The sequence below is a fragment of the Tursiops truncatus genome, chromosome X (genome assembly GCF_011762595.2).
Source record: "Tursiops truncatus isolate mTurTru1 chromosome X, mTurTru1.mat.Y, whole genome shotgun sequence".
Lineage (NCBI taxonomy): Eukaryota > Metazoa > Chordata > Mammalia > Artiodactyla > Delphinidae > Tursiops > Tursiops truncatus.
In genome coordinates, this window is record NC_047055.1 from 21,802,862 (window position 1) to 21,874,950 (window position 72,089).

Sequence of the window (72,089 nt, forward strand, 5' to 3'; positions counted from 1 at the left end):
CAACATTTTCAGTATATTATGCTTTATTATTTCAAGGAAGGTAAAAACACAACCAAAATGCAAAAAAGGATTTGTGCAGTGTATGGAGAAGGTGCTGTGACTGGTTGAACATGTCAAAAGTGGTTTGTGAAGTTTTGTGCTGGAGATTTCTTGCTGGACGATGCTCCACGGTCAGATTGACCAGTTGAAGTTGAGAGTGATCAAATAGAGACATTAATTGAGAACAGTCAACCTTATATACCATGTGGGAAACAGCCAACATACTCAGAATATCCAAATCAAGCATTGAGAATCATTTGTACCAGCCTGCTTATATTAATCGCTTTGATGTTTGGGTTCCACACAAGTTAAGTGAAAAAAACCTTCTTGACCATATTTCCTCATGTGATTCTCTACTGAAACGTAATGAAAACGTTCCGTTTTTCAAACAAATTTTGATGGGTGATGAAAAATAGATACTGTACAATAATGTGGAATGGAAGAGATCATGGGGCAAGCCAAATGAACCACCACCAACCACACCAAAGGCTGGTCTTCATCCAAAGAAGGCGATGTTGTGTATATGGTGGGATTGGAACGGAGTCCTCTATTATGAGCTCCTTCCAGAAAACGAAACAATTAATTCCAACAAGTACTGCTCCCAGTTAGACCAACTGAAAGCAGAACTGGATGAAAAGCATCCAGAATTAGTCAACAGAAAACGCATAATCTTCCATCAGGATAATGCAAGACCATATGTTTCTTTGATGACCAGGCAAAAACTGTTACAGCTTGGCTGGGAAGTTCTAGTTCATCCACGATATTCACCAGATAGTGCACCTTCAGATTTACATTTATTTACATCTTTATGAAATTCTCTTAATGGAAAAACTTTCAATTTCCTGGAAGACTGTAAAAGGCACCTGGAATAGTTCTTTGCTCAAAAAGATTAAAAGTTTTGGGAAGATGGAATTATGAAGTTGCATGAAAAATGGCAGAAGGTAGTGGAACAGAAGGGTGAAAAGTCTTGGGAAGATGGAATTATGAAGTTGCCTGAAAAATGGCAGAAGGTAGTGGAACAGAAGGGTGAATACATTGTTCAATAAAGTTCTTGGTAAAAATGAAAAATGTGTCTTTTATTTTTACTTAAAAACCAAAGGAACTTTTTGGCCAAACCAATAAGTGTGTGTGTGTGTTTGTGTGTGTGTGTGTGTGTGTGTGAGAGAGAGAGAGAGAGAGAGAAAGAATGGGTGAAACTTAATTGTTTCTTTGAGTATCATTTTTTTGTTGAAAATGTACTCATTAACATGATAATGTGTTAACTTTGTAAATCAGATTCTTTCCTCTATATGGTGTTTGTTGCTGCTGCTTTTTTGTGCATTACATGTTTGGCGCCTGCCTGTTCTAAACTATTTTTGTCAAGACACTGTGTTAGGTTTCTCCAAAGAAATAGAACCAATAGGATGTACACATATTTTATTGTAATTTTTTTATTCAGACACTCAATTCAAACTATTCAGGTTTGAGAGCACTTTCTCTGCATATCTACATTCTCTCTCCTACTTGGCCCTGCTTATTCTAGCTATTTCAGTTTCTATGAACTCCAGTTTCTTCTCTCCTTTGCTCAATGAGACATCAGTCCTTTGCTTGGGTTCCCCCTCTCTCAGCCAGTATCAAATATAAATGCCTTGATGCAGAAAATCCAGACAATAGTAGGGCTCATTTCATTTGTTTTGATTTTCTCATGGATCACAATCATGCACTATTTTCCAATGCCTGAAAAATATTTGCTTCTTATATTTTTGTCAGTTTTCTAATTATTCATAGTGTGATAACTATTCAGGTACAAGTTTATCATGGTCTCAAGTGGAAGTACCTGATATGTCGTGCAAGATCATTTAAAATTTGTTCCATTTGAAATAATAATTTGAAAGCAAATAGAATGTAGACTCTTCGATTTGATCTTCAAGGTATCAACTGTCAAAATATTACATAATTTTTACATATAAATGGCAAATTATATCAAAGGGTTTTGAGTTATAAAAAGGTCACAATTTGAAGGCAAACATAAAGGTATAATAATGTACATACACAGTTTCAACCAACAATTCCAACTTCATCTGGAGAGATTTACCTCCATGGTAGGATACTTGTAGTAGGAGTTTGAACTTTCAAAAATGCCTAAGTATTGTTATTTAGCATGAAAATTTGGCTTCCTGCTGTTGGATTGCCTCTGAATTTTTAAAAAATTATTCAAAAACTCCTTAGAAAAACCAAAAAACTGCTTTTGAAAGTTATATTTTGCCGTACAGTTCAAAATAGGTGATTAAAATAGTATCTTCCGGGCTTCCCTGGTGGCGCAGTGATTGAGAGTCCGCCTGCCGATGCAGGGGACACCGGTTCGTGCTCCGGTCCGGGAAGATCCCACATGCTGCGGAGCGGCTACGCCCGTGAGCCATGGCCGCTGAGCCTGCGCGTCCGGAGCCTGTGCTCCGCAACAGGAGAGGCCACAACCAGTGAGAGGCCCGCGTACCGCAAAATAAATAAATAAATAAAAATAAAATCTTCCAATTAATGCTATTGCTTCATAAAACCAAAGATTGAGATAATATATTCAATGCTGGTTTATTAAGTTTAAATTACTCTAAATTATAATAATTATTGTAAAGTGTCAGTATGACTGGCCCAGAAGCAGGCATATTGGTGTTCATGATGTTTCATTACCCATACAGTGGTTTGTCACTGTCATTAAAAAAGATGTTTTAATTATCACTGGTATCAGATTGACATTTTGAAAATAAAAAAGCATATCAGAAGATACTCTAAGATTTTTAAAGAAATTACATCTTAACTTTCAAGGACTACCTCCTTTCCTTCATCTTTCATTCATGCAACATATATTCATTGAGTACAAACTATGAGTCAGGCATTTTTCTGAGTGTCGAGGATATAGCAGTGAAGAATGACTATCCTTTGCACACATATAGCTTATGTTTTAGCAGAGAAACATATGATATACAAATTATACATTATATAAAAGTATTAACTGCTAAGAAGAAAAATAAAGCAGAGTAACAAATAAAATGTGACTGTATTTACAGAACATCTATATTGTACAACTATGGGTCATGTTTGGAATTCAGTTTTCAACTAAACATTCATTTGCTTCAATAGATTTCCCCTTATCTACTTAATACAGTTGTTGTGGCCTGCTAGTAAGACATTATGTGCTTGGATTTCATAAATATGTGTGGATTGTTTGTATGTTACATTTTCTCGCAAAGTCTTCCTTAATATGTCTTACAAAAATACTTTTCTCAGAATCACAAAAGCATTTAGGCAGTGAATTATTTTTTGTCTGCCGTAGACTTGCAAGTTGCAACCTTACTAATATATTTGCACATAACTTGTTCCCTCTATAAACAAACTCAGTCTTTGCTTTAAGGCAGAGTTATTGACAAATTGCCAAGAAAAACCTTCAAGAGTGAGGAGAGAGAGAGGTATTTTATTTTTCCCTTTCTCATTTCTGAAAGTTTTACTTTATTGAGAGAAGGAGGGAAGGGAGAAGGACGGAAGAGAGAGGGAAAGTGGGGGAGAGAGGGAGGGAGGGAAAGGGGACAGGGATGTGACAGAGAGAGAGAAGGAGAGAGAGAATGAATTTATTAAGCATTTTTAAACCTAGGAATTCCCATACAAGAAAGAATACAAAGCCCTATGAAACAGGAAATCTGACCAAAAGAATGACTGCTATGTGAGACTGGTCAGAGATAGGAACCAGCATCCTTCAAGGTTTAGACAGGCTATCCAGGAGCATGCAGGTCCCATAAATACATAAATCTGAAAAGCAGATTAGGTTTAGACAATAGCAATAGCAGTTAGACAAGGCCAGTTACAGCAAATCACAAAGAATATCTAAAAGAAGTTATATCATACAATTTACAAATACAACATATAAGAATGGTTAGGATTTGAAAAGATGGAGTGAGAAAGGGAGGTTATTCTATTAGAAGAAAAAGGTAACAACATGACAACAAATTCCTCTCCACTAAAAGAGAGGCAAAAGACACGTACTCTAAAAACTATAAGGCGCTGTTGAAAGAAATTGATGACACAGATGGAAAAATATACCATGTTCTTGGATTAGATGAATGAATCTTGTTAAAATGACCATACTACCCAAGGCGAACTACATATTCAGTGTAATCCCTAACAAATTACCAATGGCATTTTTTACAGAACTAGAACAAAATATTTAAAAATTTGTATGGAAACACAAAGAACCCGAAACAGACAAAGCAATCTTTTTTTTTAACATCTTTATTGGAGTATAATTGCTTTACAATTGTGTGTTTCTGTTTATAACAAAGTGAATCAGTTATACAAATACATATGTTCCCATATCTCTTCCCTCTTGCATTTCCCTCCCTCCCACTCTCCCTATCCCACCCCTCTAGGTGGTCACAAAGCACCCAGCTGATCTCCCTGTGCTATGTGGCTGCTTCCCACTAGCTATCTATTTTATGTTTGGTAGTGTATATATGTACATGCCACTCTCTCACTTTCTCACAGCTTACCGTTCCCCCTCCCCATATCCTCAAGTCCATTCTCTAGTAGTTCTATGTCTTTATTGCCATCTTGCCCCTAGGTTCTTCATGACCTTTTTTTTTCTGTCTTAGATTCCATATATATGTGTTAGTATACAGTATTTGTTTTTCTCTTTCTGACTTACTTCACTCTGTATGACAGACTCTAGGTCCATCCACCTCACTACAAATAACTCAATTTCATTTCTTTCTATGGCTGCGTAATATTCCATCGTAAATATGTGCCACATCTTCTTTATCCGTTCATCTGTTGGTGGACATTTAGGTTACTTCCATGTCCTGGCTATTGAAAATAGAGCTGCAATGAACATTTTGGTACATGACTCTTTTTGAATTATGGTTTTCTCAGGGTATATGCCCAGTAGTGGGATTGCTGGGTCATATGGTAGTTCTATTTTTAGTTTTTTAAGGAATCTCCATACTGTTCTCCATAGTGGCTGTATCAATTTACATTCCCACCAACAGTGCAAAAGGGTTCCCTTTTCTTCACACCATCTCCAGTATTTATTGTTTCTAGATTTTTTGATGATGGCCATTCTGACCTGTGTGAGATGATATCTCATTTTAGTTTTGATTTGCATTTCTCTAATTATTAATGATGTTGAGCATTCTTTCATGTGTTTGTTAGCAGTCTATATATCTTCTTTGGAGAAATGTCTATTTAGGTCTCCTGCCCATTTTTGGATTGCGTTGTTTGTTTTTTGGATATTGAGCTGCATGAGCTGCCTGTATGTTTTGGAGATTAATCCTTTGTCAGTTGGTTCACTTGAAAATATTTTCTCCCATTCTGAGGGTTGTCTTTTGGTCTTGTTTATGGTTTCTTTTGCTGTGCGAAAGCTTTTAAGTTTCATTAGGTCCCATTTGTTTATTTTTGTTTTTATTTCCATTTCTGTAGGAGGTGGGTCAAAAAGGATCTTGCTGTGATTTATGTCATAGAGTGTTCTGCCTATGTTTTCCTCTAAGAGTTTGATAGTGTCTGGCCTTACATTTAGGTCGTTAATCCATTTTGAGTTTATTTTTGTGTATAGGGTTAGGGAGTGTTCTAATTTCATACTTTTACATGTACCTGTCCAATTTTCCCAGCACCACTTATTGAAGAGGCTGTCCTTTCTCCATTGTATATTCGTGCCTCCTTTATCAAAGATAAGGTGACCATATGTGCTTGGGTTTATTTCTGGGCTATCTATCCTGTTCCACTGATCTTTATTTCTGTTTTTGTGCCAGTGCCATACTGCTTTCATTACTGTAGCTTTGTAGTATAGTCTGAAGTCAGGGAGCCTGATTCCTCCAGCTCCGTGTTGCGTTCTCAAAATTGCTTTGGCTATTCGGGCTCTTCTGTGTTTCCATACAAACTGTAAAATTTTTTGTTCTAGTTCTGTGAAAAATTCCAGTGGCAGTTTGATAGGGATTGCATTGAATCTGTAGATTGCTTTGAATAGTAAAGTCATTTATGCAGTGTTGATATTTGGATCATCTTTAATTTCTTTCATCAGTGTCTTATGATTTTCTGCATACAGGTCTTTTGTCTCCTTAGGTAGGTTTATTCCTAGGTATTTTATTCTTTTTGTTATAGTGGTAAATGGGACTGTTTTATTAATTTCACTTTCAAATTTTTCATCATTAGTGTATAGGAATGCCAGAGATTTCTGTGCATTAATTTTGTATTCTGTTACATTACCAAAGTCATTGATTAGCTCTAGTAGTTTTCTGGTAGCATCTTTAGTATTCTCTATGTATAGTATCATGTCATCTACAAACAGTGACAGCTTTATTGCTTCTTTACCAATTTGGATTCCTTTCATTTATTTTTCTTCTATGATTGCTGTGGCTACAACGTCCAAAACTATGTTGAATAATATTGGTGAGAGTGGGCAACCTTGTCTTGTTCCTGATCTTAGTTGAAATGGTTTCAGTTTTTCACCATCGAGGACGATGTTGGCTGTGGGTTTCTCATATATGGCCTTTATTATGTTGAGGAAAGTTCCCTCTATGCCTACTTTCTGCAGGGTTTTTACCATAAATGGGTGTTGAAATTTGTCGAAAGCTTTGTTTGAATCAATTGAGATGATCATATGGTTTTTCTCCTTCAATTTGTTAATATGGTGTATCGCATTGATTGATTTGCGTATATTGAAGAATCTTTGCATTGCTGGGATAAACCCCACTTGATCATGGTGTATGATCCTTTTAATGTGCTGTTGGATTCTGTTTGCTAGTATTTTGTTGAGGATTTTTGCATCTATGTTCATCAGTGATATTTGCCTCTAGTTTTCTCTTCTGGTGACATCTTTGTCTGGTTTTGATATCAGGGTGGTGGTGGCCTCATAGAATGAGTTTGGGAGTGTTCCTCCCTCTGCTATATTTTGGAAGAGTTTGAGAAGGATAGCTGTTAGCTCTTCTCTAAATGTTTGATAGAATTCGCCTGTGAAGCCATCTGGTCCTGGGCTTTTGTTTGTTGGAAGATTTTTAATCACAGTTTCAATTTCAGCGCTTGTGATTGGTCTGTTCATATTTTCTATTTCTTCTTGGTCCAGTCTTAGAAGGCTGCACTTTTCTAAGAATTTGTCCATTTCTTCCAGGTTTCCATTATATTGGCATATAGATACTTGTACTAATCCCTCATGATCCTTTCTGTTTCTGCAGTGTCAGTTGTTACTTCTTTTTCATTTCTCATTCTGTTGATTTGAGTCTTCTCCCTTTTTTTCTTGATGAGTCTGGCTAGTGGTTTATCGTATTCTCAAAGAACCAGCTTTTAGTTTTATTGATCTTTGCTATCGTTTCCATTTTTCATTTATTTCTGATCTGAACTTTATGATTTCTTTCCTTCTGCCAACTTTGGAGTTTTTTTTTGTTCTTCTTTGTCTAATTGTTTTAGGTGTAAAGTTAGGTTGTTTAATTGACATGTTTCTTGTTTCTTAAGGTAGGATTGTATTGCTGTAAACTTCCCTCTTAGAACTGCTTTTGCTGCATCCCATAGGTTTTGGGTCGTTGTGTTTTCATTGTCATTTGTTTCTAGGTTTTTTTTTTATTTCCTCTTTGATTTCTGCAGTGATCTCTTGGTTAAGTACTGTATTGTTTAGCCTCCATGTGTTTGTATTTTTTACAGATTTTTTCCTGTAACTGATACCTAATCTCATAGCATTGTGGTCAGAAAAGATACTTGATACAATTTCAGTTTTCTTAAATTTACCAAGGCTTCATTTGTGACCCAAGATATGATCTATCCTGGAGAACGTTCCATGAGCACTTAAGAAGAATGTGTATTCCCCTGTTTGTGGATGGAATATCCTATAAATATCAATTATGTCCATTTTGTTTAATGTATCATTTAAAGCTTGTGTTTCCTTATTTATCTTCATTTTGGACGATCTGTCCATTGGTGAAAGTGGTGTGTTGAAATCCCCTACTATGATTGTGTTGCTGTCGCTTTCCCCTTTTATGGCTGCTGGTATTTGCCTTATGTATTCAGGTGCTCCTGTGTTGGGTGCATAAATATTTACAATTGTTATACCTTCTTCTTGGATCAATCACTTGATCATTATGTAGTGTCCTTCTTTGTCTCTTGTAATAGTCTTTATTTTAAAGTCTCTTTTGTCCGATATGAGACTTGCTACTCCAACTTTCTTTTGATTTCCATGGAATATCTTTCTCTATCCCTTCACTTTCAGTCTGTATGTGCCCGTAGGTCTGAAGTGAGTCTCTTGTAGACAGCATATATATGGGTCTTGTTTTTGTATCCATTCAGCCAGTCTATGTCTTTTGGTTGGAGCATTTAATTCATTTACAGTTAAGGTAATTATCAATATGTATGTTCCTATTCCCATTTTCTTAATTGTTTTGGGTTTCTTATTGTAGGTCTTTTCCTTCTCTTGTGTTTCCTGCCTAGAGAAGTTGTTTTAGCATTTGTAGTAAAGCTGGTTTGGTGGTGCTGAATTCTCTTAGCTTTTGCTTATATGTAAATGTTTTAATTTCTCCATCAAATCTGAATGAGATCCTTGCTAGGTAGAATAATCTTGGTTGTAGGTTTTTCTCCTTCATCACTTTAAATATGTCCTGCCAGTCCTTTCTGGCTTGCAGTGTTTCTGCTGAAAGATCAGCTGTTAACCTTATGGGGATTCCCTTGTGTGTTATTTGTTGTTTTTCCCTTGCTGCTTTTAATATGTTTTCTTTGTATTTAATTTTTGACAGTTTGATTAATATGTGTCTTGGTGTGTTTCTCCTTGGATTTATCTTGTATGGGACTCTCTGTGCTTCCTGGACTTGACTATCTATTTCCTTTCCCATATTAGCAAAATTTTCAACTATAATCTGTTAAAATATTTTGTCATTCCCTTTTTTTTCTCTTCTTCTTCTGGGACCCCTATAATTCAAATGTTTGTGCGTTTAATGTTGTCCCAGAGGTCTCTGAGAGTGTCCTCAGTTCTTTTCTTTCTTTTTTCTTTATTCTGCTCTGCAGTAGTTATTTCCACTATTTTATCTTCCAGGTCACTTATCCGTTCTTCTGCCTCAGTTATTCTGCTATTGATGTCTTCTAGAGAATTTTTAATTTCATTTATTGTGTTGTTCATGATTGTTTGTTTGGCCTTTAGTTCTTCTAGGTCCTTGTTAAACGTTTCTTGTATTTTCTCCATCCTATTTCCAAGATTTTGGATCATCTTTACTGTCATTACTCTGAATTCTTTTTCAGGTTGACTGCCTATTTCCTCTTCATTTGTTAGTTCTGGTGGGTTTTTATCTTGCTCCTTCATGTGCTGTGTGTTTTTCTGTCTTCTCATTTTGCTTATCTTACTGTGTTTGGGGTCTCCTATTCACAGGCTGCAGGTTCGTAGTTCCCGTTTTTTTTGGTGTCTGTCCCCAGTGGCTAAGTTTGGTTCAGTCGGTTGCGTAGGCTTCCTTGTGGAGGGACCTAGTGCCTGTATTCTGGTGTGTGAGGCTGGATCTTGTCTTTCTGGTGGGCAGGTCCACGTCTGGTGGTGTGTTTTGGGGTGTCTGTGGAATTATTATGATTTTAGGCAGCCTCTCTGCTAATGGATGGGGTTGCATTTCTGTCTTGCTAGTTGTTTGGCATAGGGTTTCCAGCACTGTATCTTGCTGGTAATTGAACGAAGCTGGGTCTTGGCGTTGAGATGGAGATCTCTGGGAGATTTTCGCTGTTTGATATTACGTGGAGCTCATAGGTTTGTTGTGGACCAGTGTCCTGAATTTGGCTCTCCCACCTCAGAGGCACAACACTGACTACTGGCTGGAGCACCAAGAGCCTTTCATCCACACGGCTCAGAATAAAAGGGAGAACAAATAGAAAGAAAGAATGAGGATAAAATAAAATAGAATAAAATAAAGTAAAATAATTAAAATAAAAAATATTTATTAAGAAAACAATTTTAAAAAGTAAAAGAAAGAAAACAAAACAAAAAAAACCCGGCCAGACAGAACCTAGGACAAATGTTAAAAGCAAAGGTATACAGAAAAAATCTCACACAGAAGCATACACATAGACACTCACAAAAAGAGAAAAAGGGGGGAAGAAAATATCTTTGCTCCCAAAGTCTGCCTCCTCAATTTGGAATGATTCGTTGTCTATTCATGTATTCAACAGATGCAGGGTACATCCAGTTGATTGTGGAGCTTTAATCCAGTGCTCCTGAGGCTGCTGGGAGAGATCTCCCTTTCTCTTCTTTGTTCTCACAGCTCCCAGGGTTCAGCTTTGGATTTGGACCCGCCTCTGCATGTAGGTCGGCTGAAGGCGTCTATTTTTCGCTCAGACAGGACGGGGTTAAAGGAGCAGCTGATTCGGACGCTCTGCCTCACTCAGGCCAGGGGGAGGGAGGAGTATGGATGAGGGGCAAGCCTGCGGCAGCAGAGGCTGGCATGATGTTGCAACAGCCTGAGGCGTGCCTTGCATTCTCCTGGGGAAGTTGTCCCTGGATCACGGGACCATGGCAATGGCAGGCTTCACAGGCTCCTGGGAGGGTCAGTGTGGATAGTGACGTGTGCTTGCTCACAGGCTTCTTGATGGGAGCAGCAGCAGCCTTAGCGTCTCATGCCTGTTTTTGGGGTCGGCGCTGATAGCAGCGGCTCATGCCCATCTCTGGAGCTCCTTCAAGCAGTGCTCTTAATCCCCTCTCCTCGTTGACCCAGAAACAAAGAGGGAAGAAAAAGTCTCTTGCCTCTTCGGAAGGTCCAGACTTTTTCCCAGTCTCCCTCCCGGCTAGCTGTGGTGCACTAGCCCCCTTCAAGCTGTGTTCACGCAGACAACCCCAGTCCTCTCCCTGGGATCCGACTGAAGCCTGAGCCTCAGCTCCCAGCCCCAGCCCGCCCTGGCGGGTGAGCAGAGAAGCCTCTCGGGCTGGTGAGTGCTGGTCTGCTCCGCTCCTATGTACAGGAATCTCTCCACTTTGTCCTCCACACCTCTGTGGCTGCGCTCTCCTCCATGGCTCCGAAGCTTCCCCCCTCTGCCACCCGCAGTCTCCGCCCGCTAAGGGGCTTTCTAGTGTGTGGAAACCCTTCCTCCTTCACAGCTCCCTCCCACTGGTGCAGGTCCCGTCCCTATCCTTTTGTCTCTGTTTTTTCTTTTTTCTTTTGCCCCACCCAGGTATGTGGGGAGTTTCTTGCCTTTTGGGAGGTCTGAGGTCTTCTGCCAGCGTTCAGTAAGTATGCTATAGGAGCATTTCCACATGTAGATGTATTTCTGATGTATCTGTAGGGAGGAAGGTGATCTCCGCGTCTTACTCTTCCACCATCTTGAAGCTCCTCAGACAATGCAATCTTGAAAAAGAGAAACAGAGCTGGAGGAATCAGACACCCTGATTTCAGACTATACTACAAAGCTACATTAATAAAACAGTATGGTACTGGCACAAAAACAGACACATAGATCAATTGAAGAGGACAGAGAGTCAAGAACCAAACCCATGCACTTACGGTCAATTAATCTCTGACAAAGGAGGCAAGAATATACAATGGAGAAAAGACAGTCTATTCAATAAGTGGTGCTGGGAAAACTGTACAGCTACATGTAAAAGAATGAAATTCAAGTATTCTCTAACACCATATATAAAAATAAACTCAAAATGGATTAAAGACCTAGATGTAAGACCAGATACTATAAAACTAGTGGAAAACATAGGCAGAATACTCTTTGACATAAATCACAGCAATATCTTTTTGGATCCGTCTCCTAGAGTATTGGAAATAAAAATAAAACTAAACAAATGGGATCTAATAAAACTTAAAAGCTTTTGCACAGCAAAGGAAACATAAAACAAAAAGACAACCTACAGAATGGGAGAAAATATTTGCAAATGATGCACCTGAAAAGGGGTTAATTTCCAAAATATATAAATAGCTCATACAACTAATATCCAAAAAAACCAACAATCCAAACAAAAAATGGGCCGAAGACCTAAGTAGACATTTCTCCAGAGAAGACATACAGATGGCCAACAGGCACATGAAAAAATGCTCAACATCACTAATTATTAGAGAAATGCAAATCAAAACTACAATGAGGTATCACCTCACTCCAGTCAGAATGAGCATCATAAAAAATCTACAAACAATAAATGCTGGAGAGAGTGTGGAAAAAAGGGAACCATCCTGTACTGTTGGTGGGAATGTCAATTGGTGCAGCCGCTATGAAGAACAGTATGCATGAGGGTTCCCTTTTCTTCACATCCTTGGCAACACTTGTTATTTGTTGTCATTTTAAGAATAACCATTCTGACATGTGTGAGGTGATCTCTCATTGTGGTTTTGATTTGCATTTCCCTGATGATTACTGATGTTGATCACCTTTTCATGTGTCTGTTAGCCATTTGTATGTCTTCCTTGGAAAAATGTCTATTCAGGTCTTCTGCCCATTTTTAATCAGGTTGTTGTTTTTAAAGTTTTGTGGTGTATGAGTTCTTTGTATATTTTGGATATTAACCCTTATCGTTTTATGGCTGAGTAATATTCCTGTGTGTGTGTGTGTGTGTGTGTGTGTATCTCATACTTTCTTTATTTATTTGTCTGTCATGGACACTTAGATTGTTTCTATGTCTTGGCTACCGTAAATAATGCTGCAATGAACATGGGGGTACATATATCTTTTCAATTTAGTGTTTTCATTTTCTTTGGATAAATACCCAGAAGTGGGACTGCTGGATCATATGGTAGTTCTGTTCTCAGCTTTTTTTGAGGAACCTCCATACTGTTTTCCATAGTGACTGCACCAATTAAATTTTACAGTCTTACTGAGAAATGAAAATGCACACTAAACATCATTTTTGTTGGCTGAAGGCCATCAGGAGTGATTTACTGAATTTTTCACTCTTGTCTAGATACTTCGATGTCATACAGTTACTTGAGCAGAAAAACTGATTCCTCTTTCTGTGCTCCCAGCTCCCAAGAAAAATTTCAATATATTTCCTTAATAAATCACCCAAAGAAATACTTGTATATTTCAGGCAGACTATTTAATTTGCACATGGATAAAAATTTGATCTTAATAAGATTCTCTCCCTCTTCAAAACTCAAGTAGGATATATTAGGATAGTTCTCCTACATGTAGATTTCAAAATAATTTGTCAGTGGGGGACCTGTCAAATATTTTGGAGAGAAATTGAATAGCAATCGACTTTAAACCCATACAGACATTTTCTCCAATTAGTGTCTGCTGCCTGGAAGTGCCATGCAGCTCAAGGTGTTGACTTCACTGTACTTTTATGTTTTTGAATACCGTAATCAAACCATCTGTCATAAGGATAGCATGTCATCTGATACCCTTCTTCACTGTGTAATTGTTACTAAATCTTGGGAATAGAGTGCAAAATGTATTAAGGATATGACTTGAAATTATTTTTTAAAGGGTAATTAATAGGTTTATTGTCCTGTTCAAGGAAGTATCTCATAATGTCATGTGGGTCAAAACTTGTCAAGGCTTCTTTTTAATACAAGCTCTTATGGAATTATGCATGACAAAAAGAGTAGACTTTGTAGAAGAAATCAGATTGAAATGTTTTATAAGAATTAGATTTTCTAACTATGCTTTTATGTTAGATTTTGTAGATAATTAATAGGAATAATGCCTACTTTTGATACACACACATCCGTTTGTGTGTGTGTGTGTAGATAAATACAATTGCAAGAATCCATTTGAATTTTATATAAATCTCAACTAGTAAGGGTAAGTTATAATTTGCTACAGTAAAAAATGATCTCAAAATCTCAGTACTTAAAACCACAAAAGTTTATTTTTCATTCATAATACAGGTCCAGTGTGCATTGCCAAAGGCTTTTGCTCATTGTAGTTATTCAGGACCTATTTTCATGGAGACACCCCATCAACGTATGCTTTCACATATGCTGCAGTACAGGAAGAGTTGGGCTGGAGAGTTGAGCATCAGCTTAATAGTGATTCCTGCCATGTCTGTTTACATTTGATTAGCCACAGTGAGTCATATGGCTTTATAACTTCAAGGGCCAGGGAAAGTGAAATCCTACCATAAGCCAGATATTAGGAAACTTGATATCATGAACACTAGTGTTTGTTTAGCTCACTGACATGAAACGTATTATTTTTATTCTATTTAGTATGAGATAACCACATGAGAAGTCCGAAAAAAATGGTAGTGCTACTGATTTTAAAATTATTTTTACATTATATTATTTGGCACATTCATGAAGCAGTGTATGTTATTGGGGAAAAGCTAAATTGGGGGTCAAAAACAGAGGTTTTAATGTTGGTTCTCCCACACACTTTCTGGAAAATTCCCATGTGAATTTTAGCATCTGGTTCTCATTTAAAAAAAAAATATGGACTTGGCATTTTGACAGGGATTCCATTGAATCTATAGATGGTTTTGTTGAGTAGTAGTGCTGTATTAATAATATTAATTCTGGGGCTTCCCTGGTGGCGCAGTGGTTGAGAGTCCACCTGCGGGTGCAGGGGACACGGGTTCGTGCCCCGGTCCGGGAGGATCCCACATGCCGCGGAGCGGCTGGGCCCGTGAGCCATGGCCGCTGAGCCTGCGCGTCCGGAGCCTGTGCTCCGCAATGGGAGAGGCCACAACAGTGAGAGGCCCGTGTACCGCAAAAAAATAAAATAAAAAAAATAATAATATTAATTCTTCCACCCCCATGAACATAGAGTGACTTTCTATTTATTTATCTTCTTTGGTTTATTTCAACGATATTTTATTGTTTTCGGTATATGTCTTCAACATTCTGAGGAGTCTGGCTCCTGCCCAAAAGCCTCTGTGTGATTTTTCATATCCAACCATAGCAATTACATAGGTTTTACCCGGCAGGTCTCACGGGTGGAATGCTGCCCTTCCCACACCAGACTTCATGCACAGCCAATGAATTCCAGTCTCTGAGGGAAATTGCAGTCAAGGACTCAAGTCCATCTGGCCTGTCATACTCTTCTTTACGTATTTGCATTCCCTGGCAAGTGCCCTCATTCCTAGGTGTGTCTTTATCTCAGGACACTGGCTAAGGTTTCTTCATGTAAGTAACCCTGTCAAAACCTCCTTATCAGGGAAGAAGCGGAAAACCTTAAAGACATTCTTCCTTATTCTAATTCGGTACTCAGAATTATTTTACCCCTAGCCATCCGTCTCTCTCTTCCCATGGTCTCTGGTTTCATAAAACTGCAGGAGCCTTTTGTTCCATACTCCCTTGAGAATGGGATCACACCCATGTCTTTGCTGGCCACCTGAGCCTTGATGAGTGTGCCATTCCATGGGGGAGAATGAATCAGGGGAAAGTCAGTGTTTTCTTAGGTTAGACTTTTTGTTTATGCCATCACAGTATGTGATTAAAGATTTCACTGTTACTTCCATTTTAGCTTATTGCTTTATTCCGCTACTCTGACACCAGACAGATGAGCTCTTTCCAGCTCAGCTGAGCTCCTAACAACTCCTAGTTTAAAAGTATTCCTAAGTGGGGCTTCCCTGGTGGCGCAGTGGTTGGGAGTCTGCCTGCCGATGCAGGGGACACGGGTTCGTGCCCCGGTCCAGGAGGATCCCACATGCCACGCAGTGGCTAGGCCCGTGAGCCATGGCCGCTGAGCCTGCGCGTCCGGAGCCTGTGCTCCACAACGGGAGAGGCCACAACAGTGAGGGGCCCGCGTACCGCAAAAAAAAAAAAAAAAGTATTCCTAAGTATTTTATTATTTTCAATGCTATTATAAATGGATTTATTTCCTTAATTTTATTTTTGGATTATTCACTGCTCTTCTACAGAAATACAACTGATATTTATATGTGGATTCTGCGTCTTTCAAATTTGCTGAACTTGTTTATTAACTCTACTAATTTTTGTATGGATTTTTAGGATTTTCTATATATAAGATCATTGCATCTGTGAATAGAGGTGGTTTTATTCCTTTCTTTTAGTCTGGCTGTGTATTATTTCATTTCTCACATAATTTTTATGGCTAGAACTTCTAGTATATTGTTGAAGTTAAGTGGCAAGAACAGACATCCATGTCTTATTTTGGATCTTGGAGGGAAAATATTTAATTGTTTTATCACAGTGATGTTAACTGTGGGTTTTTCATAGATGCTGTGTGTCATGTTGAAGAAGTTTCTTTTTAATTCTAGTTTAAATGATTTTTTATCATGAAGGAGTGTTGAATTTTTGTCAAATGCTTTTTCTGTTTCTATTGAGATGATTATGTGGTTTTTGCCTGTATTCATTTATATGGTGTATTACATTAATTGATTTTCATATATTAAATCAACCTGTATTCTTGGAATAAATTCTACTGGTCATGGTGCTTAATTCTTTTATGTATTGCTAGGTTTGGCTTGTTGGTGTATTGTTGATGATTTTTGCATCTATATTTATAAGAGATTAGTCTTTTGTTGTACTTTCTTTTGGTATTTGTGTGTAGTTTTGGTATCAGGGTAATTATAGCCTCATAGAATGAGTTGGCAAGTGTTCATTCCTCTTTTTGATTCCTGGAAGGTTTTGTAAAGAATTAGCATTTATTATTCTTTAACTGTTTGGTAGAAATTGTAAGTGTAGCCATCTTGGCTTGGGCTTTTATGTATTGGGATTTTTTTGTTACTTATTTAATCTCTATACTTTTTACAGGTCTATTCAGATTTTCTATTTATTTTTGAGTCAGTTTTGGTAGTTTGCATGTTTAAAGGAATTTGTCCTTTTTATCTAGGTTGTCTATATCGACATACAAATATTCATAGTGTTATCTTGTAATCCCTTTTATTTCTTAATGTCAGTAGTAATGTCCCTACTTTCATTCCTAATTTTAGTAATTTAACACTTCTCTATTTTTCTTCATCACTTTATCTAATGGCTTGTCAATATTGGTGATCTTTTCAAAGAACTATCCTTTGGTTTTGTTGATTATTGTTTTTTTATTTTTTATTTGATTTAGCTACACTCTAATCCTTTTTGTTTCTGTCCTTCTGCTTGCTTTGTTTAGTTGCTCCTCTTTTTGTAGCTCCTTAATAAAGGTTAGATATTTTTATTGTAGTAAAAAGCACATAACGTAAGATTTACCATCGCAACCATTTCTAAGTGTACAGTTCAGTAGCATTATGTATTTTCACGTTGTTGTGAAACATCTCCAGAAAATTTTCATCTTGCAAATCTGAAACTGTATACCCAGTAAACAACAACTTCCCTCCTTCCCCTCCCCTCAGACCCTGGCAAACATCATTCTACTTTCTTTTTCTATGAATTTCACTACTTCAGATACCTCATGTAACTGGAATCATGCAGTATTTGTACTTGCACTTTGGTTAGAAACTGGATATTTTGACTATTATAATGTGGCAACTCTGCAAATCACATTTTCCTCCCTTCCCAGGGTTTATTGTTGATGCTTGTTATAGTCGTTTTTTGTTTTGTTTTGTGATTTTTATGAACAAATTTCATCAATTCTATATTATTTGTTTTATGTTATTACTGAAGTCCCTTTTCCATTAATTTAGTGGTGAGCTAGTTACTGAACAGAGATTTTCTAAATGTCTGGAACCCAGTAAATCTACCAATCTTTGCAACTTGGCTCTGCGTGAGCGTTGGGGCATACCTTCAGTGCTCAGCAAGGAGTTTACAATTCTGCCTTAAACTTCAATTCCTATTTGCACAAACCCTGAAGTTTAGTGATAAGTAGGAGCTTAGAACCCTCTCACATCTTTTATGAGCATGTACCCAGCCCTGGCATACACATGACCTTCTAGATTTCCAGGAATATGTGGAACCTTTTCAAAGTCCTTATTTCCCAAAGCATCTCATTCCCTAGCCTTCTCTCTCAACATTTTGGTTAGAGTATTTTTTGCCCCAACTGGTGTTAACTCAAGAAGTAGCAGCTAATACATTTGCTTTTAAATGTTTTCCACAGGTGTCCCCTCCGCCTTGGTAGCTGCCTTAGCCTTTAGAAAGTTCCAAGTTAGGCTAAATAAAGACAAGTCCTTTGATACAACCCTTCAGGGACCCACAAAATGAGTCCAAACTAACCACCACATTTTTCTTTTAGAATAAGGTCCATTTTGCTCTCTTTGGTATAACATACCTGTACTGGTAATCACAGCTATTGTCGTCAAGGCCACTGCTATACTGAGAAGGTGGGGATGGTTACCAGGATAAGTCAAAATACCATGAAGTTCTTTTACTAAGATTCAGCTATCTTTTCTTGATTGTTTCCCTGGTTGCTATAAGGTTTGGATTAGAGTCTACAGTTCCAAAAGAGTTTGACAGTTTTGTCTATTTATTTATTACTTTTGTGGAAGGATAAACTTTTGGATTTCCATAATTTGCCATTTTCACTGTCGTCATTTTAAAAAATTGACTATGCCTGTCTTTAGTGTAAAATGCTAGGTATATATGTATGTGTGTGTATATATCGATACATCATTTTTTACACTTGTTTCTTTTACAATCTGATGTTTTCTGATTAATATATTTTTGAGAAATGCCTCACAATTTCTAGTCTGCTGATAATACTATTCCTCGTGCTATAGTGCTGTTACCAATTTATTAATTCCTCATACCTCATCATTATTACAAAGGATTTTGGAGAAAGTATATGCTCAGTCCACTGTCTTGAACTAAACACCTAATGTTATTGAATATGGTGAGAATATATAGAACATAATAAATTCTAAAGGCAATTAGAGATATCCTTTTATTTGCACTACATTAAGTACTGTTTAAATCTATTAAAAACCCTTTTATTCTTAGTTTACTATTTTTATTCTTTATTATTCCTAGACATTTTCTAAATGAGGAAAATGTGTTGTTTTTCATCAAATGCCTATTCAGAATATTAATGACCATATTTTTGTCTATTTCCTTGATCTAATGAAATGAAGGATTATATTATATAATACTAATATTTTAACATCTCAGTTTGTACTAGTCTATATTGTAGTATTTCTTTCAATTTACTGCAATATTTATTTTACTGGGGCTTACTTTAGAATTTTGGCATTTATAATTTGAGATTGTTATGAAATTTACTATTTTTAAAAGTGATCATTACAAAATTTTATTGTGTTATGATAGGTTTATATAACACTTTGGAAATCTTTCTCCAATATAGCAAATTTTAAAAAACCCTTATTGAGCATCTATTAAGTAAAATAAAAGAGATCAATGGGATCACTGTGAGGGGCAGGGAGCCTTGAAGACTAAGAGTGGAGCTCATATGTCATGTATATACTGCCTTATTTTTTTTAATATGATTAAAAATGAAACATTGAAAAAATAAATAGGTAAAATGAATTGAAAGAATCTGTTGAAACTTTGAAAACACCTATATTTTTAAAAGTTTGTCAAATGCATTTTAGAGTAATTTTGTCATATTAAAAAAAATGTTCTAGGTCATTGGTTTATTCAGGTTTCCTCTTTTTTTGCCCATTTGCATTTTCCTGTGCATATATTTGCACATCTCATTAACTTATTCTTTAAAAAATGCCATGTCTCTTTCACTTGATTTCACAGTCATTTTCTTTAATATTTAGATTTTTCTCCACTTTTTTTTCAAGTTGATATAATTTTATTTTTTTTTAATTTTTATTGGAGTACAGTTGATTTACAATGTTGTGTTAGTTTCTGATGTACAGCAAAGTGAATCAGTTAAACACATATCCACTCTTTTTTTTTTTTTAGACTCTTTTCCCATTTAGGCCATTTATTGAGGTAACGTTGGTTTATAACATTATGTAAGTTTCATATATACAACATTATATTTCTACTTCTATATACCCTGCAGTGTGCTCACCACCAAAAACTTCATTTCCATCCATCACCGTACAGTTGTTCCCCTTTACCCATTTAGCCCTCACCCCACCCCTTCCCCTCTGGTAACCACTACTCTGTTCTCTATATCTACATGTTTATTTTTGTTTGGTTTGTGCATTTATTTCATTTTTTGTTTGTTTTTTATATTCCACATATGAGTGAAACCATATTGTGTTTGTCTTTCTCCATGTGACTTGTTTCACTTAGCATCATACCCTCAAGGTCCATTGATGTTAGGATTTTATTTCTTTGGTTTCAATTTTACTGTTTTGAAAAGAAAAAAATAAGAAATATCTCATTATTAATATACTCTAATTTCCCCTCTTGTACATTAATTGTTGCTTTTATTATTTTACACTCCTTAGTTTTGCTTTTGTTTTTTATCCACTGTTGCCGCTTCCAGGTCCCCCTGACATCTTGGTCACCTCCTTGAATTTGTTTCATAATACTTGGGACCATTTTAGAGTTAATGTAATCTCTGATGGCCTACCTGATCTTTAGGTCCTGGCCATCTCTGATTTGACCCATGAGCCTGGACAACATTTAATGGCTCATAACTTTAAGAATAATAAAGAATTCAACTTACCTATTGAGATGATCTATGATTTTTTATTCTTCTATTTGTTAATGTGGTGTATCACATTGATTAATTTGTGTGTACTGAAGAATCCTTGCATCCCTGGGATAAACCCCACTTGATTATGGTGCATGACCCTTTTAATGTGCTGTTGGATTCTGTTTGCTAGTATTTTGTTGAGGATTTTTGCATCTATATTCATCAGTGCTACTGGCCTGTAATTTTCTCTTTTGGGGACATCTTTGTCCGGTTTTGGTATCAGGGTGATGGTGGCCTCATAGAATGAGCTTGGGGGTATTCCTCCCTCTGAAATTTTTTGGAAGAGTTTAAGAAGCATAGGTATTAGCTCTTTTCTAAATGTTTGATAGAATTCCCCAGTGAAGGTATCTGGTCCTGGAGTTTTGTTTGTTGGAAGATTTTTAATCATGGTTTCAAGTTCATTTCTTGTGAATTGGTCTGTTCATATTTTCTGTTTCTTCCTGGTTCAGTCTTAGAAGGTTGTACTTTTCTAAGAATTTGTCCATTTCTTCCAGCTTGTCCATTTTATTGGCATATAGTTGCTTGTAGTAGTCTCTTATGATCCTTTGTATTTCTGCTGTGTCAGTTGTAACTTTTCCTTTTTCATTCTAATTTTATTGATTTGAGTCCTCTCCCTTTTTTTCTTGATGAATCTGGCTAAAAGTTTATCCATTTTATTTATCTTCTCAAAGAACCAGATTTTAGTTTCATTGATCTTTGCTATTGTTTTCTTCATTTCTATTTCATTTATTTCTGCTCTAATCTTTATGATTTCTTTCCTTCTACTAACTGTTTTTTGTTTGTTCTTTCTCTAGTTACTTTAGGGGTAAGGTTAGGTTTTTTATTTGAGATTTTTCTTGTTTCTTGAGGTAGGATTGTATTGCTGTAAACTTCCCTCTTGGAACTGCTTTTGCTACATCCCATAGGTTTTGCATCATCATGTTTTTGTTGTCATTTGTTTCTAGGCATTTTTTGATTTCCTCTTTGATTAAAAATGTAGAATCCTTCACGAATTTGCATGTCATCCTTGTGCAAGAGCCATGCTAATCTTCTCTGTATCGTTCCAATTTTAGTATATGTGCTGCCAAAGCAAGCATGATTCTGTGTTTGTTTGTTCCTCTCTTTTTCTTTTTGTTTTTCTTTTCTGTGGTTTGTTTGCTTTTATTTTATGCTTGTGTTCTCTTACTTTTGTTTTTTTAATGTATTATATGTTTTTTGATTTGTGCTTACCCTGTTTTTCAAGTATGTTATCCCCTTCCCATATCTACTTGCTTTAGACTGATAGTCATATCACATTGCAAAAAAGAAAAAAAACAGGAATCTACATTTTCTTACTCTCCTCTCCCACAGTTTTATGATTTTGATATCCTCCTCTTCTACATCTTCATTTTTATTCTTTTGCTGTTCATGTGGTTATCATCGTTTTCACAAAAATATTTTGACTTTTTCTTTTAATCTGGCTTATTTAAGTGATTTACTTTCCAATTGTGATTTTCTCCTTCCTATAAATTCTTGCTTCTTTTCTATTTACAGAAGACCTGTTAGTATTTCATTTAGGACAGGTTTAGTATTGCTGTATTCTTTCCAGTTTTGCTTGTCTGAGAAATTCTTTCCCTCCATCTATTCTAACTGATATCTTGCTGGTTAGAGTATCCTAGGTTGCAGATTTTTCCCTTTTAGAACTTTGAATGTATCTTGCCACTCCCTTCTTGCCTGCAACGTTTCTATAGAGAAATCAGCTTATAGCCTTATGGGGGTTCCCTTGTAATTAACTATTTGTTTTTCTCTTGCTGCCTTTAAATCCCCTTTTTATCTTTAACTTTTACCATTTTAATTATAAAAGGTTTTGGTGTAGGTCTGTTTGGGTTCATCATTTTTGACACTGTCTATGCTTCTTGTACCTGAATATCTGTTTCCTTCTTTAGGTTTGAAAAGTTTTCAGTCATAATTTCTTCAAATACATTTTTGATTCTCTCCTTCTGGAATCCCTATTATGCGTAGATTTGCACACTTTATATTATCACATAGGTCTCTTTTATATTGCTTTCATTTTTTTATTCATTTGGCTTTCTATCTGCTCTTCTATTGATATCTTCCAGATAAGTTATTCATTTTTCTGCATTATTCATTCTGCTATTCATTGCCTTTAGCTCAGCTTTCATCTCAGCAAATGAGTTTTCTAATTTTTCTTCGCTTCTCTTTATAGATTCTAGTTCCTTTTTATAGTAATCTGCATTTTTGCTGATGGCTTTTTTTTAAATTCCTTCAGCGTTTTTATTGTCTGTTAGACTGAAGAAGAGGTCTGTTTCATTGTTTGTTCTTTCACGGGAATTCTCTTGGTCTTTTAACGGGGAGTGGTTCCTCTGCTTCTTCATTTTACTTATATTTCTCTTAACTGTGGTCTTGGATGGCTATTTATATGTGGGCGTATCCCTGTGTAGGCTGTGTGGCTGAATATTTTTGGTGTAAAGCCTGTTATTAGTATGGATGCCTGCTGCCTGTTTCCTCAGCATGTGCTAGCCATTATCATCTCCCTGATAGAAGGTGTGCCAATGCAGTGGCTGGCGCCTACTCCCAGAGCTCTCAGCAGCAGCAGAGGCTCACACATGCCCCCAGAGCCTGTGATGGTGGTGGTTGACACCCTCTCCCAGAGCTCATGTAGGTGGCGTCCTGCTGCCTGAGAGGGCACATGTAGGGAAAGAGGCTGCTATGGTGGCTCCCACCCCTGCCCTCACACACCTCCCCCCAACAGTGGCATCTTGCTGCTATGGCAGGCCCAGGCTTCCTCTGTGTACACCTTTGGTTGTGGCCACACCAGACAGCCAGCCCCAGTACTCTCCCTGCATCTTACTGCTGAAGCCCAAGCTTCAACACCCAGCCCCCCTACCCACACTGGTGGACATGCATCTCATGCTGGGGAACATAGGGTGGCAGTACCGACCATCTGTGCAGGTCTGTCTTCATTGTGCCTGCCACAATCCAGTTGCTGCGCTCTCCTCTGAGGCTCTGAAGCTTCCCCTCCGATCCGACTGATCTCCCTACTGGTGAGGGAGATTCCCAGGGTGCAGAAACGTTTCTTCTTTCACAGTTTCCTCTCAGGAGTGCAGGTCCTGGCCCAGTTCCTTTCTTTCTTTTTTTTTTTTTTTTTCTTCTTTTTTCCTACCCAGTTATGTGGAGATTTTCTTGCCCTTTCAGAAGTCTGAGATCGTCTGCCAGCATTCAATAGATATTCTGTGAGAATCATTCCACGTGTAGATGTATGTCTGATGTATTTGTGGGAGTAGGGGAGCTCCCTGTCCTACTACTCTGCCATCTTGATCACTCCCACGGGAAGTTGTTTCACTCTTGAATAGTGGCCTCCTCTGTGGCATGTATTCTTTTCCGTTTGTCTTTTGTCTGTCACTGTGTATAATATACAGTGTTTAATAAATACTTTTAGCACAATTGAATAAATATGTTTTCCCTTAGGCCTATCCTCTAGGAGAACATTTCTTCAACAATCAGAGTTATTATTTGCAACTAGTTCTACTTCATAAATTTTTAAGAGTAGATTATTTTTGGGGGGGGGGGGTCCAGATGGCAGAATAGAAAGACTTGGAGTTGGCCTCTCCACACAAGTACATAGGACTACATCTAAAAATTGAACAATTCTCACAGAACACCTGCTGAACACTAGCAGAGGACCTCGAACACCTAAAAGGACAAGAAAAATCCCCATGCAACAGGGTAGGATGAAAGAAAGGAAAAGAGGAAACAGGATGGGACATGCATCCCTGTGGAGGGATCTGAAGGAGAGGTTCCCACACTCAGGGAAGCCAAGTCACTGGCAGGGAGATCATCTGGGACAGAGACGGAGTTTCAGGGACTCAGAGGAGAGTGCAGCAACTGGTCTGTGGCAGGACAGAGTGAGACCTGTACAGACAGTCCATGCCCCAACCCTGCATGCCCCAGCCTGAGAAGGGTGTCTTCTGGTGTGGAGGGGGGCTGGGTGCTGGAATGTGGGGTATGTGTAACTTAATGTATCATTTAAAGCTTGTGTTTCCTTTATTTTCATTTTTGGATAATCTGTCCACTGGTGAAAGTGGGGTGTTAAAGTCCCCTACTATGATTGTGTTACTGTCTATTTCCCCTTTTATGGCTGTTGGTATTTGCCTTATGTGTTGAGGTGCTCCTCTGTTGGGTGCATAAATATTTACAGTTGCTATATCTTCTTCTTGGATTGATCCCATGATCATTATGTAGTGTCCTTCTTTGTCTCTTGTAATAGTCTTTATTTTAAAGTCTATTTTGTTTGATATGAGAATCCCTACTCCATCTTTCTTTTGATTTCCATTTGCATGGAATATCTTTTTCCATCCCCTCACTTTCAGTCTGTATGTGTCCCTAGGTCTGAAGTGGATCTTTTGTAGACACCATATATATGGGTCTTGTCTTTGTATCCATTCAGCCAGTGTATGTCTTTTGGTTGGAACATTTAATCCATTTACATTTAAGGTAATTATCAATATGTATGTTCCTATCACCATTTTCTTAGTTGTTTTGCATTTGTTATTGTAGGTCTTTTCCTTCTCTTGTGTTTCCTGCCTAGAGAGGTTCCTTTAGCATTTGTTGTAAAGCTGGTTCGGCTGTGCTGAATTCTCTTAGCTTTTGCTTGTCTGTAAAGGTTTTAATTTCTCTGTCAAATCTGAATGAGATCCTTGCTGGGTAGAGTAATTTTGGTTGTAGGTTTTTTCCTTTCATCACTTTAAATATGTCCTGCCACTCCCTTCTGGCTTGCAGAGTTTCTGCTGAAAGATCAGTTGTTAACCTCATGGGGATTCCCTGGTATGTTATTTGTTGTTTTTCCTTTGCTGCTTTTAATATTTTTTCTGTGTATTTAATTTTTGATAGTTTGATTAATATGTGTCTTGGCGTGTTTATCCTTGGATTTGTCCTGTATGGGACTCTCTGCACTTCCTGGACTTGATTAACAATTTCCTTTCCCATATTAGGGTAGTTTTCAACTATAATCTCTTCAAATATTTTCTCTGTCCTTTTCTTTTTCTCTTCTTCTGGGACCCCTATAATTAGAATGTTGGTGCATTTAATATTGTCCCAGAGGTCTCTGAGACTCTCCTCCATTATTTTCATTATGTTTTCTTTGTTCTCCTCTGCAGTAGTTATTTCCACTATTTTATCTTCCAGGTCACTTATCCGTTCTTCTGCATCTGTTATTCTACTATTGATCCTTTGTAGAGAATTTTTAAGTTCATTTATTGTGTTGTTCATGATTGTTTTTTTGCTCTTTAGTTCTTCTAGGTCCTTGTTAAACGTTTATTATATTTTCTCCATTCTATTTCCAAGATTTTGGATCATCTTTACTATCATTATTCTGAATTCTTTTTCAGGTAGACTGCCTATTTCCTCTTCATTTGTTAGGTCTGGTGGGTGTTTACCTTTCTCCTTCATCTGCTGTGTGTTTCTCTGTCTTCTCATTTTGCTTAACTTACTGTGTTTGAGGTCTCCTTTTCGCAGCCTGCATGTTCGCAATTCCCGTTGTTTTTCCTGTCTGCTCCCAGTGGCTAAGGTTCGTTCAGTGGGTTCTGTAGGATCCCTGGTGGAGGGGACTAGTGCCTGTGTTGTGGTGGATGAGGCTGGATCTTGTCTTTTTGGTGGGCAGGTCCACGTCTACTGGTGTGTTTTGGGGTGTCTGTGGACTTATTATGATTTTAGGCAGCCCCTCTGCTAATGGGTGGGGTTGTGTTCCTGTCTTGCTAGTTGTTTGGCATAGGGTGTCCATCACTGTAGCTTGCTGGTCGTTGAGTGGAGCTGGGTCTTAGCGTTAAGATGGTGATCTCTGGGAGATTTTCGCAGTTTGATATTACGTGGAGCTGGGAGGTCTCTGGTGGACCAGTGTACTGAACTCGGCTCTCCCACGTAAGAGGCACAGCCCTGATGCCTCACTGGAACACCAAGAGCCTGTCATTCACATGGCTCAGAATGAAAGGGAGAAAGAAAGAGAGAAAGAGATAAAATAATTTAAAATAAAGCAGTTATTAAAACAAAAATTATTTTAAAAAATTTTTATGTAATTAAAAAAGAAGAACACCAAACCAAAAAACAAATGCACAAATGATAATAAGTGCTGAAAATTATACTAAGGAAACAAAAAAGACAGAACCGTAGGACAAATGGTAAAGGCAAAGCTATACAGACAGAATCACACACAGAAGCATACACATACACACTCACAAAGAGAAAAAGGGAAAAAAATATATATATATCGTTGCTCCCAAATTCCACCTCCTCAATTTGGGATGATTCGTTGTCTATTCAGGTATTCCACAGATGCAGGTACATCAAGTTGACTGTGGAGATTTAATCCGCTGCTCCTGAGGCTGCACAAAGAAATTTCCCTTTCTCTTCTTTGTTGGCACAGCTCCTGGGATTCAGCTTTGGATTTGGCCCTGCCTCTGCATGTAGGTCGCATCAGGGCATCTGTTTGTTCAGACAGGACAGGGTTAAAGGACCAGCTGATTCAGGGGCTCTGGCTCACTCAGGCTGGGGGGAGGGGGGGATACGGTTGCAGTGCGAGCCTCTGGCGGCGGAGGTCGGCGTAACGTTGCACCAGCCTGAGGCATGCCACGTGTTCTCCTGGGGAAGTTTTTCCTGGATCACAGGACCCTGGCAGTGGCGGTGTGCACAGGCTCCTGGGAGGGGAGGTGTGGATGGTGACCTGCACTTGCACACAGGCTTCTTGGTGGTGGCAGCAGCAGCCTTAGCGTCTCATGCCCGTCTCTGTGGTCCATGCTGATAGCCGCGGCTCACGGCCATCTCTGGAGCTCTTTTAAGCAGCGCTCTTAATCCCCTCTCCTCGCGCACCAGGAAACAAAGAGGCAAGAAAAAGTCTCTTGCCTCTTCGGCAGCTCCAGACTTTTTCCCGGACTTCCTCCCCTCTAGCTGTGGTGCACTAACCCCCTGCAGGCTGTGTTCACATAGCCAACCCCAGTCCTCTCCCTGGGATCCGAACTCCAAAGCCTGAGCCTCAGCTCCCAGCCCCACCCGCCCCGGCGGCTGAGCAGACAAGCCTCTCGGGCTGGTGAGTGCTGGTCGGCCCCGATCCTCTGTGCGGGAATCTCTCCGCTTTGCCCTCCGCACCCCTGTGGCTGCGTTCTCCTCCACGGCTCCGAAGCTTCCCCCCTCCGCCACCCACAGTATCCGCCCGTGAAGGGTCTTCCTAGTATATGGAAACCTTTCCTCCTTCACAGCTCCCTCCCACTGGTGCAGGTCCTGTCCCTATTCTTTTGTCTCTGTTTTTTCTTTTTACTTTTGCCCTACCCAGGTATGTGGGGAGTTTCTTGCCTTTTGGGAGGTCTGAGGTCTTCTGCTAGCATTCAGTAGATGTTCTGTAGGAGTTGTTCCACGTGTAGATATATTTCTGGTGTATCTGTGGGGAGGATGGTGATCTCCACGTCTTACTCTTCCACCATCTTGAAGCTCCTCCTCAGTAGTCCTTTTTAATCCTTTGCATCTAACAGAATGAATTACGATTACCTGTTTATGTGTCTATCTTTTTCATTCCCACTGTGAGCTCTCTTATGATTGAGATCCTACCTGATTAATCTTTATTTCCCCAGCAGTTAGCACAGTACCTGCTTGAAAGCTTATGGGAGGGACTCAAATGCTTACTTAGTGACCAGAATGAATGTATAAATAAGTGAACAAGATACTCAGAGGAGAGGCTTTGTTCAGTTTCAATCACAGAAAATTGCTTCACAAGTTACAAATATAAAATTTAGAAAATAAATTTTGCTCTAGGAGCAAATTATTTTAGACTTTACAAAGAAAGAACATTGGCTGTTTCCTAAACAAAGAAAATACTTTTAAGAGACCTTTTCAGCTGTGTGGATCTCAACAAAATAAGTGACAACTTCTACTTCTGATAAAATGTATTTTCATAAAAGAATAGGTCAAAGTAAATTTGTCCCATGTTTCTGGAAATACAAATGCATCATATAAATATACAACTCTGAAGTGGTTGAGTGTAAAAGAGAATATGACAAAATATGTTAATTCCAAATTAATTAGAAAATGAAACATACTGCACATTGTTATCTTTTCATTTTCTTTCTAGTTTGGCATTTCATTTATTTATTATTTGAAATGGGTAGTTATTTTCAGTAACGTGTACCTACTTTGAAATCTAAAAATAGGAGAAGAGCCAATTTTAGAAATAGCCCAACATGTTCCCTAAGAATGATTCCCAATACATAAATACACATAGTGGGAAAGTGCCACAACAAAGAAGTAAACTCAGATGTTACTGATTTCATGAAGCATTTCTCCAAATCTACGACCATCTCTCAATCCCTATGTGAAAGCCTTGGTATTTGAAGTTGGCACTGTTTATGGATATCTCCTTGCTTTGCTGTTTCACTCTGCTTTTGAACCAAGGAAGAACAGATTCTAACAATTTTCATTTTCCTGACACTGCCCAGTCTTGACTACACTTAAGTTCAACAAACTAAATTCTGCTACCTCAGCAGCAGCCAACTCATGGGAATCTGCTATCATTACAAAAAAAGTTAGACTGTATTAAGAGCTACAAATATGACTCTGTCCTCCTCAGAAATAGAGTTGCTGGTGTAGAACATCATTAAATGCATCTTAATAATAATTTATTATTAACTGTTTTCTATGTAGATTTCAAGGAGTGACCTGGCATATTGCCTTAGAAATACATAATACAGAATACATTTTATCCTCCTCTGAGTGCCAGCAACTCATTTAACTAGAATAAGAAAAGTAGCAATGAGATCCAATAAATAATGAGGTCTATTTGGTGGTTTTCCACAAAGATATGTGGGTCCTGATTAAAACAGAGAGAAGAAAAGGGGGTCACCTTGTTCAAAAGTCATCCATATAGTCTGTCTTTGATCAGGAGCATAGAGGTCACATGGGAATTTCTTTGTAAATCAAAGAGAAAATTTGTCTTCACAGTTAATTAATAGAACCTCTTAAGTAAAAAGAACCTTATATCTGGGTGATTTTATCACTTGTTTACTGTGGTAGAATTTTTTCAACTACATTTTGAAAATGTTAAGATGAAATAAAAATTTTGAGTACTAAACGAAGTATTATAAGTGCTGTTCCTTAGATTGTTCATTGCATTAGCATTATTACATTTTAATGAGAAAGAAGTCAGTCACAAAGGGAACTGGCATATCAAAGCAATCTGCATTATTAGTGAATTCCCAAGCCAAATAATCATGAGTTCTTTTCTACCATTCTTTACAATGTAATTACAAGGAGAGACTGCCTGTGTTTCTCAGCTAGTTCACAATCTTGGAGCATTCCAGATAGGATGATGTTAATTATTTAATATGAATTAAAACCATTAGAGTGCTCAGATTTTTTTAACATCATTGTTACCTGAAATTGCCAAGAAGAATATTGTAATGCATCATTCCTCAAGAAAATGACCCAGTTATTCTAAAGAAACCATCTCTACATATGGTACTACTAAATAGTTGGCAATCTAATATCTGCCACTTGTGGATAGGTTAAACAGAGAGAAATATCTACTCTTTTAAATTAAAAAAATTTTGATTGGAGTATAGTTCATTTACAATGTTGTGTTACTTTCTATTGTACGGCAAAGTGAATCAGTTATACATATACATATATCCACTCTTTTTTACATTCTTTTTCCATATAGGTCATTACAGAGTACCGAGTAGAGTTCCCTGTGCTATACAGTAGATTCTTATTAGTTATTTATTTTATATGTAGTAGTGTGTATATGTCAATCCCAATCTCCCAATTTACCCCTCCCCCCACTTCCCCCTGGTAACCATAAGTTTGTCTTCTACATCTGTGACTCTATTTCTGTTTTGTAAATAAGTACACTTGTACCATTTTTTTAGATTCCACATATAAGTGGTATCATATTATATTTGTCTTCCTCTGACTGACTTCACTTAGTATGACAATCTCTAGGTCCATCCATGTTGCTGCAAATGGCATTGTTTCATTCTCTTTTATGGCTGAGTTAATATTCCATTGTATATATGTGCCACATCTTCTTTATCCACTCATCTGTTGATGGACACTTAGGTTGCTTCCATGTCCTGGCTATTGTAAATAGCGCTGCAGTGAACATTGGGGTACATGACTCTTTTTGAATTATGGTTTTCTCAGGGTATATTCCCAGTAGTGGGATTGCTGGGTCGTATGGTAGTTCTATTTTTAGTTTTTTAAGGAACGTCCATACTCTTCTCCATAGTGGCTGTATCAATTTACATTATCACCAACAGTGCAGGAGGGTTCCCTTTTCTCACACCCTCTCCAGCATTTACTGTTTCTAGATTTATTGATGATGTCCATTTCTGACCAATGTGAGGTGATACCTCATTGTAGTTTTGATTTGCATTTCTCTAATAATTACTGATGTTGAGCGTCTTTTCATTTGCTTGTTGGCCATCTGTATGTCTTCTTTGGAGAAATGTCTATTTCGATCTTCCACCCATTTTTTGATTGGGTTTTTTTTTCCATATTGAGCTGCATAAGCTGTTTGTATATTTTTGAGATTAATTCCTTGTCAGTCGCTTCATTTGCAAATATTTTCTCCAATTCTGTGGGTTGTCTTTTTGTTTTGTTTATGGTTTCCTTTGCTGTATAAAAGCTTTTAAGTTTCATTGGGCCCCATTTGTTTATTTTTGTTCTTATTATCATTACTCTAAGAGGTGGGCCATAAAAGATCCTGCTTTGATATATGTCAGAGAGTGTCCTGCCTACGATTTCCTTTAAGAGTTTTATAGTAGCTGGCCTAACTTTTAGGTCTTTAATACATTTTGAGTTTATTTTTGTGTATGGTGTTCAGAGTGTTCTAATTTCATTCCTTTACAGGTAGCTGTCCAGTTTTCCCAGCACCACTTACTGAAGAGACTGTCTTTTTTCCATTGTGTATTCTTGCCTCCTTAGTTATAGATTGATTGACATTGGTGCATGGGTTTATCTCTGGGCTTTCTATTGCATTCCATTGATCTATATTTCTATTTTTGTGTTAATATCATACTGTTTTGATGACTGTAGCTTTATAGTATATGCCGAAGTCAGGGAACCTGATTCCTCCAACTCCATTTTCCTTTCTCAAGATTGCTTTGGCTATTTGAGGTCTTCTGTGTTTCCATACAAATTGTAAGATTTTTAAATTCTAATTCTGTGAAAAATGCCATTAGTAAATTGATAGATTGCACTGAATCTGTAGATTGCTTTGGGTAGTATAGTCATTTTCACAATATTGATTCTTCCAATCCAAGAACATGGTATATCTCCATCTGTTTGTGTTGTCTTTGATTTCTTTCATCATATCTTACACTTTTGTGAGTACAGGTCTTTTGCCTCCTTAGGTAGGTTTATTCCTAGGTATTTTATTCTTTTTGAAGCAATGGTAAATGGGATTGTTTCCTTGATTTCTCTTTGTGATCTTTCATTGTTAGTGTATAGGAATGCAAGAGATTTCCCTGGTAAAGTTGCAGGATACAAAATTAATACAAATTCATTGATGAGCTCTAGTATATAGTTTTCTGGTAGCATCTTTAGGATTTTCTATGTATAGTATCATGTCATCTGCAAACAGTGACAGTTTTACTTTTTTTCCAATTTGGATTCCTTTTATTTCTTTTTCTTCTCAGATTGCCGTGGCTAGGGCTTCCCAAACTATGTTGAATAATAGTGGTGAGAGTGGACATACTTCTCTTTTTCCTGATCTTAGAGGAAATGCTTTCAGTTTTTCACCATTGAGAAGGGTGTTTGCCGTGGATTTGTTGTCTATGGCCTTTATTATGTTGGGGTAGGTTCCCCCTATGCCCACGTTCTAGAGAGTTTTTATTATAAATGTTGTTGAATTTTGTCAAAAGCTTTTTCTACATCTATTGAGATGATCATATAGTTTTTACTCTTCACTTTTTTGATATGGTGTATCACACTAATTGATTTGCAGATATTGAAGAATCCTTGCATCCCTGGGTTACATCCCACTTGATCATGGTGTGTGATCCTTTCAATGTGTTGTTGGATTTGGTTTACTAGTATTTTGTTGAGAATATTTGCGTCTGTGTTCATCAGTGATATTGGCCTGTAATTTTCTTGTTCGTGATATCTTCGTCTGGTTTTGGTATCAGGGTGATGGTGGCCTCGTAGAATGAGCTTGGGAGTTTTCCTTCCTCTGAAATTTTCTGGAAGAGTTTCAGAAGGATAGATGTCAACTCTTCTCTAAATGTTTGATAGAATTCCTCTGTGAAGGCATCTGCTCCTGGAATTTTGTTTGTTGGAAGCTTTTTAATCACAATTTCAATTTCAGCACTTGTGATTGGTCTGTTCATATTTTCTGTTTTTTTCCTGGGTCAGTCTTGGGAGGGTGTACCTTTCTAAAACTGTGTCCATTTCTTCTAGGTTGGCCATTTTATTGGCATATAGTTGCTTGTAGTAGTCTCTTATGATCCTTTGTATTTCTGTGGTGTCTGTTATACTTCTCCTTTTTTATTTCTATATTTATTGAGTTGAGTCCTCTCCCTTTTTCTCTTCATGAGTCTGGCTAAAGGTTTATCCATTTTGTTTATCTTCTCAAAGAAGCAGCTTTTAGTTTCATTGATCTTTGCTATTGTTTTCTGTCTCTATTTCATTTATACCTGCTCTGATCTTTATGATTTCTTCTCTTCTACTTATTTGGCATCTTGTTTGTTCTTCTTTCTCTGGTTCCTTTAGGTGTAAGGTTAGGTTGTTTCTTTGAGACTTTTCTTGTTTCCTGAGGTAGGATTGTATTGCTATAAACTTCTCTCTTAGAACTGCTTTTGCTGTGTCCCATAGGTTTTGGATCATCGTGTTTTTGTTGTCATTTTTCTCTAGGTATTTTTTGATTTCTTCAGTGATCTCTTCTTTATTTAGTAACATATTGTTTAACCTCCTTGTGTTTGTGTTTTTTACAGTTTTTTTTTCCTGTAATTGATTTCTTGTCTCATAGCATTGTGGTCAGAAAAGATGCTTGATATGATTTCAGTTTTCTTAAATTTACCAGGGCTTGATTTGTGACCCAAGATGTGATCCTGGAGAATGTTCTGCGTGCACTTGAGAAGAAAGTGTATTCTGCTGCTTTCAGATGGAATGTCTTATAACAATATATATATCAATTAAGTTTATCTGGTCTAACGTGTCATTTAAGGCTTGTGTTGCCTTATTAATTTTCTGTCTGGATGATGTATCCACTGGTATAAGTGGAGTGTTAAAGTCCCCCACTATTACTGTGTTACTGTCCATTTCTCCTTTTATGGCTGTTACCATTTGCCTTATACATTGAGGTGTTCTATGTTTGGTGCATATTTATTTACAATTTTTATATATTTTTCTTGGGTTGATCATTAAGTAGTGTCCTTCCTTGTCTCTTGAAACAGTCTTTATTTTAAAGTCTATTTTGTCTGATATGTGTATTGCTACTCCAGTTTTCTTTTGATTTCCATTTGCATGGAATATCTTCTTTTAATCCCCTCACTTTCAGTCTGTATGTGTCCCTAGGTCTGAAGTGGGTCTCTTGTAGGCAGCATATATACGGGTCTTGTTTTTGTAGGTCTTTTTTCTTCCCTTCCTCTTTTGTTCTTTTCTCTTGTGGTGTGATGACCACATTTAGTGTTGTGTTTGGGTTGCTTTTTCTTTTTTGTGTATCATAGTTTTTTTAGTTTGCATTTCCCATGAGGTTTTGATAAAGAGTAGTATGTGTGTGTGTGTGTGTATACACACACACACACACACACACAAGGTTGTTTTAAGCTGGTGGTGTCTTAATTTCAAATGCAATTCCTATTTACTGAATTTGTACTCTCCTCTTCTCATGGTTGCTGGTTTTGATATCATATTTGTGTGTGAATTATTTCCTGCTTTTACTCTCTGATTGCCTTTACCAGTGAGCTTTCCCATTTGTGATTTTCTTGCTTCTAGTTGTGGCCACTTTTTCCCCCCTGCCTAGAGAAGTTCCTTTTGCATTTGTTGTAAAACTGGTTTGGTGGTGCTTAATTCTCTTAGTTTTTCCTTGTCTGTAAGCTTTTGATTTTCTTCATTGAATCTGAATGAGAGCCTTGTTAGGCTGAGTTATCGTGGTTGTTACACTTTTTCGTGTAACGTACTTGTGCCTTGAGGGCCTGCTCAGCTTGGCTTGTATGTAGGATTTCCAGTTGATGAAGGAGTGCTGCTGTGCATGCCCAAATTTACAGCTTGGTGAGTCAAATAACACCCAGTTCAGATGGGCAGCTCAGGTTACATGGTAACTTAGTGGCCCATGACCAAGCGTTCATTTTCTACTAAAGCCCAGTAGCAGGCCAGTAACTTTCTCCTCAAAAGGGAAATAGTTATCCACAGAGAATGGCAGCGTTTGCTCCAAAATTCTAGGAGCCTGCTCTGCAGTTCACCTATAGGGGCCTACTAGAGGTTCCTAACAGCCTCCCTATCTACCACTGACACTTCAAGCACCATTGGATCTAAGGGGTCTTATGGCAAAAGTGGCAGAACAGCTTGCACAGCAGCCTGGACCTGTTGCAGAGCCTTCTCTTATTCAGGGCCCCACAAAAATATAGTAGCTTTTAGGGTCACTCAGTAAATAAGTGAATTAGAGAAACACACCCAAATGAGGACTGTTTCCTCCAAAATCCAAAGAGGCTCGGCTAGTTAGGTATTGCACCTCTTTTTTGGTTACAGGAGAGTCAGATATAACAACCTATCCTTCTTGACATGCCCCACATCACTAGACTCCTAGAAATGTTACTGAGGTAGAAGGACTCTGAATTTTGTGGGATTAAACCCTACCCTCTGACACACAAATGTCTTAACAGTAAGACTAGAGTAGCTGCTATTTCTTGCTCATTAGGTCCCATCAACATAATGTCATTGATGTAATGGACCAGTGTTATATCTTTTGGAAAGGCAAGGCAATCAAGATCCTTGTGAACTAAATTATGACATATGGCTGGATAGTTGATATACCCCTGCATTAGGACAGAGGAGATGTATTTCTGGCCTTGCCAGTTGGATGCAAACTGCTTATGCTGATCTTTATTGACAGGGATGGAGAAAAATGCATTTGCCAGATCAATAGCTGCATACAAGGTACTAGGGGATATGATAAATTGCTCAAGCCATGAAACCACATCTGGTATAGAGGCTGCAATTGGAGTCCCCACCCAGTTAAACTTAGAATAATCCACTGTCATCCTCCAAGATCCACTGTCTTCTGCACAGGCCAAATAGGCAAGTAAAATGGGAATGTGGTGGGAATAACCACCTTTGTACCTTTCAGGTCCTTGATTGTAGCACCAATTTCTTCAGTCCCTTCAGGAATGCAGTATTGCTTTGGGTTTATTATTTTGCTAGGTGGAGGCAATTCTAATGGCTTCCATTTGGCCTTTCCCACTGTAATATCCCTCACTTCACAGGTCAGGGAACCAGTGTGGGGATTATGCCAGCTACTGAATGTATCTATTACAATTCTGCATTCAGAACAGAGGAAATTATCACAGGATGGGTTCAGGTAATCACTGGGCCCACCGTGAGATGAAAAGAGGTAAAATTATATTGTTTTACCTCCATAAGTACCTACTCTGTTGGAGGGCCACAGTGACATTTTGGGTGTCCTGAAATTAGGGTTTGGGTATCAGAGTCATTGTCCAGTAGTCCCTGAAAGGCCTGATTAGTTCTTTTCCCCCAAATACACAGTTATCCTCGTAAATATTTGTAGAACCCTTTGGGTAATGTTGAGAGAAAGAAGATTAAGAGAATAATTTTTTGGCAGTATTCAGGGGTCCTTCTTCAAAGTGACTCAATTACCCCTTTATTCAAGGGGTTTTAGGAATGTAAACTGGTTCGAGTCTGGGAATTGATTGAGGGGCCATGACTGTTTTTATGATTTAAGTTAGACTTTTGCTTGCTTGATCTGGAACTTTTCTGCATATAAGATCAAGTAATAATTTAGTACCCCTTCCTATCTATTTCACTTCTACAAACATCATGATAAACTAGCCAATGCTATAGGTCTATGCAAATCAGATGATTCTGATTGCTGCTTTGACTATACTGTCCAGTATGGTAACCATACCACCTTGCCTTTAGTGGTTAAGTGTCACCACATGACTCTGTCACCATGGGATTTTCTACTCCCATTGCATTTAGGTTTCCCAATTCACTGACTGCATTTTCCACTGCAGGGTCTGGCCTACAGAGAAGAGTGACCACAGGGCTTTTCAAGGACACTGGCCTCCCCTCACAAGTTTATTTCTCACAGTCGTGGTGAAATATGTGCCTTCTAGACCCTCCCAGTGTGGGTGAGTAGTTCTTACATGACAAATCCATTCTAACATTCCAATATCCCTATGCCTTTGAATCCCTTCCTCTACATTAAACGAAGTCATGTCTAGCATTTCCAACTCAAACATGATGGGGCATCTTTAGATCCATGATTCAACCAATCAAACCAACAAACTGTTAGAGCCCTTTCTAATTCCTTGAACTGCAACATTAAATGCAGAATCTCTGCTTAGTGAACCTATGTAAATTAATTTGGTCTACTACAACTTCATGTTCCTCCCACCATTATTCTTCTTCCATAGTATCCATTCTTATACATATTATGAGGGGTTCTGTCTATATAAATTAGAAAATTCAAGCAGTTCTTTTGGAGTGTAGCACAACTTCTTATGGGTCATACTTTGTATCTCACCTTCAGGAACCTGCTGGAACTTGAGTCTAGTTATAGATCTAAACACAAAGTGGAGTGATGGGGGTGAATCTTGAGAAGAATCAGCATTGTTTTACAGGATAACTGACTCCACTAAAGGTGCTCCCAGTGGCAAAGAAAATTCATCAGGATTTAGGGTTCAGTGTCCCCAGCTCCATCAGTGTTCTTCCACATGTCTCCATTCCAACTTTCAGGGCCCCAGTCCTTCCCCATCAATGCCCTACTTTAATCATAATCACCCTATGAGGCTGCGAGTTTAAATTGTGTTGTAATACAGCCAGATGCAGTTGAGATTCTGGGGGTGATTTTCAGCAATGTAAGCCCTGTGGCTACAGAAGATATCTCCTTCAGAGCACATATAGAAGATTTCAGGTAATTTAAGTGGCATTTGAGCTCAGAATTCAAATCCTTGAGCTCACTCTTTTCTTTCCAAATTTGTCCAAGGACATTAGGAGTAAACAGCCAATCTCCCTATATTTATTAGTTTGTTAAAACTGTTCAAAATATCATATATACAGTCACCTAGTTCCTTTTAAGTGGTTGATTAGGATTAACCAATGCTGATATTTTGCGTATCTAAATTGCCAAATCACACCATAGACTATCAATCAATCAGAGCTCTATTTACTACTACAAATAGAGTCATTAGCATCTGTAAATCTACTGAGGTTAGAAAGCCAATTCCAGAAACTCCAGAGCCAATTCAGGGAACTCATCCTTAAAAATTCCATTCTCCTTGAACAACTCAGTACCAAAAACTACCAGTCAGTCAGGGTTCTCTAGAAAAACCCTGCCAACAGTGTGTGTGTGTGTATACGCACACACACATATATGAGAGAGACAGACAGATAGACAGACTTGGGAAAGACTGAGAGAGGCCTTAGACTAACAGCCTGGGAAGAAGTGAGGGGTTATCAGTTCAACAACTCTTGAGGAATTGAATTCTGCCAAGAACTATGTAAGTGGATTTGTAAAGTGGATCTTTGCTCAATCATGTCTTCAAATAAGAATGCAGTCCCTGCTGACACCTCGATTTCAGCCTTGTAAAACATTCTGAAGCAGAGGACTCATGTACATGGTGCCTGGATTCCTAAACCGTGAACATTGTGAGGTAAAGAATGTGTGTTTTTTAAGCCACTACGTTTTAGGGAAATTTGTTATGCAGCAAGAGGTAATTAATTCAAGTCCACATGCCAGTATGCAGTCTTGAAGTCACATTATTTTGTCTGAGAAAACTTAGAGAATTTATTCTAAAGAAATCCAAGTTTGATACTGCCCTATGGAACTAGTAGAAACAAAGTCAAATTTCCTCTAGAGGAACACAGGGCTCAAAAAGACCTACAGATTAATATATAAGGAACATGAGTTCATAGATAAAATAGAAAATCCTAAAAGGAAACAAGCCCTAAGAATTGGAGTAGTCAGAAAGAACAGAATAAGACTTACCAATATTTCAGAGAAGGTCTTAAATACTATAATTTTTCAAAAGAACAAAAGAGAACTTGTAGAACTGAAGAAGTTAATTGCAGAAATAAAACATCAGCAAGCTGGTCAAATATCAGATTAGACATAACTGAAAATAGGATCAGTAAACTGAAAAATGAAAAAGAAATTACTTAAAATGAAGTACATAGAATCAAAGAGGTTAAAAAATATGAAGGAATATTTAAGAGATGTAGATGAATGAATAATAAGGTCTAATATATATTGAAAGGAGATGCAGAAGGAGAGACTACAAAGAATTCAGTAGAAGCAATATATTAAGAGCTAAATTTCCAAAAATTTCCAAACACCACAGAACAATCAAAATAATTGACAGAAAAAATACTACTTTTAAAGTTTTGAGGAAAGAGAACTACTCAACAACAATTTTATATGCAACTAAACAATCAATAATTAGGGTCAAATAAAAACATTTTACAGACAAAGAATATACAAATTATGATTCATAAGTTATCACTAAAAGAACTATTAAAAGATATATTTCAGGTGGTTAAAAATTGTACCAAAACTATTAGGATGCAAGAAGCAGTGGTGTGCAAAGAAATTAATAAATATGTGAGTAGATTTGAGTATGCCTGGCCTATAAAAAGTGAATAATGACAAGGATTAAGTGGTTAATGGAGAAAATAAAATTGTTATTAATTGCATTATTTTTGCACACAGCTGAACAAGTAAGATAGTGATACTTTCTGTATGTCATGCTCTAGTAAATCATCAAGGTTTCTCAAACTGAGGTGATTGGCTTGGGGACTCTTAATGCTCCTGGCCTCCCCTAGCTTCCTTGAGTACCTATGGTATTGATCTCTCAACACATTTATATAGATTTCTCACCATACCAGTTTCCCAAGCACAACATTTGGGAATCTCTGCTCTAGACAAATATAACCAACAAGATGGAGGTGGAGGGTGCCTGGAGTTAAATCCTATTGTACTTCTATTGTAAAACAGATGGTAGATACAGTAAAAAGAATTAAACTAAAGTATCCTTATTAAAACGTTGAAAGTAAGGATCAAAAACTTAAAATAGAATGTAGAACACCTAAATAGAGAAAGTAATTTGGCTGAGATTAACATATACACATTACTTTGTATAAAATAGATAACCAACAAGGACCTACTGTATAGCACAGGGAACTATACTAAATATTATTATGTAATAACCTATAAGGGAAAATAATCTGAAAAAGAATATATATCTATATACAAGGACCTACTGTATAGCACAGGGAACTATACTAAATATTATTATGTAATAACCTATAAGGGAAAATAATCTGAAAAAGAATATATATCTATATACAAGGACCTACTGTATAGCACAGGGAACTATACTAAATATTATTATGTAATAACCTATAAGGGAAAATAATCTGAAAAAGAATATATATCTATATATAACTATTGCTGTGCTGTATACCTGAAACATACATGATATTTTAAATCAACTATACTTCAATAAAAAATTTAAAAAAAAGAATTTCAGCCAATTAAGCATTAGACAAGGGGAGAGGATAAATTAAATATATGGTAACAAATCAGTAACCATAATAAATATCAGTATATCAAACTCAACTAAAAGAAAGAAAATATCAAACCAGATTTTTAAAATTATATACATTCTTTAAAATACACATACTTAAACTATGAGATCATAGAAGTGTGAAAGAAATTAATATAAAACACCTAATCATTACAAAAAATACAAAAAAATGGGTTCCTGATACTAATATCAGATAAAACAGACATGAATGAAAGAAGCACTATTCAGTATGTGATTATTAATTAGTGCTAAGAAGCATATTTCCCAAACAAGCTATTAAAATTGTGAACTTGTTTATATCCAATGATATAGATTTAAAATATGTAAAGACAAAATTGATTATGAAAAGTTATAAATCTGCAATTATATGATGATTTAACACAAATTTCCAAATAATTTATTCATCATGCAGTTTAAAATAGCAAGGTTTATAGAAGATACAAATAACACAATAAAATTTGTAATCTAATTAAATGTAGAAACTGCAACCACCATTTACAGAATTCACATTTGTTTAGAATTCATAGACCACTTACATAAATGACCATGAAAGTAGCCACAGAGCAAAGCAAACTCAAACCAGATTTGTTACCATATGGACAACACCACATTCTTCCACAACAATACCTTAAATTGGAAGCTGAGAACAAAATGTAGCCATATTTTCCAAAATCAAAAAGTTTAAAACACTCTTCTAAATGAATCACAGAATAAAAATTAAATAATAAGGAAAATTTGAGTATACGAACTAAACTATAATTAAAATACTATATATAAAATCTGAAAGAAAAATACATTATTAGTTGCATGTTGTTAAAGAAAGAAAAACAAGTAAAGATGTAAATGTCCTATTTAATAATTGAGGAAAAGAATGATAAAGTTAACCAAAAAGATGAAGATGGGATGTTATAATAATACCTTAAAGTTCATGGAGAGAGAGACAAGATGGCAGAGTAGGGGGACCTTGAGTTCATCTCCTCTCGTGAGCACACCAGAATCACAACTAACTGCTGAACAACCATCAATAAAAAAGAAAGACTGGACTCTACCAAAACAAGATATTCTACATTCAAAGATATAAAGAAGAAACCACGAGATGGTAGGAGGGGCACACTCGTGATATAATCAAATCCTATACCACCTGGGTGGGCAACCCACAAACTGGAGAATAATTATATTGCAGAAGTTCTCCCATAGGAGTGAGAGCTGTGAGCCCCACCCCATGCTCCCCAGCCTAGGGTTCTGGCATTGGAAGGAGGAGCCTCCAGAGCATTTGGCTTTGAAGGCCAGCAGGGCTTGATTGCAGCAGCTCCACAAGACTGGGGGAAACAGAGATTCCACTGTTGGAGGGCGCACACAAAGTCCCACATGCACTGGTGCCCAGAGCAAAAGCAGTGACTCCATAGGAACCTGGGTCAAACCTACGTGCTGGTCTTGGAGGGTCTCCTGGGGAGGTGGAGCTGTGGCTCTCTCTGGGCAACAAAAGCTGGTGGCAGACAAAGTGGGGACCTATGTGAACTCTGGCTGGAGGCAGACATTTTGGGTACTTGGCACCAAAACCTGGCCCCACCCAACAGCCTGTAAGCTCCAGTGCTGGGACACCTCAGGCCAAACAACCAAAAGAGTTGGAACCCAGCCACACCCATCAGCAGACAGGCTGCCAATAGTCTTCTTAAGCCCACAGCCACCTCTAGATATGAACCTTAACAAGGCCCTGCCCACCAAAGGGCCAAGACCCAGCTCCACCCACCAGCCCCCACCTGCTAGGAAGCCTGCACAAAACTCTAGACCAGGCTCATCCACCAGCAGACCAATACCAAAAGTAAGGAAACTACAGTACAGTACTGCAGCCTGCAGAACTGAGTCCACAAACACAGCTCAGAACCTAACCTGGGACCAGCTGGTCCCTGGCCCTTGGGAGACGAGAGGGGAGTATACTGCTGGGACACGTAGGATATCCCTTACAGAGGGCCACTTCTTCAAGGTCGAGAAACATAACTAACCTTCCACATATATAAAAATACAAATAGAAATGTAGACAAAATGAGATGGCAGAGGAATATGTTCCAAATTACATCAAAGAGGAATATGTTCTAAAGGAACAAGATAAAACCCCAGAAGAACTAAGGGATGTGGAGATAGGCAATCTACCCGAGAAAGAGTACAGAGTAATAACTGTAAAGATGATCCAAGAAATCAGGAAAAGAATGGATGCACAGAGTGAGAAGTTACAAGAAGTTTTTAACAAAGAGTTAGAGACTATAAAGAACAACCAGAGTTGAAGAATACAATAATTGAACTGAAATAGATACTAGAAGGAATCAAGAGCAGAATAAATGAAGCAGAAGTACAGATAAGTGAGCTGGAAGACAGAGTGGTGGAAATCACTGCCATGGAACAGAATGAAGAAAAAAGAATGAAAAGAAACAAAGACAGTTGAAAAGACCTCTGGACAATGTCAAATGCACCAACATATTCATTAGAGGGGTCCCTGAAGGAGAAGAGAGAAAGTACCTGAGAAAATATTTGAAGAGATAATAGCTGAAAATTTCCCTAACATGGAAAAGGAAACAGTCACCCAAGTCTAGGAAGTGCAGAGTCCCATACAGGATTAACTGAAGGAGGAACGTGCCAAGACATGTAGTAATCAAATTGCCAAAAATTAAAGGTAAAGAGAAAATATTAAAAGCAATGAGGGAAAAGCAACAAATAATATACAAGGGAACCCCCATAAGGCTATCAGCTGATTTTTTAGCAGAAACTCGCAGGTCAGAAGGAAGTGGCAAGATATTTTTAAAGTGATAAAAGGGAAGAACCTACAACCAAGAATACTCTACCCAGCAAGGCTCTCATTCAGATTTGACAGAGAAATCAAAAGCTTTACAGACTAGCAAAAGCTAAGAGAATTCAGCAGCACCAAACCAGCTCTACAACAAATGCTAAAGGAACTTCTCTAGGTGGAAAAGACCACAATTAGAAACAAGAAAATTACTAAATGGGAAAGCTCACTGGTAAAGGCAAACATACAGTAAAGATAGGAAATCATCCACACACAAATATGATATCAAAACCAGTAATTGTGAGAGGAGGAGAGTACAAGTGCAGGATATTGGTAATGCATTTGAAATTAAGAGATCAGCAACTTAAAACAATTATGTATATATATATATATATATATATATATATATAGACTGCTATATCAAAATTTCATGGTAACTGCAAATGAAAAATCTATAATAGATACACACATGAAAAAGAAGAAGGAATCCAAACACAACACTAAAGAAAGTCATCAAATCACAAGAGAACAAAAGAAGACCAACAAAAACAAATCCAAAACAATTAACAAAATGGCAATAAGAACAAACATATTGATAATTACATTAAGTGGCAAAGGATTAAATGCTCCAACCAAAAGACACAGACTGGCTGAACGGATGCAAAAACAAGACCTGTGTATGTGCTGTCTACAAGAGACCCACTACAGATCTAGAGACACAGACTGAAAGTGAGGGAATTAAAAAAAGATATTCCATGCAAATGGAAATCAAAAGAAAGCTGGAGTAGCAATTCTCATATCAGACAAAGTAGACTTTAAAATAAAGACTCTTATAAGAGACAGAGAAGGACACTACATAATGATCAAGGGATCAATCCAAGAAGATATAACAATTGTAAATATATATGCACCCAACATAGGAGCACCTCAATACATAAGGCAAATACTAACAGTCATAAAAGGAGAAATTGACAGTAACACAATAATAGTGGGGGACTTTAACACCCCACTTACATCAATGGACAGATCATCCATAGAGAAAAATCAATAAGGAAACACAGGCCTTAAATGATGCATTAGACGAGATAGACTTAATTGATATTTATAGAGCATTCATTTGGAAAGCAGCAGAATACACATTCTTTTCAAGTGCACATGGAACATTCTCCAGGGTTGATCACTTGCTGGGCCACAAAGCAAACCTCAGTAAATTTAATGAAATTGAAATTTTATCAAGCAGCTTTTCTGACACAATGCTATGAGATTAGAAGTCAACTATGAGAAAAAAACTGCAAAACACACAGACACCTGGAGGCTAAACAATATGCTACTAAGCAACCAATGGATCACTAAAGAAATTAAAGAAGAAATCAAAAAATACCTAGAGACAAATGAAAACGAAAGCATGATGACCCAAAACCTATGGGACATAGCAAAAGCAATTCTAAAAGGGAAGTTCATAACAATACAAGTTTGCCTCAGGAAACAAGAAGAATCTCAAATAAACAACTGAACCTTATACCTAAGGCAACTAGAGAAAGAAGAACAAACAAAACTCAAAGTTAGTAGAAGGAAAGATCTTAAAGATCACAGAAGAAATAAATGAAATTGAGACTGAAAAAACAATGGAAAAGATCAATGAAACTAAAAGCTGGTTATTTGAAAAGATAAACAAAATTAATAAACCTTTAGCCAGACTCATCAAGAAAAAAAGGGAGACAGCCCAAATCAACAAAATTAGAGATGGAAAAGGAGAAGTTACAACCAACACCACAGAAATACAAAGGACCGTAAGAGACTACTACAAGCACCTAAATGCCAATAAAATGGATGACCTAGAAAAAATGCAAATTCTTAGAAAGGTACAATCTCCCAAGACTGAACCCTGAATAGAAGCTATGAACAGACCAATTACAACTACTGAAATTGAATCTGTGATTTAAAAACTCCCAACAAATGAAAGTCCAGGACCACATGGTTTCCAGGTGAATTCTACTAAACATTTGGAGAAGAGTTAACACCTATCCTTCTGAAACTACTCCAAAAAATTGCAGTGGAAGGAACACTTCCAAACTCATTCTATGAGGCCACCATTACCCTGATACCAAAACCAGATGATACTACAAAAAAAAAAAAAATAACAGGCCAATATCACCTATGAATATAGACACAAAAATCCTCAACAAATACTAGCAAACTGAATCCAACAGTACATTAAAAGGATCATTCACCATGACCAACTGGGATTTATCCCAGGGTTGCAAGGATTTTTCAATATCTGCAAATCAATCATTGTGATACACCACATTACCAAATTAAAGAATAAAAACCATATGATCATCTCAATAGATGCAGAAAAAGCTTTTTGATAAAATTCAACATCCATTTATGATAGAAACTCTCCAGAAAGTGGGCATAGAGGGAACCTACCTCAACATAATAAAGGCCAAATATGACAAACACACAGCTGATGTCATACTCAATGGGAAAAAGCTGAAAGTACCTCCTTACTTTGGACTTAGGTGCAATTATTTTTATAGCTTTTAAGTTGGAGACTTAGATCATTTATTTCAGGCATTTAAAAAATTGTCCTGTATATTCACTTCTTTTGTTATCATTCATTTAAATAACTTTTCTAATTTCTGTGTGATTACGTACTTCATCTATGTGTTATTTAGAAGTATGTTGCTTACTTTTTAAAGTTCAGCTATTTTTTCCTGGTATCAGATTAAATTCCATTGCAATCAGACTATATACTTTATAATTTTAGTATTTTTAAATTAATTAAAACTTGTCTTATGGCCCTGTATATAGTAGTCTATCTTGGTCAATATACCATGTTCTCTGGATGCTAGAGTAGAACTTCATGAATGCCACTTAGGTCAGTTTTGATAGTGTTGTTCAAATATTCTATATCCTTACTCATTTTTTGTCTCCTTATCCATCAATTACTGAGAGAGATATGTTAAAAATATCAACTATGATTGTAGAGTTGTCTTTCTCCTTTCACTTCTGTCAGTTTTTGCTTTATGCATTTAGAAACTCAATAATTATGTGCATATCCAATAAAGATCTTTTCTTAATTGATTATATCATCACGATATATTCCTATTTGTGTCTGGTAATAGGTAATACTCCTTTTTTTGAAGTCTGATTCATCTGATACTATAAACTCATGCAAATTCTCATGCTGATGGTGTGAATGTTGTATATTTTTTCCACTCTTACTTTCCAACAATTTCTGTCTTTATACTGTCCTTCTTGTAAGTAGTACTTAGTTGTCTTATTTTTCATTAGGTCTTACAATCTCTGCCTTTTAAATGAGATGTTTTTCCATTTACATTAATTTTAAGCATTGTTTTCTTTGGTTTTAAGGCTGTGATCTTGCTATTTCTTTATTTTCTTATTTTCTTGTTTTCTTTTTAACTTTTATTTTGAAGTCATTTTAGACTTAATCACACACTTACAAAAGTAGTACAAATGAGATACCACATACCCTTTACTCATCTCCCCTAGTTATTAAAATTAAGAAATAAACATTAGTATAATGCCATTAACTAAATTAACAGACTTCATTAAGATTTTACTAGTTTCCTCTAATGTAATTTTTCTGTTCCAGGATATAATCAGAGATCCCATTTTGTTGTAATTGTCTCTGACACTTTTGAAGAGTATTGGTCAGTTATCTTGTAGAATGCCCCTCAATTTGTGTCTGTCTGATGTTTTTCCATGATTACATTGAGGTAATGCACTATTGTTATTATTGGTAAAAATATTATAATGTGTCCTTCTCTGTTCATTACATCAGATATCATATGATGTCATTATATCTTATTATTGAGGATGTTAACCTTGATCCCTTGGTTTGCATGGTGCTGTCAGGTTTCACTTTTGTAATTAGTAAATATTTGGAAGTAATTTAAAGCCATGGAAATAACCTGTTTCTCCTTAAAACTTTGTCCACCAGATTTGTCATTGTTCGGTACATCTCACCTCAGCAATTATTAATATTGTGTTCTATTTCCATCATTCCTTCTATACATATCAGTTGGAATTCTTCTGGAAGGAGGAGTTGTCCCTTCTTCCTCAATTATTTAATGAAATCTTTATGACCAATCGTTATTTATTTTATTCGGGAGGGGTTATAATCCAGTAATACTGTTATTTTGTTGCTCAAGTTTTTCCAAATTTGGCCATTTGTGAGTTCTTTCAGGTTGACTCTGTACCTTTCAGATATAACTTCATTAATATTTGGACTTTAGTACATCCTTATTTCTGAAATCACAAGATGCTCCAAATTCAGCTTGTATATTCCCTGCCACAGTTTGAAGTCAACAACTTCCTTTTAGTGAGGAATGATATTTAGAAACTAATAACTGGTAGCCAGACATTGCTACTGAAGCGTCATTGCTTCTAGTCACCTTCTGTGGGTGGAGTTAGGAACCACATGTATTAATACTATCTAATGCATACATGTACATCTCTTTATTTCTGTATCTATTTATCTGCATGATTACGCACACACACATACACACACAGAGAATCATACTAATACCTCTCACTCTAATCTAGTACCACCAGTTTCCTTCTAGCATACTTCCTTTTACATTTGTAATTTCTTTCTCGAACACTAAGAAAACTGGCTCTTCACTACATTTACTTATTCTTCAAAGCTGGAATACAAATGAAATGGTTTTAGAATTGCAACCCCATACTTGTCTGAAAAACAAATTTAGCAACTAGAGTACAGTATTTGTGTATAACTCGTTTCGTACAACCTTGCATTCTCTAACCAAAAAGTACTGTTTTCCAAAGTTACTTAGGCCATCTCCTTCACGCTCCATTCCCTCAGTGTAACTATGTGACTCAGTTGTAAAGTGGATTCATTTGTCATAGTCTGCATTCATCCTGGGACCCACCACATCCTGAAAGATATTTTTAACTTGCATATAGTAAATTTCCCTCTTTAGTGCATAGTTACTCTTTAGTGGTGTATAGTTCTGTGGGTTTTACGAAATACATATAGTTAACACCACCACAATTCCTCACAGAATGGTTTCTTAACCTCCCAATTTTCCACAAGCTCTCCCTTTGTAGTCTAACTCCTTACCACCCTCCACCCCTTGCAACCAGTGAACAGTTTTCCATCCCTATACTTTCCTTTTTCTATAATGTCATATAAATGGAAACTTATCATATATAGTCTTTTGGATCTGCCTTCTTTCTTTTATCAAAGTGCCTTTAAGGTTTATCTAAGTTGATGAATGAATTACTAGTTCTTTATTTTTCTTGCTAAGGAACACTCCATTCCATGTATGTAACAAGGTTTATCCACTCACCTTTTGAAAGGTATCTGAGTTCTTTCAGTTTGGGGAAGTTTTTGAATAAAGCTTCTATATATATGTCCAAGCTTTCTATATATATGTCCAAGCTTCTATATATATGTCCAGATAATTTACGTTTTTCTTGGATACTTAGGATTTGGATTGCTAGACATATGGCATGTGGTTGTTTAACTTCATAAGAAACTGCCAAACTAACTGTTTTCTAAAATGATTATAACATTTTACATTTTTACCAGCAGTGTTGGAGAATTCCAGTTCTACATTCTCTCCAAAACTTGGTATTTTTGTTTATAATTTTATCCATTTTAATGGGTGTGTAGTGATATCTAATTGTGTTTTGTTCCGTTTTTCCCAAATGGTGATCAACATTATTCTTCATTATGGGAAAGCAAATAAAAACAAAATGAGCTACACTTATAGTCATACCAAAATAGTTAAAATTAAAAAGGCTGACAGTTCTGAGCTTGGTAAGGATGTAGAACAACCAGAACTCTCAGATGTTTTGGTTGGTGGAAATGGTACAAACACTTTGGGGGAAAAGCTAAGAAGAGGCAAAGAAATTTATGGTGACAGAAATAAGAACAATGATTGGCTCTGTAGTGGGGAGATTGATTTAAAAGGGACATAAGAGGGAATTCCCTGGTGGTCCAGTGGTTAGGACTCCACACTTTCACTGCTGAGGGCATGGGTGTGATCCCTGGTTGGGAACTAAGATCCCAAAAGCTGCATGGCATGGCCAAAAATTTAAAAATTAATTAAATTAATTAATTAATTAAAGGGACATAAGAGAAGTCTATGGAGTAATAAATTGAATAGGGTGGTAATTATGATATATACATAGATATAAAATTTCTTCAATCTGTATAATTAAGATTATACATTGGAATATTACCCAGCAATAAAAAAAATGAAAATTTGACATTTGCAACAACATGAATGGACCTGGAGTGTATTATGCTTAGTGAAATAAATCAGAGAAAGACAACTACTGTATGTTATCACTCATATGTGGAATTTTAAAAACAAGTGAAAAAATATAACAAAACAGAAGCAGAATCACAGATATAGAGAAAAAACTAGTAGTTACCAGTGGGGAGATGGGAGGGGAGAGGGGCAAGATTGGGGTATGGGATTAAGAAATACAAATTACTATGTATAAAATAAATAAGTTACAAAGATATTGTACAGTGCAGGGAATATAGCCAATATTTTATAACATTAAATGGAATATAATCTATAAAAATATTGAATCACTATGTTGTATATGTGAAACTAATATTTTAAATCAACTATACTTCCATAAAAATAAATTAAATTCACAAAACCTCAAAAAATAAATAAAAGATATATATGATTGATAGATGAAAAAAGATTAATACACCTTATTGTATGTATTTATATGTAAACACCTTATTGTATGTATTTATATGTAAACAATGTTCTTGTTGTTACCTGACTTGTTTGCTTTAATTAAACTTGTTTTTCAATTTAAAAACAAACAGCTTTTAAATTAAATGAATCTGAGGTTTCATATGTAAATTTACTTATAAAATAAAGTATAAAAACATATTTTCTGGAAAATATACTTTCACTTATTGGATGAATAAAATAAAGTTATTAAATCAGGGTCTTGAGAAAGAAACACAGTCTTACTTTCTTACAATATTATTTTCTTCCTTGTAGTAGCTGAGATTTGCAGATTCTGAAAAATATAAGGCTGAGAATTGTTGGTGGCCAAACAACCCTGGAGAGGCCTCAGATAAATATGAAGGAGTTATGTCTAAAGTTAGAAACAGAGGGATAATATCTAAGTCTTTTAAGTTTATTTAACAACATGATTAAAGTAAGAAGGAACTAGGAATGATAATGATTGAGAGCAGGTGATTAAAGTAACAATGTAACTATGTAACATGGAAGTTTCTCAGTTTTGATATATTTGGTTTAAGCTAGAATTTTAAGATAATTGTTGAAAAAGCTTAAATTGAACTATTAATAAAGAATTCTTGAGAGATGTCAACATCACAGCATCATGAAATGCTCCCTTTTTCTCTCCTCTTCAGTCTATAACCGTTAAAACACCCATAACTCAACAAAGTTGCCTCTGCCCAATACTCTAGGATGATGGAGAATTCCACACATCTGTACATCTAAAGGTAGGTGGACTGGAACACATAGAGGAGATGGAACAAGGGGAGCAGTTGTGGGCCTGTGATCCTGGACCCTGAGCTGCAGTGGCTGAGCCTGCAGCCCCAGAGAACCCAGTAGTATCAGGGAAGGCAGCACACACATAACCAGCCTTTCAGCTGCAGTGGTGCCCACAGCCATAGGGAACTGGACATGGGGGCAGTAAATCCTGCGACCCTGTCCCATCAGCCATGGAGGCAACCCATGACTCTGGCCCCCCAACACCACCTGCAGTGGTGGCACCCATGAACCCAACAATCCTAATCAGGGCTGTGACACCTGTGACCCTGAGTCCCCACCCCTCCTCATGATGGGGGAGCCTACAACTCAGGAGATTCTGGATCCAGTACAGGTGCCTGCCATCCTGGTGCCACAGGTAGCAATGCCAGTGACATCAGTAGCATCAAGTCACCCATGACCCCAGAGGCACAATCATCACCGAGGGGAGGTACCTCTGAAAGAGGCCATGCAGGGTGGAAAGTGTCAGCTCTCAAGTATAACCAGAGGTAGCTAAGGGAAGAGAAACGAAAAACTTGTGCTATAGTGCCACCTACTGGAAAGCAAAAGAAAGGCCCCTAATTACTAACCTGTTGAATTCTCAGAATCAAGAACAAGAAGGAGGAGGAGAAGGAAGAGGAGGAGAAAAATAAGGAGAGGAAGAGGAAGAAGAAGAAGAAAGGTGTTCATGACTTCAAATGCATCAGCAGAGGAACAACATCAAGCACCGTGAAGAACCACAGTAACACAGAACCACAAAAAGAAAATGACAATTCCCAAGTAGCCAAATTTAAAGTCATTGAATATTGCCATGTAACTGATAGAGAATTCAAAATAACTGTCATGAAGAAACTCAGTGGTCTACAAGAAAACCCAGAAAGGCAGTTCAGTGAGCTCAGGAATAAAATTAATGAACAGAAGGAGAGAGATTCAAACTCTAAGAAAAGTACCAAACAGATATTCTGGAGCTGAAGAACTCAAAAGATGAGATGAATAATACATTAGAAAGCATTGGAAATAGAGAAGACCATGTGGAAGACAGAACCAGTGAGTTCAAAGACAGAACTCTAGAAATGGCACAGGTAAAAGAGGAGAGAGAAATAAGATCTAAAAAATGAAGAAATTCTATGAGAACTATCCAACTCTATTAGGAAGGGCAAAATTAGGATAATGGGTATCCCAGAAGGAGAAGGGCAGAAGATAGTATAACATTCATTTAAAAAAATAATAGCCGAGAACTTACCAAGTATAGGGAAGGAACTGGATATAGAATTCCATGAAGCTAAGAGAACACCTAATTACTTCAGTGCAAAAAGACCTTCCTCAAGACACATTATATTAAAACTGTCAAAAGTCAATGACAAAAAAAGATGAAGAAGAATCTAGATGAATAGCAATCTAAAAAAAAAGTAAATGACAAAGACAGAATTTTAAAGGAAGGGACTTCCCTGGTGGCACAGTGGTTAAGAATCTGCCTGCCAATGCAGCGGACATGGGTTCAATTCCCTGGTTTGGGAAGATCCCAAGTGCCGCGGAGCAACTAACCCATGCGCCACAACTACTGAGCCTGCACTCTAGAGCCCTCAAGCCACAATTACTGAGCCTGCGTGCCACAACTCCTGAAGCCCACGTGTCTAGAGCCCATGCTCCGCAACGAGAGAAACCACCATGATGAGAAGACCATGCACCACAACGAAGAGTAGCCCCCACCCGATCCAACTAGAGAAAGCCCGTGCGCAGCAACGAAGACCCAGTGCAGCCAAAAGTAAATAAATAAATTTTAAAAGATAAAAAAGGATTTTAAAGGCAGCCAGGGAAAAAAGAATGGTAACCTACAAAGAAACCCCTGTTACGCTATCAGCAGATTTCTCTATAGTCAAGGAGAGAGTGGAATGACATACTCAAAATACTAAAAGATAAAAACTGTCAGCCAATAATACACTATTCAGCAAGATACCATTCAGCTATGAAGGAGAAATAAAACCTTTCCCAGACAAAAGCTGAGGGAGTCCATCAATACTAGACCTGCCTTACAGGGCATGTTGAACAAGTGTTGGAGAGGATGTGGAGAAAAGAGAACCGTCATACACTGATGGTGGGAATGTAAATTGGTGCAGCCATTATAGAAAACAATATGGAGATTTCTCAAAAAATTAAGAATAGAACTACCATATTATCCAGCTATTCCACTTCTGGATATTTATTCAAAGAATATGAAAACACTAATTTGAAAATGTATATGCACCCTTATGTTCACTGCAGCAGTTCATTCATTATTTACAATAGGCAAGATATGGAAACAACCTATGTGCCCCTCAATGAATGAATGGATAAAGAAAATGTTTATATACAATGGAATATTACTCAGCCATAAAAAAGATAAAATCATGCCATTTGTGACAACATGGATGGACCTTGAGGTAATTATGCTAAGTGAAATAAGTCAGATGAGAAAGACAAATACCATATGATTTCACTCATATGTGGAAAATAAACAAAAACCAAAGACACATAGATATGGAGAACAGAATAGTGGTTACCAGAGGGGAAATGGTAGTGGGAGGGCAAAACGGAAACTAAACTTTTGGTAGTGTGCATGCTATAGTGTATACAGAAGTAGAAATATAAAGTATAATATAATATGAAACTTATATAATGGTATAAAACAGTAAGTGACCCGGGTAGCCTAAAGTTGAAGAAGCAGTGCTGGTGTAAAATATATTTTTAAAATCACTGGAGTAAAGTACACGTAAATAATTAAAAAAAAAAGAGCTCTTCTTTTTCTAGATAAAGGTATTAAATTCATGCCTGTAAATTTAGTTCTGCTTGAAAAGGGAAGATTAACATCAATTTCTTGATACATCATAGAATTGTTCAGATATCATTTATTCAGTAACTAAGGAAAAGAGCAGGCTTAGGGATTAATCTTGTGTATCACACAATAGCATGCTTAAAATGTTTTGAAATACTTCCATACCTCTCTATTGTTTGATCATACACACAGGGTGGCTATTTGTATGAAGTGTTACAATTACTTGGTATTGAAGAGACACCTATATAAGCAATAGTACAGTGTTTATACAAAGTACCAGTAAATACTCAAGTTCTGAGTGGAAAGTAATTAAAGATGAAAAGAAAGCTTTTTGCAGATAATAAATAACATACTGTTGAAAGTTACACTGGTTGAAATGTGTGGAAAATAATCAGTTTACTGTGCCACGGGAACTTTTGAACCATCATCATCAGCTATTTTAGGGTATTCATTTAGGCCAGCTTTCAATAACTGAGGTGATACTTTCTAACTAAAAAAAAAGTTACTTGTGGGCTTGTTTTGTACATAATCATCAATTTTTATCAAAGTCTTTTTTTCTGCTGTGTTTACAAGCTAAACTAGCTGTGAAAGGTGCAAGCATTATAGTTTGTATTCAGCAAAGATCTGTCATTTTGTGCTTACTGCAAGGCAAATGGCTCTGCCAGTTGGGGCTCCAATTTATCAATCTGGCAGTGTGACAATTTTCATTGTTGTAGAAAATTTTATCATGGATATCCAATTCTGAACGGTTAATATGGAAGAGAGGTCTGAGCAGGCCGACTTTAACTTGTGCTTATCAATACTGTAATCATTAATGACACTGACCCAGGAGACAGAGATCATTTGGGTCCCTGGAACCTGAAGCATATGTCTCTGACAGATTTATCTGCCTCAGCTGCCACCAAGCGTCCCTGAGTTTCAGGAACAGATGTAATATGACAAAGCAGGATCTCCCCATAGAACAATGAAAATAATTTTTGTCACAGTTGTTCTGGAATGAATGCAAGGCAAAGAAAATAGGATGCTAAAACATTAATTCTTAAAATTATACATTAATAGCTTTAACATCTAGCTAATCTACCTCATAGGCAGGAGGTTAAGACAGTGACCTGTTTATGGTAGAACAGTGATACATCCACAAGTGACTTCCAAACTACAGTTTCTTAATATGCATGTTTGTTGATGCAGTATGGACACCCAGACAATCACTCTGCCAGTAATAGCTTCCAGTAGATGTAGCCTTGATCCTGAGACACTGGCTGCCAGCTTCAGTATACCAATATTAGAAAAAGTAGCCAAATATTAGAAATAAATATTTGTACAAAGAATTAATTGGTGGACAAAATATGAGTGGAGGGAGACTCAGAACCTCATACTAAGGTACTAGGTGTCACATATCTATGACTAATTTAAAAAAACATAAAACACAATTTTTAAAATATTTGTAGTAAGATACAAAGATAACTTTATAATAACAAAGTTATGGTTATCTGTGAAGAATATGGTAGTTTTTTGATCATGCATAGAAGGTCAGGTGAGAACTGGACATGGGGTGGATTGTGTTACTCTTTATCATCCCTAAACTTTATGTCTGAGTTTAGATGACTAAAATATTTGGTTGAGGACCTAAATATTTGATCAAAGAGAAGATAACTGAGATAATTAATTTGGCCTTCCAAGCTACTCATTCCCAAGAAAAATGTGCATATTGTACCTACGGCATGTTAGCTGCTCCAGAAATAAAATAAATTTGATATTGTCCTTGATTATATATAAAATTATCTATGCCTTTAATCATTCTTTTCTCCTTTCATTTTATTTTAGAGAAATGGGTAACCTATCTCCTTTGTAAAGATATACCTCTGATAGTAAAATAATAATAATAATAGTTTACTGTGTAACAGGAAGTGTTTCATGGTTTTTTGGTTCCATTTTGTCATTTTCTTCTCATAATAGCCCAATGATGTGGTTATTACTGTTGCCCCCATTTTATATATGAAGCAACTGAGACTTGAAACATTTAATAGATTTCTGAATTCACAGAAATATTCAATGGAGAGGCAGAATATAAACCCAGGTGTTCCAGTTTCCAGAACCTGGGGTCTTTTTTTTTCCCCCAGTTTACCCTTTTCTTAAAAAATTTTTTTATTGGAGTATAGTTGCTTTACAATGTTGTGTTTGTTTCTACTGTACAGCAAAGTGAATCAGCTATACGTATACATATATCCCCTCTTCTTTGGATTTCCTTCCCATTTAGGTTACCACAGAGCATTGAGTAGAGCTCCTTGTGCTATACAGTAGATTCTCATTAGTTATCTATTTTATACATAGGATCAATAGTGTATGTATGTCAATCCCAATATCCCAATTCATCCCACCCCCTTTCCCCTTCGTATCCATACATTTCTTCTCTACATGTGTCTCTATTTCTGCTTTGTAAATAAGATCATCTATACAAATTTTTTCAGATTCTACATATATGCGTTAGTATACGATATTTGTGTTACTCTTTCTGACTTACTTCACTCTGTATGACAGTCTCTAGTTCCATCCACGCCTCTACAAATGACCCAGTTTTGTTCATTTTTATGGCTGAGTAATATTCCATTGTATATATGTACCACATCTTCTTTATCCATTTCTCTGTTGATGGACATTTTGGTTGCTTTTTGAATTATGGTTTTCTCTGGGTATATGCCCAGTAGTGGGATTCCTGGGTCACATGGTAGTTCTATTTTTAGTTTTTTAAGGAACCTCCATACTGTTCCCCATAGTGGCTGTATCAATTTACATTCCCACCAACAGTGCAGGAGGGTTCCCTTTTCTCCACACCCTCTCCAGCATTTATTGTTTCTAGATTTTTTGATGATGGTCATTCTGACTGGTGTAAGGTGATACCTCATTGTGGTTTTGATTTGCATTTCTCTAATAATTAGTGATGTTGAGCATCTTTTCATGTGTTTGTTGGCAATCTGTATGTTTTCTTTGGAGAAATATCTATTTAGGTCTTCTGCCCATTTTTGGATTGGGTTGTTTGTTTTCTGAGATTGAGCTACATGAGCTTCTTGTATATTTTGGAGATTAATCCCTTGTCGGTCACTTCATTTGTAAATATTTTCTCCCATCTGTGGAGAGAGATGAAGTCCAGATCCTCCTACTCCTCCGCCATCTTGGTTTCCCCAGAATCTGGGGTGTTATGTGTTAAGTAATAGTAATATCAATCTCTATCCTATTTTTTTCTGTGACCTTGAACTATCAGTTATGGATTTTCTCACCACTCCCACTGTCCTCAATATCTCTATAGTTGCATCTTCCCTTCAGTCTATAATTATGCTTAAGTTTTCCCATTAAAAAATAAAAAGAAGTTAATGAATAAGCAGGTGAAAGAGGAGGAGAAGCAGGAGGAGGAAAAAGAGAAGAAACCTCTCAACTTTGTTTCTCTTTAACTTATTGTTGTGTTGCAATCCTTATACAAACTTCGTAAGAAAGCAGACTTCTCACATTGTCTCTAGTTTTTAACCTAGTAATTATTTTTCAACCCACACCAAATTAGTTTTGGTCTTTACTTCTTTAAAATGCTTGTCCTGAAGTCAGTCAATGACTTCCTAATTGTCAAATCCAACAGTCCTTTATTATACTTTATTTTACTTGACATATATTTCACATTTGCCATTGTTACCATTTTCAGGTAAGTCTCTTCTCTCTTGGCTTCCTATACAACCATTTCATTCTAGCTCTATTTCTGTATCTATGAGTACTCTGACTCAAAATTCTTCATTTCTTTGGATCTTTTTTCTCCCTTGCCTTCTTACATGCTGATGCTATTATTCAAGGTCCTCTACTTCAGAGAGCATCTCATTACTTCAATTACTTCAATTTTCATTATTTCATTTCTCACCTATACTCTACTTAGATCTCACTTTTATTGTAAACTCTAGGACAATAAATCTTCCTAAATCTCTCTTTAACATGTTCCCTCCCACACCCTTCAATTTTGTCTCTCACCTAGACAACTAGTCTTCACCTAGACAACTGTAAACATTTCCTACCTACATTCTCATGTTCACCAATCTACCTGTATATGGTCATCTAAAATAGCCTTCTAAAACACAAGTATATTAATATCAGTCAACTGCAGAAACCTTCAATGTCCCCTGCCACATATATGCTAAAATCTAAACCCTTTGGTATGGTACCTTGGAGTATTGCCAATCTGGTCTCTTCCGTGTTGCTGTCTCAATCTGTCAGCACTATCATCCACACATGCCACATTACTGTCATACTCCACTATTTGGCAATCCTGGAATGCACTATTTTATTTTATATCTTCAAGCTTTTAAAAATTTCCTATTCTGAATAACTGAAATGTTGTCCTTAATCCTTCCATATGCCTATTAAATACTTTTTCTCCTTTAAGAGCCACCTAAAATGTCATTTCTGTAAACTTTAACGGATTTTCTCAGTGAAATATCCTTGTTCCTTCCTCTGAGCTCTCACAACACATTGTACTCACATCTATTATAACACACACTATTTGTATTATAAGTATTTTACATGTTGGTATCTTCCACCATATCTGAGACCGTCAGAGAGGCTGCATCTTATTCATATATGTAATTCAAAATCCTAGTAAATATTAGGCATTCAAGAAGTGTCTGTTGAAACAATGAAATGAATAAATGGGTGCCAATTGTTTAGCCAGTGAGACAGATATTTCTATTATGTCTTCATATGAACACATCTCAACAATACACAATTCTTTTGACAAACAAATGTGAATCACTCAGGGTTGTAAGGGGACTCACAATAAGTGAGAAGTCTGTTTCAAACACTTTCCCCACATTACAGTATTTGTTTAAGTTCTTTGGAAATAAGGAGCTTGACTATATAAAGTTTTAACCAAGAATATTACTACAGCTATACATTAGTCATTTTCATGTTGCTTGAAACTCCCTGGAGATTTCTTTATTTACAGCCCATGAAATGAAAAGGTGCTGGGATATAGAGGTGAAGCAACATGGTTCTTGCTTTCAAACTGCTAAAAATAATGACTGCAGGTGCAAGAGTTGAAATGATTATATTTTAAGAAGTGAAGCAAGGGAAGCTTGGCACTTTTATAGTCTGTGTTTTAATTAAATAATGTTTGTCACATTAAAACCATTCTTTCCTCTTCAACTTTAAGGAAATTATTCTCTTGCCAAAGAGTAGGAAAAAAAAATAGTTGCCAACTATTTTAGCTTTCTTGTAAAGTAAAAACACATGGGAGGCCATGGAATGTGGGATATATGCAATATCAAAACAACTGCTAAGGTTAATGCTATACTCGAGGAGCTGTAGGAATTTTACTTTAATTCTAAGATAAGTATTATGAACGTATATGTCAATGAAAGCAGAACTTTGAACTATCTGCACATAATTTACAATATGATTCAAAATATTTTTCAGAATTAATTTTTCTTACACAATATTCAACTATCTAACTGTAAACAAATGCAAAAAAAATTTAGCATATTTTCTCTCTGTAGTTTTTTAAAGGAAAAGCCAACTAATTTTTCATCAAATCTGTGAAAGAAGAATGAATGCGAGAGCCTGAACCAAGATGGCAGAGTAGAAGGACATGCTCTCACTCCCTCTTGTGAGAAATCCAGAATCACAAGTAGCTGCTGGACAATCATCAAGAGGAAGACACTGGAACTCACCAAAAAAGATACCCCACATCCAAAGGCAAAGGAGAAGCCACAATGAGACAGTAGGAGAGGCGTAATCACAGCAAAATCTAATCCCGTAACTGCTGGGTGAGTGACTCACAGACTGGAGAACACATACCAACAGAAGTCCACCCACTGGAGTGAAGGTTCTGAGCCCCACGTCAGGCTTCCCAACCTGGGGGTCCGGTAACAGGAGGAGGAATTCCTAGAGAATCAGACTTTGAAGCCTAGTGGGATTTGATTGCAGGACTTCAACAGGACTGGGGGAAACAGAGACTCCACTCTTAGAGGGCACACACAAAGTAGTGTGCGCATCGGGACCCAGGGAAAGGAGCAGTGACCCCAGGGGAGACTGAACCAGAACCACCTGCTAGTGTTGGAGGGTCTCCTGCAGAGGCGGGGGGTGGCTGTGGCTCACCATGGGGACAAGGACATTGGCAGCAGAAGTTCTGGGAAGTACTCCTTGGTGTGAGCCCTCCCAGAGTCTTCTATTAGCCCCACCAAAGAGCCCAGGAAGGCTCCAATGTTGGGTTGCCTCAGGCCAAACAACCAACAGGGAGGGAACCCAGCCCCACCAATCGGCAGTCAAGTGGATTAAAGTTTTACTGAGCTCCGCCCACCACAGCAACAGTCAGCTCTACCCACCACCAGTCCCTCCCATCAAGCCTCTTACATAGCCTCATCCACCAGAGGGCAGACAGCAGAAGCAAGAAGAAATACAATCCTGCAGCCTGGGGAACAAAAACAGCATTCACAGAAAGGTAGACAAGATGAAAATGCAGAGGGCTATGTACCAGATGAAGGAACAAGATAAAACCCCAGAAAACCAACTAAATGAAGTGGAGATAGGCAACATTCAAGAAAAGAATTCAGAATAATGATAGCGAAGATGATTCAGGACCTCGGAAAAAGAATGGAGGCAAAGATGGAGAAGATGCAAGAAATGTTTAAGAAAGACCTAGAAGAAAAGAACAAACAAACAGAGATGAACAATACAATAACTAAAATGAAAACTACACTAGAAGGAATCAATAGCAGAATAACTGAGGCAGAAGAACGGATAAGTGACCTGGAAGACAGAATGGTGGAATTCACTGCTGCGAAACAGAATAAAGAAAAAAGAATGAAAAGAAATGAAAACAGCCTAAGAGACCTCTGGGACAACATTAAATGCAAAAGCATTCTCATTATAGGGGTCCCAGAAGGAGAAGAGAGAGAGAAAGGACCAGAGAAAATATTTGAAGAGATTATAGTCGAAAACTTCCCTAATATGGGAAAGGAAATAGCCACCCAAGTCCAGGAAGTGCAGCGAGTCCCATACGGGATAAACCCAAGGAGAAACACATCGAGATACATAGTAATGAAATTGGCAAAAATTAAAGACAAAGAAAAATTATTGAAAGCAGCAAGGGAAAAACGACAAATAACATACAAGGGAACTCCCATAAGGTTAACAGCTGATTTCTTAGCAGAAACTCTACAAGCCAGAAGGGGGTGGCATGATATACTTAAAGTGATGAAAGGGAAGAATCTACAACCAAGATTACTCTACCCAGCAAGGATCTCATTCAGATTTGATGGAGAAATCAAAAGCTTTACAGAGAAGCAAAAGCTAAGAGAATTCAGCACCACCAAACCAGCTCTACAACAAATGCTAAAGGAACTTCTCTAAGTGGGAAACACAAGAGAAGAAAAGGACCTACAAAAACAAACCCAAAACAATTAAGAAAATGGTCATAGGAACATACATATCGATAATTACCTTAAACGTGAATGGATTAAGTGCTCCAACCAAAAGACACAGCCTTGCTGAATGGATACAAAAACAAGACCCATATATACGCTGTCTAGAAGAGACCCAATTCAGACCTAGGGACACATACAGACTGAAAGTGAGGGCATGGAAAAAGATATTCCATGCAAATGAAAATCAAAAGAAAGCTGGAGTAGCAATACTCATATCAGATAAAATAGACTTTAAAATAAAGAATGTTACAAGAGACAAGGAAGGACACTACATAATGATCAAGGGCTCAATCCAAGAAGAAGATATAACAATTATAAATATATATGCGCCCAACATAGGAGCACCTGAATACATAAGGCAACTGCTAACAGCTGTAAAAGAGGAAATCGACAGTAATACAATAGTAGTGGGGGAATTTAAGACCTCACTTACACCAAAGGACAGATCATCCAAAATGAAAATAAATAAGGAAACAGAAGCTTTAAATGACACAATAGACTAGATATATTTAATTGATATTTATAGGACATTCCATCCAAAAACAGCAGATTACACTTTCTTCTCAAGTGCACACGGAACATTCTCCAGGATAGATCACATCTTGGGTCACAAATCATGCCTCAGTAAATTTAAGAAAAAAGAAATCATATCAAGCATCTTTTCTGACCACAATGCTCTGAGATTAGAAATGAATTACAGGGAGAAAAACGTAAAAAACACAAACATATGAAGGCTAAACACTACGTTACTAAATAACCAAGAGATCACTGACGAAATCAAACAGGAAATCAAAAATTACCTAGAGACAAATGACAATGAAAACACGACCATCCAAAACCTATGGGATGCAGCAAAAGCAGTTCTAAGAGGGAAGTTTATACCTATACAAGCCTACCTCAAGAAACAAGAAAAATCTCAAATAAACAATCTAACCTTCCACCTAAAGGAACTAGAGAAAGAAGAAGAAAAAAACCCAAAGTTAGCAGAAGGAAAGAAATAAAGATCAGAGCAGAAATAAATGAAATAGAAAGAAGGAAAACAACAGCAAAGATCAATAAAACTAAAAGCTGTTTCTTTGAGAAGATAAACAAAATTGATAAACCATTAGCAAGACTCATCAAGAAAAAGAGGGAGAGGACTCAAATCAATAAAATTAGAAATGAAAAAAAAGAAGTTACAACAGACACTGCAGAAATACAAAGCATCCTAAGAGACTACTACAAGCAAATCTATGCCAATAAAATGGAAAACCTGGAAGAAATGGACAAATTCTTAGGTATAACCTTCCAAGACTGATCCAGGAAGAAATAGAAAATATGAACAGGCCAATCACAAGTAATGAAGTTGAAGCTCTGATTAAAAATCTTCCAACAAACGAAAGTCCAGAACCAGATGGCTTCATAGGTGAATTCTGTCAAACATTTAGAAAAGAGCTAGCATCCATCCTTCTCAAACTCTTCCAGAAAATCGCAGAGGAAGGAACACTCCCAAACTCATTCTATGAGGCCACCATAACCCTGATACCAAAACCAGACAAAGATACTACAAAAAAAGAAAATTACAGACCAATAACACTGATGAATATAGATGCAAAAATCCTCAAGAAAATATTAGCAAACAGAATCCAACAACATGTTAAAAGGATCATACACCATGATCAAGTGGGATTTATCCCAGGAATGCAAGGATTCTTCAATATACGCAAATCAATCAGTGTGATACACCATATTAAAAAATTGAAGGATAAAAACAATATGATCATCTCAATAGCTGCAGAAAAAGCTTTTGACAAAATTCAACACCCATTTATGATAGAAACTCTCCAGAAAGTGGGAAGAGAGGGAACCTACCTCAACATAATAAAGGCCATATACAACAAACCCACAGCAAACATCATTCTCAATGGTGAAAAACTGAAAGCATTTCCTCTAAGATCAGGAACAAGACAAGGATGTCCACTCTTGCCACTATTATTCAACATAGTTTTGGAAGTCCTAGACATGGCAATCAGAGAAGAAAAAGAAATAAAAGGAATACAAGCTGGAAAAGAAGAAGTAAAACTGTCACTGTTTGCAGATGACATGATACTATACATAGAGAATCCTAAAGATGCCACCAGAAAACTACTAATCAATGAATTTGGTAAAGTTGAAGGATACAAAATTAATGCATAGAAATCTCTTGCATTCCTATACACCAACGATGAAAAATCTGAAAGGGAAATTAAGAAAACACTCCCATTTACCATTGCAACAAAAAGAATAAAACACCTAGGAATAAACCTACCTAGGAAGACAAAAGACCTGTATGCAGAAAACTATAAGGCACTGATGAAAGAAATTAAAGATGATACAAATAGATGGAGAGATATATCATGTTCTTGGATTGGAAGAATCAACATTGTGAAAATGACTGTACTACCCAAAGCAATCTACAGATTCAATGCAATCCCTATCAAATTACCAATGGCATTTTTTACGGAACTAAAACAAATCATCTTAAAATTTGTATGGAGACACAAAAGACCCTGAATAGCAAAAGTAGTCTTGAGGGAAAAAAACAGAGCTGGAGGAATCAGACCCCCTGACTTCAGCCTATCCTACAAAGCTACAGTAATGAAGACAATATGGTACTGGCACAAAAACAGAAACATAGTTCAATGGAACAAGATAGAAAGCCCAGAGGTAAACCCACGTACCTATGGTCAACTAATCTATGACAAAGGAGGCAAGGATATACAATGGAGAAAAGGCAGTCTCTTCAATAAGTGGTGCTGGGAAAACTGGACAGCTACATGTAAAAGAATGAAATTAGAACACTCCCTAACACCATACACAAAAATAAACTCAAAATGGAGTAGAGACCTAAATGTAAGACCGGACACTATAAAACTCTTAGAGGAAAACATAGGAAGAACACTCTTTGACATAAATCATAGCAAGATCTTTTTTGATCCACCTTCTAGAGTAATGTAAATAAAAAAATAAATTTTGGAAATTACACTTTATAACATTTTCCAATTTTTTTGCACTTTGACTTTTCCTCTTTTATTGATTTTTAATGATTGAAATTGCTTTACAAGTCCATCTGAAAATGCAAATTAGATGCCTCTAGAGTTGTGTTTTGTTAGATTTCTTGTTTCTTAAATTATGTCTTTAAAAAACTTTTCCCTAGGGTTAATACTTGTGTTTGTTCTCTATTCTTTGTCTTTCATGCTACTGATTTTCTTCACGCCTCTGGGTTTTTGTTTACATTTGAGAATAGGCAGTTTGTCTATTTTTTCTAGGTAGCTTTGTTTCTATACAGATCATTTTCTTGTTAGATTTCCCTGTGTTTATGAAGCCTGACTTGGAAATTGTGTATGTGGGCAAGGCTTATCCATTGACAGGTTTCATTTTGAAGTGATGCCAACCTTCATCTAGGATTCTCCCAAATGCCAGAATGGGAAGAATTTTTCTAAGAGCGCACATATTCACCCTAAGAGTAAATTTTCCTCAAGTTGTTGGCTTAAATTTTTTTAGACAGGAGTTCTTTTATTTTTGTCTAAGGCTAATATGCTCAGCTGCCTGGGTCCTGAGTATACCAGGAAGAGGAATTTACTAGAAGTAGTGTAGTCATTAAGTACTCCTAGTGGCGGGGCTGTGTGTAGGGGTTCCCTTTCTCATACCTGCCAACTCTGAGTCTAGAGTTTCTCCTCCTCTATAGTGCCTCTTGTGTATTCAGACATTTAGACGGCCACTTCTTACTCTTTTTATTTTCTGTCAAATGACTTTCACCTTCTTTCATTCCATGATGGCCCCTTTCCAATTCTCTTCACCATTGTAGAATTTTTCTTTTACCATCATTGTTTGCATTGTTGGTCAGTTTGCAGAGAATGAGTGGGCAAAAATGTATCCTCAGTCCACCATCTAGAGTATAAACTCCCCCCCTTCTTTTAGAAGTTACTACAAAGTTGAGAGCAGATAATGGAAATGTGTTATGCCAATTAATGTTATACATAGGATAATAATTTTAATACAGTGACCTGAAATATGCCATGGGTATCCAATTAAATATATCAACTTTTCGGTTAGAGTGAGAACATATGACATACATCCTACAGACTGTACTGTTAAACGGATGCTCCACTTAAAGCTGCTCATTTTCAAGCAGCTAATTCAATGAGATAACCCTAGCTAAAGGAGCCAATGGTATTATTATTACTATCTCCCTTCCACTTGCATTCTTACAAAGAGTTTTCTGCCCACATAGTTTCAGGGGTCTAAAGGAATGAGTCAAATGATATTAAGGCAGAAAATTATGAGAGTCCCTTTGGGCAAGGGGGACAACTCTACTACAAATTGTCTACTCTAATTTGCCTAAACTACTCCTTCTGATGTGAGTATACAAATATTTTATTCAGCATCTTTCTCCTAGCCCAAATTTTAGTCTCATTTTCAGGACCAGTTTTATCTGTAACATGGATACCTTCATTTTAGATCCACACTGGTGTACTGATAAAAAAATATATATCTTGTGTCCTAGAAAATATGGGAGGTATTGCTCTTTATCATGCTGGCAAATCACAGTGACCTAAGCTTTATGTCTGTCCACCTACTGAGAATGTTGATTACATAAGTGCAACTGTAGAAGAATTGGCTATATTTTTTCAAGTTTTCAAGGACTGTACTGCTTTCCTTTCATGTTGTGATATATATTTATATTTACATATAATATGTGTTTATATATTAAATAATTTATATATAATATAAATATAAGTATATCATTATAATTATACAATATATAATTTACATATTTTAGTTGCTAATACCCACAACAGTAGAAGTATACTTGTTTTAAAGTACAAATAAATAAGATGATAATCTCCAAATGTAATTTCAAATTGTAAAATTTCCTTCCTTCTCTCTCCCTCCTTTCCTCTCTTCTTCTGTCCATCTGTCTCTTCCTTCTCTCTTACTTTCCTCCCCACTGATGCTGTTTTACATGGATAGCAGAATAATCTTCAGTGGGGAGGGAGAGGAAAAAAATACCTATATTAATTTAAGCCCTAAAGTATCACTAACAAATAGTTTAACTGATTTTTCCAACTGAATTGATAAGTTGCTATTGTGTGTACATCTTACTATATTCTATTTTCCATTTTTTTCTGCCTTTCATAATGGTTGGAGAATTCCAAAATGAGATAACACACATCTTTATTATTTTCTAGCTGTGCTAATAATTTAAAGTCAATAGTAGTTTTAGCGAGCACCTACAATATACTTGAAAAGAACTGACAAAGATGAAAATATAAGCTGTCTCCTCACTATAGGAATTCTGAACCTTGTAGGTGTAGTTAAAAAAACACAGACCTTTCTATAGCACAAAGCCAACTGCAGTGAGGGTCACAGGATACTTATCAACAAATACTTGGAACTTATTTTTGGCCTGTCTTCTCTATGGGGCCTTATTTAGTTAAGACACCAAAATTCCTTTTAACTTTTTAATGAATTGTTTTCCTCCACTTAATATTTGAACTCTCAAGTTCTATCTTGGACCTTCTGTTTCACCCTACCAAAAATGTGTGTGATCTCATCTACTCCTATTGTGTCAACTACAAATGTTAATAACTCAAATTTTTATTGCTATTTTAGTTCTCTGAATTAAGTGTAGGGTAAAGTATTCAAAGGATTTTTGGACATCTCTATTTAAACATCTTACAGACACCTCAATATCAGCATATCTGAAAATTCAGCTGATAAAATTCTAAAAAATAAAATTCATCTTCCTCTTTTCCTATTCTAGTGATATTAGAGGCTTCTCCTCAGATAGCTCTAATCTGTATATCGTATTCCTGAACCATAATGGTTTTATTACACATGACCCAAATGCTCATCGTGGGTTATGTTTTCAAATATTTATATTTCAATTTTAACTATTTTTCTCCATTCACACTGCCATGATCCTTCCATAAGACAACATCATCTCAACTAACACAACATTGTAAAGCAACTATACTCCAATAAAAATTTAAAAAAAAGACAACATCATCTCTCCTTTGCACCACTGTAATACACTATGACAAATATTCTGACTTCTGTTTTTGCCCCACTATAGTTCATTCTCTGAACTGCAGCCGGGGTGAAATCTTTTTTTTTTTTTTTAATCCAGTTTGCTATATTTAAACCAAAACCACAATTATAGATACAAAACCCCACATTGACATTTATCCAGAGCTGGAGTTTGCATTCCCTACTTGATACATTTAAGGTACAAGTTCAGTTTTAGTGTATATATATATTTTTAATTTTTTAATTTAGTTTTATTTTTGTATACAGGTCCTTATTAGTCATCAATTTTATACACATCAGTGTATACATGTCAATCGCAATTGCCCAATTTAGCACACCACCACCACCAACCCCCACTGCTTTCCCCCCTTGGTGTCCATACGTTTGTTCTCTACGTCTGTGTCTCAATTTCTGCCTTGCAAACAGGTTCATCTGTACCATTTTTCTATGTTCCACATATATGTGTTAATATACGATATTTGTTTTTCTCTTTCTGACTTACTTCACTCTGTATGACAGTCTCTAGATCCATCCACCTCTCTACAAATGACCCAATTTTGTTCCTTTTTATGGCTGAGTAGTATTCCATTGTATATATGTACCACATCTTCTTTATCCATTCATCTGTCGATGGGCATTTAGGTTGCTTCCATGACCTGGCTATTGTAAATAGTGCTGCATTGAACATTGGGGTACATGTGTCTTTTTGAAGTATGGTTTTCTCTGGGTATATGCCTAGTAGTGGGATTGCTGGATCATATGGTAATTCTAAGTTTTTTTAAGGAACCTCCATACTGTTCTCCATAGTGGCTGAATCAATTTACATTCCCACAGGTTGATATCTTTAAATGTAATTCTGATTGAGTCACTCATAAGTTTCCATTACTCTAAGGAATTTTTTTTTTTTTTTTGGCGGTACGCGGGCCTCTCACTGTTGTGGCCTCTCCCGTTGCGGAGCACAGGCTCCGGATGCGCAGGCTCAGCGGCCATGGCTCATGGGCCTAGCCGCTCCGTGGCATGTGGGATCTTCCCAGACCGGGGCACGAACCTGTGTCCCCTGCATCGGCAAGCGGACTCTCAACCACTGTGCCACCAGGGAAGCCCAAAGGAAATAATTTTTTAAAGAACTATCAGTAAGGCTTACATGTTCTGGCCTCTGCTTAACTCTTCAATTTTATCTTGTATCACTCTCTCCCCAGGCTTCTGAATCAAGATATTGGTCTTCTTTTAATTTCTTGAGAATACCAAAATCCTTCCCACTTCAGGGTTTTTGCAATGCTGTTCCATCAAGCTGGAATACTGTTCCCCCATTCTTTTCCTCTAATTTCAGTTAAGTTTTCAAGTTTCTCTTTAAATGCCTCTTCCCTTAAGATCTTTCACCCCTTCTCTGATCCAAATTAAGTCCCTCATTAAGTTCTCTGCTAACCCCAAACACCAACATCCTCCAGGCCTTTCAGTGTGGTTTCTAACTTGCTCCCCCATTCATTTGATACTTGAACTCTGAAGCATACTTTGTTTTTACCTCAGCACTCTTTCAACATGAAGACTTATTCCACATCTCTGATTGTGATATTAAGTACTTCTCCTTAAACAACATTTTGTTCTAGGGCTCAATGAACTTTCCTACTGTTCTAATTAATGATCCTATTTAATCTGAACCTGAAACTTAGCAGATCATCCCCATTTTCACAAGGAACTCCCCCAGAAGCAATATACATCCCTCACAATGATGGATTTGGCATCTTTCTCTGCTGGCTTGGTCCATTTTACCATCATCCCTCACCAGGATTACTGCAGCTACTAACTGCTTTTTCTACCTGTAGTCTTGCTTTTCCCCAAGAATAATCCATTCTTTACACTGCAGTCAATGTAACCTGCTTAAAAAGCAAAACTAATGTGGCATTCATTTATCTGAATTAAACCTTTCAATGCTCCACCATTGAACTTATGATATATTTCAAACTCTTCAGAATAAGGGCCTTACAAGGCCCTGAATAATCTGGTCTCTACTTATCTCCTCATCCCATGTCTTATCACCTCTCCCTAACACATACACCACCTCCTGCTAACAAATGTAGTCTTCCACTGCTTCACCTTTTATTTACTGTTTTTCTGAATGATTTCATCTAATTTGATGGTTTCAACTACCACCTCTATGTTGACAACTCCAAAATATTGCTTTGGAAGATAGATGAAAGACTGATTTAAGAGAGAACAGTCTTGAGGACTGGAAGAATGCATTCATCTCTATTATAACACCACTGTCTTCCCAGTCACCTAAGATAAGCTCATAAAAATCTGGATGCCATTTTATACTTCTTGTTTCCCCAAATTTCATAGCCAACCAATCACCTAGATAACAGATTATGGGGAGCCTAACCAGGGTGATATTGATAGAAATGGTAATTAGTCACATTAAAGGAAAAAAATATATATGATAAGACAGTAAGATTTGTTGATCGACTGAGTGAGAGGGAGAAAGATTCAAGGATCATTTCCAGATTTCTAGTTTGGGTGTCTGAATGACTGATGGTACCATTTAGTAGGGAAGGCAGTATAAACATAACAATTTTGGTTGTTAAGCTGAGTTTAGTTATTTGTGTTGTAGAGTCTAAGATAACATCGGCCTTCCCAAAAGGAGTTATTCAGCAAGTAGTTAAGATACATAATTCTGAAACTTGGTATAGAGATCTGTTTTGTAACTATAGATTGTGTGAGTTAGACATGATAGTTGATACTATAATCATGGATTAGATTACTCATGGAAAGTATGCAGATTGAAGAGAGCAGTGGGTCAGTAGAGGCTCTCTAGAGATAAACATCAGTATTTATGAGGCTCACAGAAGAAGAGCCCAGGAAGAAATCAGAGAAGGAAAAATCAGAGAGAAGAAGAAATAAAAAGGAGAGTATATTATAATGGAAATAAAAGGTAGTGGCAGGTTTCGAGAAGTCGGTTCTGACCAAGAGTGTCAAATGTAGCCTAAGATAGAATAAGGTGTTGAAATGTGCCATTTTGTCTAGTATTTAGGAGGTCATTGAAATGGTAGATAACTTTTTTTCCAAGAGAATAGTTAGGCCAGAATCCTAAATATCATGATTTAAGTCATGAATATAAATTGAGAAGAAAAAGAATAATGAGAAGGGATTGGGAAGAGATTGATGGGGTACAAGGTTAAGGGGTAGTTCACTCATTCACTTAACTAAAATTTCTTGATTTCCTATGGTGTGGCAGGTGCTATTCTAGGCACTTGATATACATCAGTGAATAATTTTTAAAAAGAAAAGATCTTTGCCCTTGTAAAACTTAAATATGATCATGAGAGATGGACAACAGACATACTAAATAAATAATGTATATAGTATATTATAAAGTTAAATGTTATACAAAAAAAACTGAACAGACAAGAATAACCAGGTATGCTGCAATGGCTACTTTTTAAAATATAAAATACTTGATGCTACTACATTTAAAAAAAAAGTTCAATTTACACCTGCTATAATGATCTATTTGTCTTTGGAGTCAGGAAATCTTAGTTCTGAAAATTGTGAGCATAAAGGCAGGGGTTGAAGCTCAGGAAATTATTTTCTGAACTAGCAAATGTAATATATTAGACATTTCATTTTTGTTGTTTATAATTTATACTTGCATACTTTTGACAGTATTTGAAATTACATATAATGTCATAACACATCTATAATAATATTTTTTAAGCCTAGAAAATAAAATAATTAAAAGAACAATACACTAGATACATGGAATGAACTTGTAAAGTCAATTTAAAAAATAATTAAGCTTTGAACCCTGGAATACACAGGCCTACCTCAGATATTGCAGATTCAGTTCCAGACCACTGCAATAAAGTGAGTCACACATTTTTTTTGGTTTTTCAGTGCATATGAAAGTTATGTTTATACTATATTGTAGTCTATTAAGTGTGCAATAGCTTTATATCTGAAAAAACAATGCATATACCTTAACTTAAAAATTCTTTATTGCTAAAAAATGCTAACAATAATCTGAGCCTTCAGCAAGTCATAATCTTTTTAGCTGGTGGAGGGTTTGAAATCCTGTGAGAATTACCAAAATGTGATACAGAGACATGAAGTGAGTAACATTGTTGCAAAAGTGGTGCCAACAGACTTGCACATGTTTACCACAAACCATCAGTTTATAAAAAACACAGTATCTGCAAAGCACATAATGTGAAGCACAATAGAATGAGGTATGCCTGTAATGTGAGAGGGAAACATATGGAATTATTTTGTTCTCATACAATTGTAAAAAGTGATAACATGCTGAGATATAATGTACTGATCACTTACTATGAAAGAGATAGGCAGAGATTCATATGTATATCTTATAAATGTGACCAACATAGTGGATGATCTTAATTCAAGTATACATCAAGTATATTGGAAACTTACCATAACACAATAAAGGCCATATATGAAAAGCCCGAACTAAAATCATAAAGAATGGGGAAAAACAAAAACCTTTCCCTTTAAGACAGAATGCCCACACTCTTCACTTCTTTTCAGCATAGTACTGGAAGTCCTAGCCAGAGCAATTAGACAAGAAAAAGAAAAAGTCATTCAAATTGGAAAGGAAGAAGTAAATTTATATCTGTTTGCAGATGACAGGATCATATATGTAGAAAACCTTAAAGATGTAACCAAAAAAAAAAAAAAACTGTTAGAACTAATAAATTCAGCAAAGATGCAAAATCAACATAAAAAATCAGTCATGTATCTATATACAAACAATGAACTTTCTGAAAAGGTAATTAAGGAAAAACCTCATTTACAATAACAACAAAAGGAATAAAATACTTAGGAATAAACTTAACCGAAGAAATGAAAGACTTGTACACTGATGAAAGAAATTAAAGAAGACACAGATAAATGGAAAGGCATCCCATGTTTACAGACTGGAAGATTTAATATTGATAAAATGTCCATACCACCCAAAGTGATCTAAAGATTCAATGCAATTCCTTACCAAAATCTTAATGGCATTCTTTACAGAAATAGGAAAACATTTTTAAAATTCAGATGAAACCACAAAAGACCCTGAAGACCCAAAGGAATATTAATCAAGAAGGACAAATCTGGAGGGATTACATTTCCTGGTTTCAAAGTATATTACAAAGCCACAGTAACCAAGAGTATGGTACTGGCATAAAGACACATACAGGCCAATGGAACAGAATAGAGAGCCCAGAAATAAATCCACAC

The 72,089-nt window shown here is 36.7% G+C and overlaps 1 non-coding gene across 1 annotated transcript; it reads right to left on the reverse strand.

The window, feature by feature from the left end:
• Nucleotides 1–21,423: 21,423 nt before the first annotated feature.
• Nucleotides 21,424–21,526, reverse strand: LOC117310510 (U6 spliceosomal RNA). The gene has a single exon (XR_004524654.1). It is a non-coding gene; the product is annotated as a U6 spliceosomal RNA (small nuclear RNA).
• Nucleotides 21,527–72,089: the final 50,563 nt, after the last annotated feature.